Source organism: Primulina eburnea, chromosome 5, assembly GCF_022965805.1.
Source record: "Primulina eburnea isolate SZY01 chromosome 5, ASM2296580v1, whole genome shotgun sequence".
Taxonomy (NCBI): domain Eukaryota; kingdom Viridiplantae; phylum Streptophyta; class Magnoliopsida; order Lamiales; family Gesneriaceae; genus Primulina; species Primulina eburnea.
Genome location: NC_133105.1, coordinates 24,562,177 through 24,634,265, shown reverse-complemented (window position 1 = coordinate 24,634,265; position 72,089 = coordinate 24,562,177). Strand labels below are relative to the sequence as shown.

Sequence of the window (72,089 nt, the reverse complement as noted above, 5' to 3'; positions counted from 1 at the left end):
TGATGTCACTGTCTCCAGAGCTCTAGCTGCAGAACAGGATGATAATGATATTGAGAGAGATCGCCTTGGTAAGCGACCGATTCAGGCACCGCACCGCCCTCCTTATCAGCAGCATCATAGTAAGAAGCCTTTCCACGGCCCATCCAGGAACAGAGGACAGAAGCTGCAGGGACGGATAGCCCCGAGGACCTCAGAGTATCCAGTCTGTGCTAAGTGCACCCGCCGTCATGCTGGAGCTTGTATGTAAGGCTCAGGGAAGTGCAACAAGTGTGGTAGTCCTGACCATTTATTGAAGAATTTCCCTCAGGGGAGTCTGCCTACTCAAGGCAGAGTTTTTGCTCTCCATGCTGCTGAGGCAAACCCGGAGACGACGCTATTGACATGTATCTTAAAGCTTTAAGTTGTATTTGTAAGTTGATGTTTCGTGAGTTTGAGTTAAGATTTTGAACTTAGAAATTCTGATAGGATTGCATGTTCTAATGAATGTTATTTTCGGAGTTTAGGTTAGAAGAACTTTGACCTTAGCATATCTATAAGATTTGTTCTTGTAATTATTGGGTTCAACTTGATGTTCCAACCTTTCAGGGAGAATTTTTATAGCTGGTTCAGCTACGAATGCCTTGATAGATTCAGGGGCTACTCATTCGTTCATTTCATAGATCTTTGCGGATTTCCTCAAGGTCAATACCATTGGGCTAGATGTAGCGTATTCTGTGGTATTGTCATCTGGAAAAGAGCTGACAGCTACTAATGTGGTCCGAGACATAGAAATCGAGCTTTATGGCAATCTTGTTTATGCGGATCTTATTGCATTGCCGATGCCAGAGTTTGACATCATTATGGGTATGGACTGGCTATTAAAGAACAGGGTTTTGATCGATTTCCAGCGGAGATATGTGCTAGTCCGACCTCTTGGGAGAGAGCAGTTCTTATTCGAGCCAGAGATGTACTTCCATTTTCCGCGTATGATATCTTGTGTCCAGGCTAGGAAGCTCATGCGTAGAGGGTGCCGCCCGTTTTTAGCAACTTTTGTATCCGTTCCCGAAACACCCAGTGAGTCAGCTTCCGATGTCCCAATTGTCAGGGAATTTCTAAACGTTTTTCTTGATGACGTCGCCAGTATGCCACATGTGCGAGAGGTGGAGTTTTCTATTGAGCTTATGCCAGGTACTGCACCGATCTCAAAAGCACCGTACCGATTAGCACCGACAGAGATGGCAGAACTCAAGAAGCAAATTCAGGAACATCTTGACAAGGAGTTCATTCGCCCGAGTTTTTTGCCATGGGGCGCGCCAGTCTTGTTTGTGAAGAAGAAAGATGGTTCGATGAGGCTCTGCATTGATTATCGAGAATTGAAAAGAGTTACAGTGAAGAACAAATACCCATTTCCGCGGATTGAAGATTTATTTGATCAGTTTCAGGGAGCTTCAGTATTCTCAAAGATTGATCTGCGTTCTGGTTATCACAAGTTGAGGGTGAAAGACGCCGATGTTCTCAAGACTGATTTTCGGACTCGTTATGGCCACTTTGAGTTCCTTGTGTTGTCGTTCGGTTGGACGAATGCGCCAGCGATCTTCATGGATCTCATGAATCGCGTATTTCAGCCGTATCTTGATCATATTGTGATAGTATTCATAGAAGACATTCTCGTCTACTCAAAGAAACATGAGGAGCACAGCAGACACCTGACCGCAGTTTTGCTGATCTTGCAGAAGCACAAGATATTCGCGAAGTTCAGTAAGTGCGAGTTCTGGTTAGAGAAGATGGCGTTCTTAGGCCACGTCGTTTCTACAAGCGGTATTGAGGTAGACCCAGCGAAAGTTGCAGCAGTCAGAGATTAAGTAGTGCGGCAAAATGCATCGGAGATCCATAGTTTCCTTGGGCTAGCAGGATACTATCTGAAGTTTATTGAGGGATTCTCCTCTATCGTTGTTTCACTCATGTCATTTACAAAGAAGAATTCTAAGTACGTGTGGAGCGATGAGTGTCAGAAGAGCTTCGATTCTTTCAAGCAAGATCTTATTTGAGCAGCAGTATTATCCATGCCGTCAGGGCCTGGAGATTTTGTTTTGTATACCGATGCTTCGAAGCTCGGTTTAGGTGCAGTGTTGATGCAGCATCGGAAGATGATAGCATATGCTTCTCGTCAGTTGAAGATCCATGAGAAGAACTACCCTACCCACGATCTAGAATTGACAGTCGTAGTATTTGCCTTGAAGATTTGGAGGAATTATTTGTACGGAGAGAAATGTCAGATCTTTACCGACCATACGAGCCCCAAGTACTTCTTTACGCAGAAGGAGTTGAATATGCGTCAGAGGCGTTGGTTGGAGCTAGTGAAGGACTATGACTGTGACATTAGCTACCACTCTGGCAAAGCTAATGTAGTTGCGGATGCATTGAGCCTGAAAGTCGTAGTGATGACTCATTTGGTGGTTCCGAGACCTCTTCAGTTTGAGATGCAGAGGTTTGAGCTAGAGACATATCCTCGAGGTAGAGTTCCTCGTCTATCTACTTTGACGATTCAGTCTTCTCTTCTAGACCATATTTGCAGTGGCCAGCCAGCAGATGAGCAGTTGGCAAAGTGGAAGCAGAGAGATGAGGCCAAGGGCAGTATCTTGTATACATTAGGGACGGTATTGTGAGATATCGAGACAGAATGTCGGTTCCTAGCAGCGATTCTATTCGAGCGGATATTTTATCTGAGGCCCATATGTCTCCGTACTCTATTCACCATGGGGGTACGAAGAATACAAAGATCTGCAGTTATTGCAATGGTGGCCCGGGATGAAGAAGGATATCAGATGTTTTGTATCCGAGTGTCTGACGTGTCAGCTAGTGAAAGCGGAACATCAGAGACCAGCAAGAACGCTCAAGCCTGTTCCTATTCTCGAGTGGAAGTGGGAGAATGTTACCATGGACTTCGTTGTCGGTTTTCCGAAGTCAGTCAGAGGATCAAATGCTATCTGGGTGATTGTTGATCGTCTTACCAAATCAACGCACTTCTTGCCTATTAAGACGACTTTCACCATGATTCAGTATGCAGAGTTGTATATCCGAGAGATAGTCCGACTCTATGGTATCGACGTTTCTATAGTGTCTGACCGAGATCCTAGATTCACTTCCTCATTTTGGAAGAGTTTGCATTTAGTTATGGGTACGAAGTTGTTGTTTAGCACAACTTTCCACCCTCAGACAGATGGGCAGTCAGAGAGAGTTATCCAGGTTTTGGAGGATCTTCTCAGTGCTTGTGTCATCGATTTCTCAGGGAGTTGGGAGTCGAAGTTACCATTGGTGGAGTTCACCTATAACAACAGTTTTCAGTCGTCTATAGGTATGGTTCCATATGAAGCATTGTACGGTCGTAAGTGTAGATCGCCGATTCATTGGGACGAAGTAGGGGAGAGATCAAAATTGGGTCCGGAGATTGTTCAGCAGACTGCCGATGTAGTAGTCAAGATCCGTGATAGGATGAAGACTGATCAGAGTCGACAGAAGAGTTATGCGGATCAGAGGAGGAGAGACCTAGAGTTTGCCGTTGGCGACCATGTTTTCGTGAAGATAGCACCTATGAAAGGTGTCATGCTGTTCGGGAAGAAAGGAAAGCTTAGTCCGAGGTTCATCGGACCATTTGAGATCCTCGACAGGGTTGGAACATAAGCTTATCATGTTGCTCTTCCGCGCGAATCTGGCAGGAGTACACAACGGGTTCCACGTCTCTATGCTGAGGAAGTATATTGCGAATCCTTTGCATGTCTTGAATTTTGAGTCGTTGCAGCTCACTCCGAACCTATCATATGAGGAAAGACCAGCGCAAATCTTAGACACACAGGAGAAAAAGCTTCGAAACAAACTGGTGAAGCTAGTGAAGGTCAAATGGCTTAATCATTCGGAGGAGGAAGCCACGTGGGAATCGGAGCCAGAGATGAACAGTCGATACCCCAAGTTATTCGGTAAGTTTTATTTTCGAGGACGAAATTTCTCTTAAGGGGGGAGAGTTGTAGAATCCGATAAACCAGGTTACGTATAGCCATGCATAATTACTATTATTTAAAATAAAAAAATGATTTTTATATATAAATGAAGGGTTTAAGTCATTTTTAAAATTTGTCAAGTCATGATTATTTATTTTAATCGCAGGAGTTTATTTTTCATATTTTCGGATATATACGCGAGGTCGGACTGGAATTGGAGAATTGAGATAAAATTAATAATAAGAAAATATTCTTAAATTTAATTTAAGCCAAGGAATAATTTATTTTTATTGATAAATAATGTTTTAAGATTTATTTAAATTAATTGGATATAAGTTATTAAATAAGTTCTTTTATGTTCAATATTTAATTAAATCCTTAATTGAAATGTGTAACCAATTGGGATAAAATTTATCTAGGCCTAATATATTCAAGAAATTATAACCTAAGATTTTTATAATTATTTTAAGACCAAGCCATGCCATACAAGAGATTTTGTCCTAAATTAATTTGTTAACTCACTAAAATATATAATGATTGTTTAGAACCTTAAGACTTAAAATACAAAACTTAATCAACAAATTACTTTGCAAATTTTTAGCATCTTTCGGCCACCCCACGAACCAATTTAAATATGTTTTGTAACTCCCTATTCTAGTCACCCCTCATTGACCCTTCATGGAATAAATAATTCCCTCACATTTAACTCACCAATTAGTGGTAATGCACCTAATTTCCCTCAACTCACTAATCTAGCAAACCAATCCCTCTCATTTCGTTCAACAAGAAGGAAAGAAGCAATAGACTTGCCAATCGAATTCCTCACTAATAACTCCCATCCAAATGCCTTGCATGACTCATTTATCACCCCTAGTAACCTTCACCTCATAACCTAACATTCCTTCCCCACACCTTCGAAAATATCCATAAATGCAGTAGCAAAAAATCGTGAGGCAGTAGCAGAAAGAACAAGAAAATAAGAAAGAAAAGATACTCCAACTCCGCCGTGCAGTGTTCGTCGTATTACTTTGTTTTGTTCAAAACAGATTTCTTGGCATGTATATATTGTTCATTTCTCTTCAATAAAGTCATATAGATATTTTAAAACATTATATGTTCATGATTTAAGGAGCAAAAACGGAAAATGACAGCAACTTTGTAAAAAAAAAAAATTATGTGCAGGCCTTCTCGGCCATTTCTTCTAAGCTTCACGGTTTGGGTTGTTTTTGTGATTTCATGAGGTTGGCTCGGTTCCAGGTGCTCTAGAATGCATCTAGGATTGTATTAGAGTGTGTTAGAGTCATGTTTGTTCATTGGTTTAAGCCCATGCACTCGAAATATGAGTTTGACAGCAAGAAATCCCATAACTACAGATTTGGCCCACAGTTTCTTTGTTTCGGTGTCTAAAGTGAGTGTTCGAATCTTGGTTGGCCCAGGGCTAGAAACCATGGTTAGAACCATTCCTTAGTATGTCTAGACGTGAGAAAGATGGCCTTTCAAGACTTAGTTCATGGATACATCAAAATTTTAAAACAACAACACAAATGCTCTTCGATTTTTCCATTTCCTATGTGAGTGAAGCTTCGGCTTCTAGGGTTTGGGTGGATCGTGGTTGGCTTTTAGTCCTTAGCCATGGTTCACAAAATACCTCATCCTGTCTAGATCGAGCCATGGTCGATCATATGGCCACTGGAACGACATAAGACAGTAAAACGATTCAACACATCACACTATGCAGAAATTGATACTCTCGGTTGGAGCTTTGAGCTATCATAGGTGTTTGCTTGGGTTGTGGTTGGCCTAGTTCCCTTAGCTAGAGTCCAAGTCACCCCTTAGGATGTTGGTAAGAGACTTTGGTCAGTGGTTCAAGCCCCAACGGCCATTAGTTCTTCAACCACGCAAAGGAAACGCAGTTGCTGCCGCGGCTTTTGACAGCAACTTCTTCTCGATTCAGGATGCTGGTTCGAGTTCTTGGTTGGCTTTTAGCCTGTGGCCTTGGACTTACCAGTACCTCAATGAGCTAGGAAGGTCATGTATTTGTCCGTTTGTGATTTGGTTAAGTTTAGAGGTCGTACGAGAATTTACGGTGCAATGTGCCAAAGTGACTCTCGAAAAAGCGTTTCATGATTTTGGCCTCCATTCACTATTTTGCGCGTATTAAAATTCTTAGGGTCATTATTCAATTATGTTAGTTGCATTTTAATAATGGCTAAACGATGGTTCAATGTTGGTTCGGGTTGTCACGAAGCCATGGTTGGAAATTAAGTTGTTGCTCTCGTTTGTCTCGTTTTGGTTCGGATATGAAGTTTTTGTCAAGTTGAGATTATTTGCTTGTGCCTCATGTTAGGATTAGGTCGCAGCAAGCCTGGGAACGATTCAACCCGTCCGATGAAAAAAGGGTTATAATTATATTACGTGCATAAAATATAAAATGTTAATTTCTAGATATATGTGATATGTCTTGTGGCCACATCACGCTTATGGGATCTCTCCACCCTGTGACTTACGTCCGGTTTATGTTTATGTATGTACGGACATCCAGTCCAAGGACTGTGGTTATCTATACCGCCCAGTATACTGTGGTTTAGTCTGATCAGACGTTCATGTTATATTACAGGCCACTTGCGTTGAAACATTATCTCTACTTGGAAAAATCTCGATATGGTATTTTTATGACCGGGCTCTATCGAGAAAATTTTTTACTTACCATTTTCAGATATGCACGATTTATAATTAATCATGCCACGATTTTCACCTTACACTTTACGATACGATATTTTTTTACGTCGCATGCGATTTTGTGATATATTTAATTGCTATTCACGATATATGCATGTTGAGTCTTTAGACTCACTAGACTTGATTGTTGTAGGTACTGATGAGGTCAAGACTGAGGGCGAAGACCAGTGAGCTAGCTTGGGTCAGGAGTTGTAGGAACTCGAGGACCTCATATTTCAGTTTATTCACCTTTTTATGTTCAAATTCAAATTTTTATGTGTTGGATTATTTTAATTTGTTGATTTGAAAATAATATCTATTTCCGCTGTTATTTTAAAGTTAAGTCTATTTATTAATTTATTTCATGAATGAGACAAGTGATTTATTTAAAAATAAAAATTTTAAGACTTCCGCGAAAAATATGTATACGAATTACGGGCCTTTACAGTTGGTATCAGAGCCTATGTTTTGGTAAAGGGTTGTACTACTACTGACCTCGAGAAGCTCATGAAGTCACGTCTTCGATCTGTAAGTTTTACGTTTACGCATTTCGTTTAAAGCATTAAATATTTTAACAGCATGTTTTCATGAAGCGTTTTTTTTATGTCAAGATTATGAATATGCAGTACGTATTTAAACTTTAAGAAATAATGGAATTATGCATGTTTGTTACGTATGGGTTATATGTATGGAACAGTATGCCTCTTAGACGCATTCATGATCGCATGAGGGAGATGAGCATCGTCATAAGGACAGTGAGGATCATAGGCAAGAAAGAGATTTACCACCACCCCCTCCACCGGACATGAACGCCCAGATGTTAGCTGGGATGACTCGGTTCTTCGCACAGTTTGCGGGGGACAAAGTTGTGCCAACCAGGCAGACGAGGCCTGAGGCTATTTGTGAGAGATTCATGAAGATGAGGCCGAAGGAGTTCTCAGGGACGACAGATCCTATGATTGTCGAGGGCTGGATTAAGTACCTTGAGGTTATCTTCGAATTCATGGGGCTTGGAGATGAGGATAAGGTTCGTTGTGCGACCTATCTGTTCGGAGGAGACGCTCACTTGTGGTGGGAAGGAGCATCTGTAGCTTTGAATTTGGCCACTCTGAGTTGGACTTGCTTTACAGAGGTATTCTACTCTAAATATTTTACTGACGAGGTGCGTTCCAGGTTGACCAGGGAATTTATGACCCTGAGGCAAGGAGAGATGACTGTTACAGAGTTTATCCGTAAGTTTGAAAGGGGTTACTATTTTGTGCCCCTGATTGCCAATGATGCTGGAGCCAAGTTTAGACATTTTATGGATGGTCTGCGGCCGATCTTGCGCCGTGATGTTAGGGTGGCTGGACCTACTACCTATGATGTCACAGTCTCCAGAGCTCTAGCTGCAGAACAAGATCAGAATGATCTTGAGAGAGATCGCCTTGGTAAGCGACAGATTCAGGCACCGCACCGCCCTCCTCATCGGCAGAATCAGAGTAAGAAGCCTTTCCACGGCCCATCCAGGAACAGAGGACAGCAGCAGCAGGGACGGATAGCCCCGAGGACCTCAGAGTATTCAGTCTGTGCTAAGTGCACCCGTCATCATGCTGGAGCTTGTATGTATGGCTCAGGGAAGTGCTACAAGTGTTGTATTCCTGACCACTTACTGAAGAATTACCCTCAGGGAAGTCTGCCTACCCAAGGCATAGTTTTTGATCTCCATGTAGCTGAGGCAAACCCGGAGAAGACGCTATTGACAGGTATCTGAAAGCTTTAAGTTGTATTTGTAAGTTTATATTTCGAGAGTTTGAGTTAAGATTTTGAACTTAGAAATTGTGATAGGATTTCATGTTCTAATCAATGTTATTTTCGGAGTTTAGGTTAGAAGAATTTTGACCTTCGCATGTATATAAGATTTGTTCTTGTAATTATTGGGTTCAGCTTGATGTTCCAACCTTTCAGGGAGAATTTTTATAGCTGGTTCAGCTACGAATGCCTTGATAGATTCAGGGGCTACTCATTCGTTCATTTTAGAGATCTTTGCGAATTTCCTCAAGGTCAAGACCATTGAGCTAGATGAAGCGTATTCTGTGGTATTGCCTTCTGGAGAAGAGCTGACAGCTACTAATGTGGTTCGGAACATAGACCTCGAACTTCATGGCAATCTTGTTTATGCGGATCTTATCGTATTGCCGATGCCAGAGTTTGACATCATTATGGGTATGGACTGGTTGTTAAAGAACAGGGTTTGATCGATTTCCAGCGGAGATCTGTGCTAGTCTGATCGCTTGGGAGAGAGCAGTTCTTATTCGAGCCAGATAGGTACTTCCATTTACTGCGTATGATATCTTGTGTCCAGGCTAGGAAGCTCATGCGTAGAGGGTGCCATGCGTTGTTAGCAACTTTTGTATCCGTTCCCGAAACACCCAGTCAGTCAGCCTCCAATGTCCCAATTTTCAAGGATTTTCTAGACGTTTTTCCTGATGACGTCACTGGTATGCCACCTGTGCGAGAGGTAGAGTTTTCTATTGAGCTTATGCCAGGTACTGCACCGATCTCAAAAGCACCGTACCGATTAGCACCGACAGAGATGGCAGAAATCATGAAGCAAATTCAAGAACATCTTGACAAGGAGTTCATTCGCCTGATTTTTTTGCCATGGGGCGCGCCAGTCTTGTTTGTGAACAAGAAGGATGGTTCGATGAGGCTCTGAATTGATTATCGGGAATTTAACAGAGTTACAGTGAATAACAAATACCCACTACTGCGGATTGAAGATTTATTTGATCAGTTGTAGGGAGCTTCAGTATTCTCAAAGATTGATCTGCGTTCTGGTTATCACCAGTTGAGGGTGAAAGATGCTGACGTTATCAAGACTGCTTTTAGGACTCGTTATGGCCACTTCGAGTTCCTTGTGATGCCGTTCAGTTTTACGAATGCGCTAGCGATCTTCATGGATCTCAGGAATCGCATATTTCAGCCGTATCTTGATCATTTTGTGATATTTTTCATAGACGACATTATCGTCTACTCAAAGAATCATGAGGAGCACAGCAGACACTTGACCGCAGTTTTGCAGATCTTGCAAAAGCACAAGCTTTTCACGAAGTTCAGTAAGTGCGAGTTCTGGTTAGAGAAGCTGGCGTTCTTAGGCCACGTAATTTCTAGCAGGGTATTGAGGTAGACCCAGTGAAAGTTGCAGCAGTCAGTGATTGGGTTGTGCCGCAAAATGCATCGGAGATCCGTAGTTTCCTTGGGCTAGCAGGATACTATTGGAAGTTTATTGAGGGATTCTCTTCTATCGTAGTTCCACTCACGTCGTTGACAAAGAAGAATGCTAAGTACGTGTGGAGCGATGAGTGACAGAAGAGATTCGATTCTTTGAAGCAAGCTCTTATTTCAGCACCAGTATTAGCCATGCCGTCAGGGCCTAGAGATTTTGTTTTGTATACTGATGCTTCGAAGCTCGGTTTAGGCGCAGTGTTGATGCAGCATGGGAAGGTGATAGCATATGCTTCTCGTCAGTTGAAGATCCATGAGAAGAATTACCCTACCCACGATCTAGAGTTGGAAGCCGTAGTATTTGCCTTGAAGATTTGGAGGTATTATTTGTACGGAGAGAAGTGTCATATTTTTACCGACCATAAGAGACTCAAGTACTTCATTACGTAGAAGGAGTTGAATATGCGTCAGAGGCGTTGGTTGGAGCTAGTGAAGGACTATGACTGTGACATTAGCTACCACCCTGACAAAGCTAATGTAGTTGCGGATGCATTGAGCAAGAAAGTCGCAGTGATGGCTCATTTGGTGGTTTTGAGACCTCTTCAGTTTGAGATGCAGATGTTTGACCTAGAGACATATCCTCGAAGTAGAGTTCCCCGTCTATCTACTTTGACGATTCAGTCTTCTCTTCTAGACCATATTCGCAGTGAACAGCCAGCAAATGAGCAGTTGGAAAAGTGGAAGCAGAGAGATGAGGCCAAGGGCAGTATCTTGTATACAGTTAGCGACAGTATTGTGAGATATCGAGACAGAATGTGGGATCCTAGCAGCGATTCTATTCGAGCGGATATTTTATCTGAGGCCCATATGTCGCCGTATTCTATTCACCATGGGGGTACGAAGAATACAAAGATCTGCAGTTATTGTATTGGTGGCCCGGAATGAAGGAGGATATCAGACGTTTTGTATCCGAGTGTCTGACGTGTCAACTAGTGAAAGCGGAACATCAGTGACCAGCAGGTATGCTCAAGCCTCTTCCTACTCTCGAGTGGAAGTGGGAGAATGTTACCATGGACTTCGTTGTCGGTTTGCCGAAGTCAGTCAGAGGATCAAATGCTATCTGGGTGATTGTTGATCGTCTTAGCAAATCAGCGCACTTCTTGCCTATTAAGACGACTTTCACCATGATTCAGTATGCAGAGTTGTATATCCGGGAGATAGTCCGACTCTATGGTATCCCCGTTTCTATAGTGTCTGACCGAGATCCTAGATTCACTTCCTCATTTCGGAAGAGTTTGCATTTAGTTATGGGTACGAAGTTTTTGTTTAGCACATCTTTCCACCCTCAGACAGATGGCAGTCAGAAAGAGTTATCCAGGTTTTGGAGGATCTTCTCCGTGCTTGTGTCATCGATTTCTCAGGGAGTTGGGAGTCGAAGTTACCATTGGTGGAGTTCACCTATAACAACAGTTTTCAGTCGTCTATAGGTATGGCTCCATATGAAGCACTGTACGGTCGTAAGTGTAGATCGCCGATTCATTAGGATGAATTAGAGGAGAGATCAGAATTGGGTCCGGAGATTGTTCAGCAGACTGTCGATGTAGTGGTCAAGATCCGTGATATGATGAGGACTGCTCAGAGTCGACAGAAGAGTTATGCGGATCAGAGGAGGAAAGACCTGGAGTTTTCCGTTGGCGACCATGTGTTCGTGAAGATAGCACCTATGAAAGGTGTCATGCGGTTCGGGAAGAAAGGAAAGCTTAGTCCGAGGTTCATCGGACCATTTGAGATCCTCGACAGAGTTGGGACGTTAGCTTATCGTGTTGCTCTTCCGCCAAATCTGGCCTGAGTACACAACGGGTTTCACGTCTCTATGCTGAGGAAGTATATGGCGAATCCTTCGCATGTCTTGAATTTTGAGCCGTTGCAGCTCACTCCGAACCTATCATATGAGGAAAGACCAGTGCAAATCTTAGACAGACATGAGAAAAAGCTTCGGAATAAACTGGTGAAGCTATTGAAGGTCAAATGGCTTAATCATTCGGAGGAAGAAGCCACGTGGGAATCGGTGCCAGAGATGAAGAGTCGATACCCCAAGTTATTCGGTAAGTTTTAATTTCGAGGACGAAATTTCTCTTAAGAGGGGGGAGAGTTTTAGAATCCGATAAACCAGATTACGTAAAGCCATGCATAATTACAATTACTTAAAATAAAAAAACGATTTATATATATATATATATGAAGGGTTTAAGTCTTTTTTAAAATTTGTTAAGTCATGATTATTTATTTTAATCGCAGGAGTTTAGTTTTTATCTTTTCGGATATATACGCGAGGCTGGACTGGAGTTGGAGAATTGAGATAAAATTAATAATAAGAAAATATTCCTAAATTTAATTTAAGCCAAGAAATAATTTATTTTATTGATAAATAATGTTTTTAAGATTTATTTAAATTAATTGGATATAAGTTATTAAATAAGTTCTTTTATGTTCAATATTTAATTAAATCCTAAATTAAAATGTGTAACCAATTGGGATAAAACTTATCTAGGCATAATATATTCAAGAAATTATAACCTAACATTTTAATAATTATTTTAAGATTAAGCCATGTCATGCAAGAAATTTTGTCCTAAATTAATTTGTTAACTCACTAAAATATATAATGATCGTTTAGAACCTTAAGAATTAAAATACAAGACTTAATCAACAAATTACCTTGAAAATTTTTAGCAACTTTCGGCCACCCCATAAACCAATTTAAATATGTTTGGTAACTCCCTATTCTAGTCAGCCCTCATTGACCCTTCATGGAATAAATAATTCCCTCACATTTAACTCAACAATTAATGGTAATGCTAGCACCATTATGCACCTAATTTCCCTCAACTCAGTGATCTAGCAAACCAATCCTCTCATTTCTTTCAACAAGAAGGAAAGAAGAAATAGACTTGCCAATCGAATTCCTCACTAATAACTCCCATCCAAATGCCTTGCATGACTCATTTATCACCCCTAGTAACCTTCACCTCATTACCTAACATTCCTTCCCCACACCTTCGAAAATATCAGTGAATGCAGTAGCAGAAAATAGTGAGGCAGTAGCAGAAATAACAAGAAAATAAGAAAGAAAAGATACTCCAACTCCGCCGCGTCGTGTTCGTCGTATTACTTTGTTTTGTTCAAAACAGATTTCCAGGCACGTATATATTGTTCATTTCTCTTCAATCAAGTCCTATAGATATTTTAAAACATTATATGTTCATGATTTATGGAGCAAAAACCGAAAATGACAGCAACTTTGTAAAAAAAAAAAAATTTTGTGCAGGCCTTCTGGACCATTTCTTCTAAGCTTCACGGTTTGGGTTGTTTATGTGATTTCAGGAGGTTCGCTCGGTTCCAGGTGCTCCAGGATACATCTAGGATTGTATTAGAGTGTGTTAGAGTCATGTTGGTTCATTGGTTTAAGCCCATGCACTCGAGATATGAGTTTGACAGCAAGAAATCCCATAACTACAGATTTGGCCCATGGTTTCGTTGTTTGGGTGTCTAAAGTGAGTGTTCGAATCTTGTTTAGCCCAGGGCCAGTAACCGTGGTTAAAACCCTTCCTTAGTATGTCTAGGACGTGAACAATAAGGCCTTTCAAGACTTGGTTCACGGCTACATCAAAATTTTAAAAATACAACACAAGTGCTCTTCGATTTTTCCATTTCCTGTGTGAGTGAAGCTTCGGCTTCTGGGGTTTGGGTGGATCGTGATTGGCTTTCAGCCCCTAGCCATGGTTCACACAATATCTCATCATGTCTATATTGAGTCATGGTCAATCATATGGCCACTGGAATGACATAAGACAGTAAAACGATTAAACACATCACACTATGCAGAAATTTATGCTCTCGGTTGGAGCTTTGAGCTATCATAGGTGTTTTCTTGGGTTGTGGTTGGCCTAGTTCCCTTAGCCAGGGTCCAAGTAACCCCTTAGGATGTTTGTAACAGACTTTGGTCAGTGGTTCAAGTGCCAATGGCCATTAGTTCTTAAACCACGCAAAGGAAGCGCAGCTGCTGCCGCGGCTTTTGATAGCGACCTTTTCTCGGTTAAGGAGGTTGGTTCGAGTTCTTGGTCTGCTTCTAGCCTATGGCCTAGGACTTGACAGTACCTCAATGAGTTAGGAAGGTCATGTTTTTGGCCGTTCATCATTTGGTTAAGTTTAGAGGTCGTACGAGAATTTACGGTGCAATGTGCCAAAGTGACTCTCGAAAAAGCGTTTCATGATTTTGGCCTCCATTCACTAGTTTTCGTGTATTAAAATTCTTAGGGTCATTATTTCATTATGTTAGGTGTATTTTAATCATGGCTAAACGATGGTTCAATATTGGTTTTGGTTGGCACGAAGCCATGGTTGGAAATTAAGTTGTTGGTCTCGTTTGTCTCGTTTTGGTTCGGATATGAAGTTTTTGTCAAGTTGAGATTATTTGCTTGTGTCTCATGTTAGGATTGGGTCGCAGCAAGCCTGGGAACGATCCAAATCATCTGGTGAAAACAGGGTTATAATTATATTACATGCATAAAATATAAAATGTTTATTTTGAGATATATGTGATATGTCTTGTGGCCAACTCACGCTTATGGGATCTCTCCACCCGGTGACTTACGTCCGGTTTATGTTTATGTATGGGTACGGACATCCAGTCCAAGGGCTGTGGTGATCCTCCAACTTTCTATTGTTTGCTAAGATGTCTTTCAAAAATTTTGCGTAACTAGGCTTTTGCATCAAAGCATCGGCAAAAGGAATATTGATATGCAATTTTTTAAATACCTCAAGAAACTTACCGAATTGCGCATCAAGTTTTGATTTTTTGAATGCTGCAAGAAAAGGAGGAGGTATAAATATTTTAGATTGTGCAGTGGGTGCTGGTGTAGAGTTAGAAGATTTACCTTTGGATGTCTCAGTCTGTTCATCCGGTGTTTTACTTTTTTCTTTTTCTCTCGACTCTAAAATTTTCCCACTCTTCAACTCGATGGCCTTCACTTGCTCTTTTGTATTGGTCTATGTGTTACTTGGCAAGGTGCCCAGCTCTCTACTTGCTATCATCTTCGCTAACTGCCCAATCTGATTCTCTAGCCCCTTTATTGATGCATCTTGGTTTTGGAGTCTAGTTTCGGTAGATGAGATGAACTTAGACATCATCTGTTACAAATGGAACTCTTCTTCTCTAGGAGAGTCGGATCTGTACATCGGTTGTTTCCCATACGGTTTTCCTCCTTGTGGTCGATTCTGACTGTGTTGACCACCCCCATGAGAAGTTGGGATGTTTCCTCCATCCATGATTATATGTGTTCAAATATGGATCATTTTTTGGACGGTTTTGAATCCCCACTTGGTTTACTAGTGCTTCCTTATGCACATAGAAGGGATTGTCATCTTGACAGTCCTTCAAAAAGTGTTCACCCCCACATTTATCACAAGATATCTCTTGAAGACGCATAGCCGTGCCACCCATATTCAAATTGTCCAATTTCCTGTTCAAGACATCAAGTTGCGCAGTAATATCAGAAAAATCAGTTACATGGTGAACTCCTGCACTTCTCTGTTGGTTGTTCCTGTCAGATTGAGGATGATATGTGGGGACCCGGGTTCTAACTTTTTCTTTGGGATAAAATGGATCGTTAATATAAAAGTGGGTCAAATTTTTCGCTTTTTAATATTAAATCTAAGGTATATAAACAACATACATGCCTTATTTAAAATACAAACAGAAGGTACAATATGTCTTGTTCCAACTACTCTGAACAACTAGAAATAAAATACAGTACATGTCAAAGTACAACTACTAGTTTTTCTGCTAAACCCGAGATCACCACGCTATGTCCATCTCTCATCCTCTGCGTGACCCAGATCCTGCCCCACCTGTTGTTATGCACACATACAGACATAACAACAGCCGGAAAACCGGTGAGAACAAATCCCAGTATAAACATGTATACATGCATATAATCAATTAAACATGAAACATGTTATCATGAATGACATCATATGCACATGCAATGCAATGCGAATCAAACCATGTCTGGACTCGACTCGACTAGAACTCTAGGGATCCCGGGGTGAATAAGACGTCACTACCTACCCTCCAATCGGGGTAATGTACGTCTCATTCCTAGACTTCGGTCTGAGCTGTATCAACGGCGGCAATAAGAGTAATGCCTACTCCTATGCTGAGATACACCGAAACGTCTAGATATTTGACAATGCCTGTCAAAGACTCTCCTATCTCAAATGCAATGAATATCAATATGTAAACAACGTATAATCATATTCATGGCTGAATATCATACTGATCATACATGCTTGAATACAATTCTGAAATCAAAGCATAACATGTTAAAAGATTGAATATAATGCTATACACAATTCATAAACATGTTACAAAATATTTAATAATACTCGTATGTGATTTTGGTTGGGAAACTCAAATAATATCTTATTTGAGTTACATCTCCCCAAACAAAACATGACTTATACCTTTCGTTGCACAATTGCTGTCGCTGTCACCAATACAAATCTGAAATGGAAATGTTGATACACAATTTATCAATTTCTAATCTCAATCAATACATACCCACTTAAAGACTTGATTTCGGTATCATTTCAACTGTACAATCTCCATATTAAACAATCTATATCAATTCCCCCAATTCATAACTGAAAATGGTATAAATCTGGTACCAACACCCAGTCAATTTAACTCTAAATTTCATAACAATTCTATACGGTGTCTGTTCTTAAATCCGTTTGTAATTATACGATGTCTAATATGTCAGAAACAACATATATGAATCATATCTGATTCCTGCAACATCCTAATTTCAAGACATGCCAAAACATAGTAAAACTTACGTCCACGCGTAGCCTACAACGATAGGAACACGGTACCGAAGTCTGATTTCAAATCAGATGTACGGATTGAAAGATACGAGCGCAAGAATTTCCAAAAGCTCTCGGAGCTTTCTCCTTTCTGATTTCTTATCAATTTTGAAGAAAAATTCGTTTATATATATCCTTGTTGCATGCTGATTCAAGACACATGGCAAATCCTTGGATGTACACGGCTCTCGCTCGGGCGGACATAAATTTCCGCCCGGGCGAGTAATTCGCGGCCCTCGCCCATCCAGCAGCCTCGCTCGGGCGGTCAAAAACATCCGCCCGGGCGAGTGAATCTCGGCCCTCTTCTCCTAGGCACTCTCGCTCGGGCGGTCAAAAACGTCCGCCCGGGCGAGTCACTTTCGCCCAACTCTATTATTATCTCAATTTAATCTTAAAATAACCTGGTTATAATCATGTCCACTCAAAATCAATAATCTCAAACTAACATGTTATAAAATCTTGGGCATTACATGATAGCTGCTAGCAGCCATCTCCTCCAACAACTCATATCCTTCTTCAGCAGTTTTTCTCAATAAGTTTCCACAAGTAGCAGCATCTATCATAGTACGATTAGGAGTAAGCAAACCGTAATAAAATGTTGGAACAACTAACCCAAGTGGCAGTTCGTGATGTGGGTATCTCCGTAATAGATCTTTGAAGTGTTCCCATGCCTCATATAAAGACTCTTGCTTGAATTGAGCAAATGTGGTGATGTCTGCCCGCAGTTTCATGGTCTTGGATGGGGGAAAGTATTTAATGAGAAAAGCTTTCGCCATGTCCTCCCATGTGGTGATAGAACCTACAGGAAAACAATTTAACCAGGCTTTAGCTTTGTCACGTAAGGAGAAAGGAAATAAACGCAGCCTAACAGCATCATCAAAAACTCCATTAAATTTAAAAGTATCGCAAATTTCAAGAAAATCTGCGATGTTTGTGTTTGGGTCATCTACTGCAGTTCCTCCAAACTGGATTGTATTCTGAATTATCTGAATTATAGCTGGCTTGATTTCAAAGTGATTTGCCCGCAAAATCGGCCTAACAATGCTGGGGCGTGCACCATCCAAAGAAGGCTGGGCATACTCTAGCATCGGTATGCGGCGTGGAAACTCAACATGTCTCTCTTCATGGTGTTCCTCCTAATGCTATCGCTCGTGGCTCTCCATCAGTTCCTTCAGTATGTGCTATTGTCTTCTTCTACGAAAAGTTCTTTCAGTTTCAGGGTCAAACTGCTCAAGCTCCACGTCAAGTGACTTTGGCATGCACTGGACAAGATATCTGGAATAAAATATGGAGTGTTAGCTCAAGAAAAATAAAACAATGCTAAAGAAAATAACTAAAAATAAAATTGTGGATTAACAGTCCCCGGCAACGGCGCCAAAAACTTGATCGAGCAAAACTTGCACTGTGGAATCCTCAATAAAAATATGGTTTTGTTTGTTCGAAGATTAATCGCAAGTGCACGATGTCAAGTAATAGTATAATGTACGAGAGTACGAGTATCATTCCACTGGAGACTGTATTTTACAAATGTTATTTCCTGTTATCAAATCTTTAGCAACGAAATTTGAGTGATTGTTTATGACTACTAAAACTAAATAAAAACTTAATGGACAAGCTCAAGAATTAAATGCTGAAATATATAAGATAGGCCGATTAATTGAATTTCAATGAGAAATGAATTTGTTGGGAATTTATGTTCACCTACCCCTCATTAATTAACTAATTCGTTCGATCGTGATCTACGCTTCCGACATGATTTCCTATTCAATTGAACACGCCCTCTCGAGCTATGCCAACCTAATTCTATTAACTGAAGTAATTAAATTTCTTTAATTAGCATATCGATCTATGAAATCTCCTAGTTTTCGACCTTTAGGACTATAACTATCGGCACGTATCTAATTTCATATATCTATGTAAATTGTAGATCCACAGACTATACTACTCATTCCTATCACAAGCTATTCTCTCAAACTCACTAGCAATATATAAACGTTGTTAAATTTAGCTACGCTCCAACAACACGATAAAACAATAGTATAATCTAGAATAAATCAAACAATCGAAATATGAATTAATCACACCAGTTTCGGGGTAGGATCCCCTTAAATCCCAACAAATAATGTAAAAAATTAGATACTCGAATTCATAGTAAAAATATACAACACAATGTTTAAACGATAAATTCTAAGTAAGAAATACTAGTCGTGGCGGAAAATGCGAACAACGGTGCTCGAAAGTCTTCTGATCTTCAACTCCAAGCGCAAAATCCTCTCCAAGGCTTGTGGCATCCCTCAATAATGTCTGAGTGATCCTCCAAAATCGTGCCTAGCCTTCCCTTATCAGCCTTCTTCAGAAAATTAGGAAAAATATCGGTAGCAAATCTTTCCAAAAAATCGAGTGCGCCCAGGCAGACATGAGTTTCCGTCCGGGTGGATGGCCTACGCAAATCTTGTTTTATTTTTCCATTTGACGCGCCCGGGCGGACATAAGTTTCCGCTCGGGCGGATGACTCTCACACACAATCTTTTCCTCACACCTTGCAGGCGCCCGGGCGGATGAATTTCGCAAAAACGACCACTTATCTTCAGTTAATTCATGAATTGCCTGCATTTTCAACCACGAGACCCATTAGCGACCAAAAGCATAAAATGTGACCAAATTGTCACAAAATGCATGCAATCTAAACGGTATGTGCAACACAATGAGCTATCACATAATATGAAAAACACATAAAATCCACCTATATCAAGTTCATCCGATCAGTCAGAAGCAAGATAACATCTTGATCATGAGGAGCAGAAGGACTCATTGGATCAAAGTTAGACTTGAGAGTCTTCAAACAGAGTCTATTGGAACATTTCATGTTCGAAATCTAGATTTTGATGTTAACAAAACTTGTTATTGTGTTTCTAACATATTTACTCTAGTGTGAAGTTGCAAACACAAGAAGCAAGCTGAAACTGAATTCTGCACAAACTGAATTTCTGGCGAGCTTTGGTGTTTTGATGATATCTCTCAACTGGATGGTTCAAATGACAATCCGCCACTACTATGACTATAAAACTCAATTTGAAACAAGTTGTATGTCACGTCAGTTGGGCAAAATCGGATGTTATCAAGGGCTAACCGATCGCTGAAATGCCAAACTGATCGCACAAAAACAGCAATTAGTTGGGTTTGAGCAGTTGCGGTATTTTGGTCATATCTCTCAGCTCGGTTATCGAAATGATGCGATTCAGTATGCATTTGAAATATAAGACGATGATCTACAAATCATCTTCAAAAGTCAAAGTCTGAATCGAAGCTTAAGATGCTGATAAATGACGATGAAGCTACTGGTTCTGCACAAACTGAAATCAGCTAGGCTGATTTCAGCACACCAGCTGAAACTGAACTAGCTAAACTGAACTGAACTGAACCAGCAGGTGACCAGCTGACCTGAACTGAACCAGCTGCTGACCAGCTTAACTAAACTGAACCAGCAGTTGACCAACTGAACTGAACTGAACTAGCTGCTGACCAGTTGAACTGAACGACCAGATGAGTTGACAAAGGTTGACCACTCGGGAAAATGTCCAGTAAGGCAAATTTGACCGTTGCAATTTCAGAAACAGTACAAAAACTTTTCAAACGGTCATATTCATGTTTCTAATGTATATATCTTTGTTGGAGCCTATAAATACAATCTCTTGAAGATCAAACAAGAGCTTTTAAAGAGGATTAAAAGCATGGACAGTTAGCATGAAGAAATCAGCTAGTTGAGAGCACAAGCCCTTGTGTGAGGATACATTTAATATGTACACTGTAAAAGATAAATTCTTCACACACAATCACTCACACATATACAAGAGATTTGAGCTTACAAGATTAGTTGAGTGAGTCTTGCACAAAGATAATAAACATGTGTATGTAGTCTTTGCGTATGAGACATTAAACAATATGCTAATTGTGAGATGCTGCCTAAAATCTTGAGTGCTAGGAGTTTCAGTTAGGCAAGAGATAAGTCCCAAGCTGAAATGGGTTTGTACAAGTAGTTGTATAAATCGAAGTCTTCTAGTGAATCCTTCCCAAGGGGAAGAAGGGGTGACGTAGGAGCATTTGAAGTCTCTGACATCCAGAAACAAATTTGTGTCTACTTATTTATTGCATTTATTTATTATTTTCATTGTTTTAAATATGCATTGTTGAAGCATTTTTGTGTTCTTCAAATACCAAAATATTGCATACCAAGTGTTCGATAAAATGCTTCAACGGGAATATTTTTTACTCATTCACCTTACATGTATCTTAAATGTTTTACAAAATATTTAATCAGTTTCTACGAAAGATTATTTCGAGTGTCTTCCACTTGGTTTGAAAACCAAACTCGATTTAATTCATCGGTGTTCAATATTTCAAGAACCGGGCTATTGTAGCTCAACGATTATCCCCCAATCGATCCTAACAGAGTCCATCTCTTTGTGTTTCATCTGATCAAGAATGTAATTCCTTCGATTCATCGCTTCGATGACATTTTTGGTTTTTGCAGTAGCAAAAACTTTCTTCTCATTTTTCACCATTTTTTAAAATGCACCTGGAGTGCGCAAGTAAGTAATAGGGTGAAAAGCTCGCACCTTTAGCCATTCATCAAAGAAGGTCATATCTTCCTTGGCAAATTTCTCGATTTCATCAAGGTGAAGTTCAATGCAAGTTTGAAATGTGGACTTGGTGTGATGATCTTGGGGTTCTTCAAAAAATTTGCCCTTTCCTTTTCCTGAAGGAATAGGCAGCACGGATCGAGCAGTGGAGGATCCGACCAACGATTCTCTAATGACAACTCCAGTAGCAGGCCTGAGAGTAGGCACTGAAGTTGATGTTGAAGCAGCAAAGACAGCTGCTGGTTTGGTGACAGTAGAAGCTGCAGTTGGTTGAGAGGCAGTATGGGTGGTTGCTGGTTGCGAGGCAGTTGCTACTGGATCTGTGGAGGAAACAGATTTTGGTTTGGATTGAGTGGCTTTTGGAAATACTTGTCTTAAAAGGTCATTATCCAAGTCAGGTATGGCTGCTGTCTTTTGGATACGAATGGTGGTTCTGGGTTTCTTCTTGCTTGGGGTGGCTGGGAGAGAGGCTTGGGTGGGTGCAGCAGATTCTTCAGATATGGTTTTATCTGAATCAGTCAAAACAATCACTCTTTTTCTCTTTATTTTCTTTTGAGGAGCTTGACCCTAAGCTTGATCATCCTCAATCTCCTTCTTCAAGGCAACAAATTTAGCCACGGTTGGCTTAGGCCATAAAGCAAGTACGTTATCAGCATCGATGATATTCACAAATGAAGAATCCTGTTCAGTAGTGAACGGAAAACCAGCATCCTACAGCATTATGCTGATCTGAACAGCAAAACCAGTACTCTTCCTTACAATCATCTCCTTCATCACTTTGAACAGAAATCGACTTCAGTCCACCTTAATAGCAGAGGTGACCGCCACCATCACCTGAACCTTCTCCTTGGTTAACTTATCAAAAGTACAAGCCTTGACAAGAAGTGCCTTCGCCACAATGTCAGCGAGCACTTGGTACTCCATTTTCCGAAGCTTCTTGAAACAAGAAGGAGAGAGTTCCTCTCCAGAAGCTGAGAAAGTAGAAAGAGCAATGGACATCTTTTCCTTCGAAATGCCTGACAGTTCAGAAGTACCTTAGAATGGGAGAAAAGAAAGTCGATCCGAGTATTGCATCATCAGTCAGAATATCAGACAAGCCTTCTTCTGCTTCTGACAATATATCAGAATATCAGTCACAAAAAGAATAAAGTTCCCCCTAAATTAATGCAACCATTAAATGCAGAGATTTGATATCTGAGGGAAATGACAGGCGACTCTCGATATTCGTGCAGTAAGTGAATAGTCAGATGACTCTTCAGTTATCCCGAGGTTTCTATAAATACCTGCAAAGACACAAACTAAGTCATTGTACGCAAATTATCAAATGAGTAAAATAAATAAACCATCAGATCCTGCTCTGGATCCGGATGAAGGAAGGAAGTTCTAGGAGCATGTTGTTGCGTCCCATAAGAAGATGTTGGAAGAAATCATTCTTCATATGATGAAGGCTTGGAACATCCTGTCGGATCTGTAACACAAATAATCAGTTAGATTATTCTATATTACGGGAAAATCTGCGGAATCATCTCTTTTTCTAGAGATGATTTCTAGGAGAAACTACTCGACCCGTAATTCGAATATTTTCTGGACAGTCTGAGGACTTCATTCCCTTCACAAAGAGTGGAATGATTCCAGCAGAGTTCTAGTTGGGTTTCCTATATTAGGGTTTCTATTGTAAATTTAGTTCAGCAAATGTAATGGTTTATCTGGTGTAATACATCTGATTTTATGAATGAAATTGTTCATTTTACCACATATCTTGTTATCTACTGCTTTTACTATATCAGAAGATAAAAGACAGAAATTAAGATAAATCAATTAAATCAAGAACATTGCGAAAATAAGAAAACTTATTCTCAGGCAGAGGTTTGATAAGGATATCTGCTGCTTGTTGATCAGTAGGAACATATTCCAGACGAATGTTCTTTTTCTGCACATGGTCTCTAATAAAATGATGTCTGATATCAATGTGCTTCGTTCTGGAGTGCAGCACTGGATTATGTCTAATTGCTATAGCACTGGTATTGTCACAGAAAATAGGTGATTAAGAGGCTTGAACTCCATAGTCTTTAAGTTGTTGTTGTATCCATAGTAGTTGAGAGCAGCAACTTCTAGCAGTGAGATATTCTACTTCTGCAGTAGACGTAGCTATAGAAGTCTGCTTTTTACTAAACCAAGAGATCAACCTATCACCAAGAAATTGACAAAAACCAATGGTGCTTTTCCTATCTAGTTTGCAACCTGCATAATCAGCATCTGAATATCTAATAGGATTAAAAGATGAATCCCTGGGATACCAGAGGTCGACATTTTGAGTTCCCTTCAAATATTTCAGAATACGTTTGGCAGCAATAAAATGTGATTGCTTAGGATTAGACTAAAATCTTGAGCAAACACAAACAACAAACATAATATCTGGTCTACTGGCAGTAAGATATAACAGTGAGCCAATAAGACCATGATACTGAGTTACCTCTACTGAAGTTCCACTTTCTTCTTTATCAAGTTTAGTAGATGAGCTCATTGGAGTGGAAGCAGCAGAGTATGTTTCCATGCCATACTTTTTCAATAGTTCTTTCGTATACTTAGCCTGATTTATGAAGATTCCTGAATCCAGTTGCTTGATCTGCAGTCCTAGGAAGAATGTTAATTCTCCCATCATGCTCATCTCAAATTGATCCTGCATTATCTTAGCAAACTTTCCACACAATTTGGGGTTAGTTGACCCAAAGATGATATCATCAACATAAATCTGTACTAAGAGAATATGCTTATTTTTAACAAATGTGAATAAGGTCTTATCCACAGTACCAATAGTGAAATCATGATTAATGAGGAACTGTGAAAGAGTGTCATACCAAGCCCTAGGTGCCTGTTTCAAACCATACAGGGCTTCGTGTAATTTAAAAACATGATGCGGTAGAAAGTGATCAGTAAAACCTGGAGATTGTTCAACGTAGACCTCTTCTTTCAATAGACCATTTAGAAAGGCACTCTTCACATCCATCTGATAAACTTTGAAATTCTTAAAAGCAGCATAGGCTAAAAATATTCTGATTGCTTCAAGCCTTACTACTGGTGCAAAGGTCTCATGATAGTTATTCATTCTTCTTGTCCGAAACCTTGAGCCACCACTCTTGATTTATTTTTGAATGCATTGCCTTCTTCATTCAGCTTGTTTCTGAATACCCACCGAGTTCCAATGACTGCTTGATGAGTTGGTCTAAGTACAAGAAACCACACTTCATTTCTTTTAAATTGATTCAGCTCTTCTTGCATTGCTTCAATTCAGCTGGGATCCAGAAGAGCTTCTTCAATCTTCTTTGGTTAATCCTGAGAAATAAAAGCAGCATGCATATATTCATTTAGCATTTGTCTTGTGGTTCTTAATGGAGCTGATGGATTTCCAATAACCAAAGATAGAGGATGAGATTTTCTCCAAATAAAAGGGTTTAGAGGGATTTCTTCCTGATTTGAATAATTTGGATCATGCTCAGGTAAAGCAGTAGTAGGTTCTGGAATGTCAGCTACTGGTTCTGGTATATCCTGTGTCTGTTCTACTGGTTCAACCATAGAAATATCTGGTTCTGGATTCTGAGCATCTTTGACCCTTGGTTCTGCATCATCTTCACTGTCCAATTCCATATGAATCATGTCTAACCTGTTACTTAGATTTGATTTGTTAGAAATTCAGGAGCACTGTTGTCTTCATCGAATATAACATGAATAGATTCTTCAACATTAAGAGTTCTATTATTGAAAATTCTAAATGCTTTGCTCACTGCTGAATATCCAAAAAACCGTACAGCATCTGACTTTGAATCAAATGCAGACAGATAATTTTTACCATTATTGTGCACAAATCATTTGCAACCAAACACATGAAAATAAGATACATTAGGCTTACTCCTTTTCCATATCTCATATGGAGTCTGATTATGCCTTTTGTTGATCATGGTTCTGTTTTTTGTATAACACGCTGTGTTGATTGTTTCTGCCCAGAAGCGCTGAGAAATGTCTGCATCTGCTAGCATTGTTCTAGCAGATTCTTTAAGAGTTCTGTTCCTCCTCTCAGCTACTCCATTTTTTTTAGGCGTTCTAGCAGCTGAATATTCATGATGAATACCCTGTTCATCCAGATATAACCCAAAAATCTTGTTAGTAAATTCAGTGCCCCGATCACTTATGATTTTCATGACTGAAACTGATTTTTCATTTTGAATATTTTTCAGAAGCTAGATCAGGAGGCTACTGGTTTGTTATTTTCCAGCAAGAAATATCACCCCAAGTAAATCTAAAAAAGTCATCAACAACAACAAGAGTGTATTTCATTCCCCCTAAGCTCATGATAGGGATTGGACCAAACAAGTCCATATGCAATAATTCCAAACACCTTGATGTTGATTTACTACCTTTATTCTTGAAGCTAGATCTCACATGTTTACAAAGTTGACATGCAGAACAAACATGATTCTTAACAAAACTAATATCAGGTAAGCCATCAACCAAATTCTGCTTCTTGAGATTGTTAATAGACTTGAAATTGAAATAATTCAATCTCTTGTGCCAGAGCAAATGGTTATCACTGAGAGAGGCAACTAAACATGTAGGAGAGTTAACATGATCTATGTTCCTTGATACTTTGTAAGTGTTGCCTTCTCTTCTTCCGGTTAAGATTGTAGAATCATCAGCATTTTCAACTGTGTAGGTGTGCTTCTGGAAAGCTACTGAGTAACCATTATCACACAGTTGACTAATACTAATTAAATTATAAAAAAGATTTTCAACCAAGAGCACATCATTTATAGTGATATTACCATGGATAATCTTACCCTTACCCACGGTTTTACCTTTTGAGTTGTCCCCAAAAGTTATTTTTGGTCCATTACAACTCATTGCTCCTGATAGTAGACTCTCTTGTTGTAACGTTCCATATTCGACAACTGTCCTCCCTGTATCAAGACGAGTCTTTCTAGCGTGTTTATGTCCTCACTCACACGCACCATGGGAACTTCCCAGGAGGTCACCCATCCCAAAATTTCCCCAAGTCAAGCACGCTTAACTTTGAAGTTCTTATGTGATGAGCTACCGAAAAGAAGATGCACCTTCGTGATATGAGTAGTACCAATCAAATCTTTTTAAGCCCTCTTCAACTGTACAGTCCATTACATTTAACAGTCTCGGAATCCCTCTCATTCACGTGTGGGTCGGTTCATTCATGTTCCCTCCACCTAGAAGCCTGCCAGGAGCCGCTCATTGTTCGTGCAACTGATGGCACCGGCGATCACCCCCCGCCCTCTTCGGCCCCGGGCCTCACATGCAAAAAAAGAAAAATTTTAAATTTTCCGCAAATTTCCAAGTAAGGACTTTTAGGCCTTTACACTTGTCTATTCATATGTCTGGAACATCTACTGTCCAGATATCATATAGATCTACTGATTTTGGTTTTCTTCTCCTGTTCCCGCAAGCACAAGTTTTGGTAACTGGTACCCAATCTACTTGGGTCCAAGCCTTATTAGTCCCTTAGGAACCCACACTTGTACAACTCTTGGTGATTTTGTACTTCGGGTATACACAGAAGTGTGTGCAACAGAAAGTATGTTATTTCTAACAGAATGCATTCTAAGATGTTGTTCTTCCCTTTTGTTCTTGTTGTCAGGTCTGTATCTCTTCTGAACGGATCTACAATTATAGTACTGGAAGTTTCTAACCTCCATAGAGGGTTATGCTCCTGAGTTGTATCCTCTACTGGATCCAGTATTCTGGTGAACTCTGCTTTTAGGTTCAACATAACCCAGACCATAATGGTTTCTTCCGTTCGTCTGATTTACTAACTTTTCAACTTGAGCAGTTGGTACTTCTGGTTTATGTACCGCAATAGATTTTACAAAATGAATATATTTCCCTTTGCTTACATCCAGTCTTGGCTGAGTACTAGTTTCAGAAGTGCTTTCATGATTACTGAGTCCGAGACCACTCTTGTCTCCGGATTGTTTCTGTAATTCTTGCATCTTCTCCAATGAAACAGAAGACTTGTTCCATGCATTCACCAGTAACGATAGCTTCTGATTTTCAGATAACATTGTCTGGTAATCTGCATTTACTCTTTCATTCTCATTTTTCAACTTACTTATCTCAACTTTTAGATCTCTACAGCTGTCTTCTTGCAAGCAAGTAGACGTACTGATTTGATCTTTTAAGTTTTGATTTTCAGTTTTAACTTCCTCGAATGACAGAGAATCTCGAGTACTCTTCCACCATGTCATGCAACGCTTTAACCAAATTAGTTCGTGTAAATTCATTAGAGTCAAAGTCAAATACCTCTCCAGATGTAGAAGTTGATTCAGTATCTGCCATGAGACATTTGGTCTCTTTTGCATCGCTGTCACTGGAATGACTTTCTGAGTCAGAAGACTCAGAGCTAGAATCCGCCCATTTTGATTTGCTTTCTTCAACAATCATCGCTTTGCGGTCTCTTCTGGATTTCTTGTCATTCCTCTTGTATTCCTTTTTCTTTTGATCATCCTTCTTTGGCTTTGGACAATCAGCAATAAAGTGTCAGATCTTTCCACAGTTAAAGCATGACATATCACCCGATGGTGACTCCTTCTTGAGGTTTCGGTTTGGATTCTGATAAGTTCGGTGGTTCTTCTTTATAAATTTTGAGAACTTCTTCACGAATAGTGACATTGCATCATTGCTGATTTGTTCAGCAATCTTCTCAGAAGTACTTTCAGAAGCAGCAGGTGAAGCACTGGAATGATTGCAGCAGTAGTAGTAGCAGTAGCTGCAAGAGCTTTGGTGGGAGGATTTGATGAGGACTCTTCTCCACTCCTTAATTCCAGCTCAAACTCATATGCTTTTAGATCTGCAAACAAGTCATGTAGTTCCAACATGTTTAAATCTTTTGAAACTCACATAGCCATAGTTTTTACATCCCATTCCCTGGGTAGTGCTCTCATTACTTTGAGTGTTATTTCTCTGTTGCCAAACTCTTTTCCCAGAGATTTTAATTCATTGACCAAGCTGCTGAATCTTTCATCAAACTCACTTAGAGTTTCTCCAGCTTTCATTTTGATGTTTTGAAATTTTTGTATGGCCACGAATAGCTTGTTCTCCTTTGTCTGCTAATTTCCTTCACAAATTTGAATGAGCTTTTCCCAGATTTCTTTTGCCGTAGGACACATTTTAATATTGATAAATGCGTTCTTGTCGAGAGTTTTGTATAGAATGTCCTTAGCGACATTGTCTAGATTGGCTTTCTTTTTGTCTTCAGTGGTCCATTTGCTTCTGTGCTTTTCAATAATTTGTGGTGAACTGTCGGTAATAGCAATAGCTGTATTTGGCTTTAAGATTCTTAAAGGACCATATGTGATGACAAACCACATGTCATCATCCTGGGCTGCCAGATGAGCTCGCATCCTGATCTTCCAATCGTAAAAATCTTATTTTGAGAATATGGGAACCTTGCTGAAATGTGCAATTTGTTATAGATTTTCTGAACAAGAGTAACCTGCTTTGATACAACTTGTCGGGGATCGATGAAGAGTTTAGAAGGGGGGGGGGGGGGGGGGGTTTAATAAACTCTTTCCTTTGTTGATTTATTCTGCAAAAGGTGCTGATAATCCTGTTAGAGATTATAGCTTATGTTGTTCGAGTATATAACCAGCAGACCACAATATAGTGCGGAAACGATCTGATGGTCTAGGGGTGAAAATGATAAAACAGTAAGCAGTAGACAATAGTTGTTTATGGAAGTTCGAAGATAAAATCTTCTATGTCTCCCCTTCTTCTGTTTCCAGAAGGTATCACTAAAAGACTTTGGATTTTACAGTACAACACTTGTACACACCCACTTCAGCAGGACTTACCCTTCGCCTACTGAAACTCTTAGTTTCACAACACAATGTAAATGAATACAACTAGGTTTTGGAAAAGACTCTTTTCGAGATTTCAAACTCTTCTTCAATAAGATGTATGTAACGAGAATAGATCTTGAAGAGATAAAAAACAGCGGCACAATATGATCTCAGAAGATCAGATATCTATTATGAAGCGTGTGCTGCTTTTCTTCAAGTCGATTTTTTTGATAACTAAAGGTTCGTGGTTGCTCAAATAACGTTGGATAGAGAGAATGTAATGCCCAATATTTATTTTGCGATTAGTCCGTGATTATTGATTTATGAATTGATATGATTATGAAGGATTGCTCTGAGGCTTGAAATTTGATTGCATGTTAAATTGTATGTGCGAGGACGGAACACCTCGCGCATATGCGCGACAAGATGCGCGCATATGCACGAGGCGGGCAGAAGACCTTGCACATATGCGCGAAGTGAGTGCGCGCATATGCGCGATCTGTGCGAGAAGCCAAGTGCAATTCCAGAAAACCTCGTGCATATGCGTGGAAGTGGTGCGCGCATATGCGCGACCATCCTCGGCATCCTACTTCAGTACTGTGTTCCTATCGACAAGGACTTCAACTGGACGTAAGTTTTACTACGTTTTGATACGAGTTGAAAATATGATATTGAAAGAATTGGATAGGATTCATATATAGTGTTCTTGACATGTTAGACATCGTATAATTGAGAATGGATTGAAGAACAGATATCATATGAAATTGTTATGATTTTTAGAATGAAATTGATTGGGATTTGATATCATATTTTTACTGTGATTGATTATGAGTTATTAGAATTGGTATATACTGATGTTGTATTACCGGTATTACAAGATTATACTGTTGTCCCATCAGAATTTGATAAGACTGAGATGTCTGGATTTGAATGGTATATTGATACAGTATATTCGATATTGTCATTGCCATATTGATATTGACAGGCATTGAGTTCGAGACTTCGATAAAGTCGGATTGACAGAAAGAAAAGTATAAATCAATGTTGATTCGGGATTGCACAACTCGAGTTGGACTTGACTTGAGTTTCCCTAAATCACATACCTTATTCTATTGCATTGATAATGGTAATTGAATGAGATTGATATGCTTGGTCTATTGATTTACAGATAAAGCATGTATTGAGTCATAGGCTGATTCGCCTAGTCTTGGCTGATTTGCCAAGTCTTTGGCTGAGTTTCCAAGACACTGGATGTGTGAATTATATCGATGTCGCTTAGGAGTTGATTCATTCATATCGCTGAGATTCGATAAATGTGCCAATGTCCAGGAGCTGGGATCCCTAGATTAGAATAGAGATGAGTTGAGTCTGAGTTGAAGAGTCACGAGTTTATTTACAGTTGTATATCATTCAGATTTCTGATTTGATACATATGATTGATGACTGTTTATGCTTTTGTATATGTTTTATATGATTGCATTTATTCATTGTTTATACTGGGATTATATTCTCACCGGAGTTATCTGGCTGTTGTCGTGTTTGTATGTGTGCAAGACAACAGGTGGGACAGGATCAGGGCCAGGAAGAGGATGAGAGAGGACAAGTTAGCGTGGAGATCTGGATCAGAAGTAGAGTTGTTTTCATTACTGGTTATGTAGTGAAAGAACCTTAGTTTGTTATGATATATTGTAATACAAGATTTGTATTTTGATATGTATATCAAACTGAATTCCATTATGTTCCGCATTTGACATTTTTATTTAAAAAAAAATAGATCCTGTTTATTACAATTGATTAAATTATTCCCAAAGATGATTAAGAAATGAATTAACGTCCGGGTCCCCACAGAGAATGTTCCTTGAAAATGATAATCGTTCTTTTGTATATGAGAGTGATCCTCTTATATAGAGAAAACTTGAGTCCAACGTAAACAAAAACGGCTTCTTTCTCTTCTGATAGAATCAGCTTTAATACCTGAAAAAGGTCCTGCAGAAAGCTTTAACATAGTCAGTCTTGTTTCATGCCAAAATTGGTAAGACGTAATAAATGACTTTGTACAGCATTAATGGTGCAATTAATACTAATACTAGGTAAATTAACGGTAACATTAAAACTAGTCCGTTCAAACGAAAGACGTTAAGTTGCTTTTGTTTAAACTAAGTTCTGCTTTTACGCTAAGTTCTTCTTCTGGTTTTCTAAACCGTTTATGCTGAGTTCTGCTTCTTGTTAAGTAAGATAAATACTTCTGCCTTTAAAATTGTCTTCTGATTTTAGCTAATGACCTGCTGGTTTTGACCCTCATCGGCACAATTAAATTAAGTCTATCAAACACCAGTGGCAACACTGAGAGGATTGACTGGCAGTTGACTTGAATTCATCAAAACGGCAGACAGAGAGGTGAGATCATCTTCATTACTGTATTCATGCTCTTCATCGGTATTTTAATCACTCAGAGACACTGCCATACTTTTATTTCTACGAAGTCGATTGGCACACTCATTAGCATAGTGTCCATATCCAGAACACTCTCTACATTGTATGGAATCCAGCTTCTTAGTTTCAGGTCGAGTCATCCCTTCATTTCTTGGTTTAAAGTTCCCTTGAGTAGGTGTAGACATTTTATTTCTCTCATAAGGGACAAACGAAGATTTTTGGTGTTGACACGACTTTCTTTTTGTCTCTCATTATTTTCAGATATTCACGAAACTTCTTAGTGATCAAGGAGATCGATTCTTCACCGAGATCAGACTCATTTGCTTCTTGAATGAGATTCTTGTCTGAGTCAGCAGTAGCTTGTAATGCAATGGATTTCCCTTTATCTCATTTCTGAACATCCATGTTCATCTCAAAGGTTCTGAGAGAGCTCATCAATTCTTCCAGATTTAAAGTAGACGTGTCCTTTGATTCATCAATGGCACAAATCTTGATGTTAAACCGTTCAAGTAGGGATCTTAGAACCTTACCGACAAGCCTTTAATTAGACATGGGATCACCAAGACTAAAGGCTTCATTTGCTATGTTACGGAGTCTCCAGTCATACTCAATGATAGTCTCATTCTCTTCCATCCGTAGACTTTCAAACTTGGAGGTTAGCATTCTAAGTTTGGTTCTGCGAACACTTCTGGATCCTTCGCAGTGCTTTTGGAGAATATCCCATGCTTCCTTAGCAGATATGCAGTTCGTGATAAGGCTGAACATGTTGACATCTACCGAGGTGAAGATAGCATTAAGTGCTTTAGAATTGAAATTTGAGGTCTAAACCTCATCATTGGACCATGCACCCTCAGGTTTGACTCGGCTGTCGCCATCAACATCAGCAATTCTAGGTGGTGACCAACTGTCCAAAACCTGTTGCCAAGCTCTTTCCTCTCAAAAATCACTCATGCATATAAAGTCATAAAATTATTCAGAGTATTGTTAAATCATCAATTGTGCGGAAAACTAGAAAGGTACTCGGGTTTCATTGCACCATCAGCCCAATCAGTTCAATTATCAACGCCTCCTGTCTCAACAAAAGTATCATCACATACATCATTCACACCAAGTGAGTCTAATTAGTCAGCAAGCCTTAACCATAATAACAAGTAATACGTACACATCCACATGCAACAGTGAAAATTACATTTATAAAATAACTTTAACATTAACATTTGTATAACCTTAAACATTCTCTTTCATCCTTATACGTATACATTTCTTTTTAGGGTGAAATCAGTTCATTAATTATGACCATCCTTTCATCTTTTGGTCGATTGATCAATCTTAGTTATAACCATGGTACCAGGCGATGGGGAAACAGTAATATCACTTTTCCATTTTGTGCCTTCTCTTATAGTTCACGGGGACACCAGCAACCACATTTCAATTACTGGGCCGTGGCCTATCGAAATCTGGTATTGGGTTCCCTCAGGGCTTTGTCCCGTAAAAGGGTTCCACTAGGGCTTTGTCCCTCACGAATCCCCATTTTTTTACCGTCACAATCAAATCGCTTTATTCAAAACATTTTTACCATTTTCGTCACTATATAAAAATACATTCATAAATATCATTTTCTTTTAAACAAAGCATGCAACACGTCTTTTAGCATTTAATATTTTTCATCATAAAATTTCATAACTTTTCAAAATAAAATTTTTAACATTCATTATAGTTATCAGGACACTGTCAGGACTCCTAAAATTTTTCAGGTGTAAAATGACTGTTTTGCCCCTGAAACCTTAATTTTTCCCATTTTACCTCTTGACCTTAAAAATTCGACCTAAATCCATCCAAACTTTCCATAACACCTTAAAACACACTCATGAACATTTCTTAGACCTAAAATTAAGCTCGTTGACTAACTTTCGTAATTCATTTTAAAACTTGGACCGGAGTCTCGGTTTTAACCCGAATCATTTAGAAACTTAACCAAACTTTCCCAAACTTTAATCATAGCTTAATAACACCTAATCAACCCCTATACAACAAAATTAAACCTATTTAGAACCCTTAACAACGCCAATAATCCTACTAAATTTTTCTACACAAATCAACCAAACCTTATCCCCAACCAATCACATGTTCCTTTGATCCTAGCTCCAAAACGACGAGACCAGACCCTTACCAACCCCCCTAAGACCATGACTGAACCCCTAGGATGCTGTTGGACCGGCCGTAACAAGCCATGGGCTCAACCAAAACCTGCACGCGCATGGCTAGGTTGTGCCATAGCCATGCGGTTACCCAACCGCACCCATCCAGTCGTGTATGAACCATCATTGCTCGTGGCTCAGACCCTCATGAGCCAAGACCCGTGCCTGGACAGCCCTTACGCAGCCCCCTCTCTTTTTTTTTTCCGAAATTGTCGTGCTCTTACCCTTCAAGCCAAACCGATCGGCCCTCCTTCCTTGCACCATACCAGACCTAAATCATTCACCTAAGGGCCATAAAACCTTTTGTAATTCAAGCCCCTAACAACGGAAACCTGGCAGCCCCTTCTTACCATCAAGAAACATGAGTTTCATATAAAAAATTCCAAGTTTTCCAAGTATAAACCGTAAAAATAAAAATAATAAAAAGATATCAGCTTTTTCATGCAAACATATATATTCACATGTATTATGGCATGAACGATGAGAAAAAAAAAGAATAAGGCGTGCCTTTGTGTGATTCACTCACAAATAGTCGAGTATAGACACAAAAGAACTTTTGGAGGCTCTGAGCAGTCTTCATCCTATCTCGGATTTTGACTACTAGCTCTGTTGTCTTTTTGACCAAGTCTAGGCCTAACTCTCCTCTTTCACCAACCTCATCTCAATGTATCGATGATCTGCATTCCTCCCATAAAGCACCTCGTAAGGAGTCATACTTATAGACGACCGATAACTATTGTTATAGGTGAACTCCACTAGAGGTAAAATCGGTTCTCAGCTGCCCTAGAAATCGATCACACAAGGTCGGAGTAGATCCTCCAGAATCTGAATCACCCTTTTGGACTGACCATCGGTCTGAGGATGAAACGGTGTGATGAACATCAACTAGATGAATGCTAACTCTTCCAGAACGATGATGTAAAGCTCGGATCTCTGTCTGAAACAATAGACAATGGGATTCTGTGCAATCTAAATATCTCTCGGATGTACAGATCTGCATATTGAGTCATGGTGAATGTCATCTTAATAGTATAAAATTCGTTGATTTCGTAAGATGGTCAACTATCACCCACATGACATTGAATCCTCTGATAGTCCTTTACAATCTCACTACAAAATCCATAGTGATATTTTCCCATTTCCACTCGGGAATGGGAAGTGGCTTAAGCTTTCCAGCTGGCCTCTGGTATTTTGCCTTAACCTACTGGCACGTCAAAAACTCAGACACATAACACATGATCTCTCATTTCATGCCCGACCACTAATACAATGATTGCGAATATTTGTACATCTTCGTACTTCCAAGATGAATGGAGTACGGAGTATTATGGGCTTTTTCATAACAACATCTCTTAGTGAATCACCATTAGTAACCCAAAGTCAATCTCGACATCAAACTATGCCATCCTACTCTTACTACGATTTCCGTTTTAGATTCATCTCTCAGTCTCCATTTCTGTAACTTCTAATCAGAAAACTGACCTGCTTGGATTTTATCTTTCAGAGTCGACTGAAATGACATAGTAGAAATATTAGGAGCCTTGCCCCTAGCATACACTGCAAGCTCGAATCGCTGAGTCTCTGCCTGCAATGGTCTCTGAACTGACAACTGACCAATAACTGATGTCTTTCTACTCAAAGCATATGCGACCACATTAGCCTTTCTCGGATGGTAGCTAATCTCGCAGTCGTAATCCTTTACCAGCTCTAACCATCTCCGATGCCTCATGTTAAACTCTTTTCGGGTGAAGAAGTATTTCAAGCTTTTATGATCAATGAAAATCTTGCACTTCTCCTCATATAAGTAATGTCTCCTGACCTTCAGAGCAAATACTACTGCTGCATGCTCGAGGTCTTGAGTCAGGTAATGTTTCTCATGAACCTTCAACTGTCTAGACGCATATGCTATCACTCGATCGTTCTGCATCAGGACTGCACCCAAACAAAGCTTCGAAGCGTCTGTATAGAGAATATACTCTCCTTGCTCTGATGGCATCGATAGGACTGGCGCTGAAGTCAAAGCTTGCTTCAATTTCTCGAAACTCTCCTGGAAGTTTGATCCTCAAATAAACTTCGCATTTTTATTCGTGAAGGTAGAAGAAAAGCCTTGAATGAACTTTCGGTAGTAGCCAGCTAGACCCAAGAAACTGCGGATCTCAGTTACACTCTTAAGTACTGGCCACTCTCTATCTGCCTCGACTTTGCTTGGATCGACCTCAACTCCATCTCTAAAGATAATGTGGCCTAAGAACGCCATTCCCTCGAGCCAAAATTCGCACTTGCTGAACTTAGGAAATAGCTTTCCATCTTGCAATATTTGTAGGGCCGTCCTCAAGTGCTGACTGTGCCCTTCTCTGCTCCTGTAGTAAATAAGAATAACATCTATAAAGACTATGATAAACTAATCTAGATACGGCTGAAATACGTGATTCATGAGATCTATGAAGATCGCTAGAGCATTGGTCAACCCGAATGGCATCGCCATAAATTCGTAGTGCCCATATCGAGTCCTGAAACCCGTTTTATGAACATCTGATTCCTTCACCTTCAATTGATGGTATACTAAACGAAGATCAATCTTCGAGAAAACCGAAGCTCCTTGCAGCTGGTCAAACAAATCTTCGATTCTAGGAAAAGGATACTTATTTTTGATAGCGACTCTGTTCAGCTCTATATAGTCAATACAGAGTCGCATACTAGCATCCTTCTTCTTCTTCACGAATAATAACGGTGCGCCCCAAGGAGAAAAACTTGGGCGAATAAAACCCTTGTCTAGCAACTCCTGAATCTTAACCTTCAGCTCTTTCATCTCGACTGGTGCTAGACGATATGGTGCCTTAGAGATTGGCACTGTACTCGGCATCAACTCAATAGAAGATTCCACCTCTTGGTCTGATGGAATGCCAGAAATGTCATCAGGAAAGACGTTAGGAAAGTCTCTGGAAACATCAACATCCCCTAGTTTGTGACTGACCGAAAAAGGCACTGAAATAACACTCGCCCGAAAAAATCTTGGCAGCCTCGCCTCATAAGTTTCCTCGCACAGATGCGTGAGATAATGTTCAGCATTTTCTTGTTCCTCACTGCCTCAAAGACAAAACATTTCCCGCTGGGTGGTCGAATAGATACTTACTTGATGCGATTATGGTAGGTCAAGCTTCGAGGGAAGCGTGGGATCCTTTAGAGTTTCCGAAAGGACCAATCATGAGGGGGCTGATGAATAGATCCAATGAAGCATTGCATGGATTCATAAACAATCGAGAGGAGCTTGCAAGCAAGGTTCCAAGCCTCAAATGAGTCGTGATGCATAGGAGTGATATTGAAGGCCAAATGGATGTTATTAAGTCTGGAGTAATGTGGGTTGACCAGCGCCACAACACCCGGGAAGAAGCGCCGCAGCGCTAAGAAAAGTTGATGAGCGCCTAGGCGCTCCATGGTGCGAACCTGTAGCGCCTAGGTGGTACAGAGAAGCACCTAAGCGCTGCCTCTGTCGTGGGTTCAGAGCCTAGGCACTGTTGGAGTTTGCCTCTTCAAGGGAAAGTTCTTCTTGAGACATTGGAAATAACACTTCTTTCCCCTCCCATGTGGACCAGTCTTCGTACCAGATGAAGAACCCATATAAAGAATCGACTTCTCTTTCTTTATGTAGGACTCAAACATAACAAGCATTTTCACCAACTTCTCAAGGGTAGACTCCAGCTTGTTCATGGTGAAATTCATCACAAAAGGATCAAATGATATAGGCAGCGACAAGAGCAACACGTCAGTGGTAAACTCCGATGGCAATGTGAGATCCATACCAACGATCTTGTCCACAAGCCCAATCAATCTTGGGCCATGCTCATTGATGGAAGCCCCATCTCACATACGTAAAGTGATTAGCTCCTTGACGGTATCGTGTCTAAGAGGTCGTGTTTGCTCACCAAAGAGCTCTTTGAGATGCAAATGAATGTCAGCAGCACTCTTAGCATCCTCAAAACGCCTCTGCAGCTCATCATTCATAGAAGCATGCATATAACACTTTGCTCGCAAGTCATGGTCACACCAATCATTGTAAGTCTACAATTCCTCAGGAGTGCAACTAGTCGGAGCCTCAACAGGGGGCGACTCAGTCAGTGTATATGCTATCCTTTCCAAATTCAAGACGATTTTTGGGTTTCTTAGCCAATTGGGATAATTAGGTCTGGTTAAAATGTTTTTGTCGAGTATTGCATGTAATGTACCGTTTAACTACTTAAATTAGCGGAAAAATTAATAATTTTCTTAAAATAAATCTGAACCTTCAAAATTCGAGAAACATCTTTTCATCTCAACAGAGTAGCAACCAATGATCTCAAAAATAAAGTTTGCCAAAGTACTTGTTTAAAATCTCATAATCAGTAACATAAATCAGATTATTTTGAACATTTCATAAACTCAAAAAAAAAAAAAACTGGGCGGTCCTCGGGTCTAGCCTCCTGCTCAGTCCAAGCCAGCTCCTTGGTCCCCACCTGTCGTCTCCTCAAATGTCTCCTCACTTGCATCGATCAAGTCTAGTGAGTCTAAAGACTCAACACATATACACAGGAGTAACGAATAATACGTAATGAAATAACATGCGATTTTAAAATAGATCATACATATTGGAACTTTAACATGCGTATAAAAGCTTAAACTTACATACATAACATAGAAATGTCATAACGTGAACTTTTTCTTAAACATGCTTGCATACTTGTACATACATGAACATACATAAACTTCATCATTTTGCGTAGAGGCATGTTTCAAATCAAGTGACTCATACATAAATATGCCTGATCAGACTAAACCACAGCACTGCGCTGACAGGGAAAATCCACTGCCACATACATGAGATCCCTGTTCATGATTTAACGGGTGGATTGGTCCCTGGTCATATTTTACCGCTTTTCAATCCTGATCTAAACCCGGTCATGCTTTAACGGGGTGGTGAGGTCCTCGGCCACGTTCACTGACTTCCAAACCCATTCATAAATTGGTCACATGACATTTATCATACCTCAAAAATGGAACATTTTCTCTTTTGCACATCAAACATACTTACTTGGCATTGAGGGATTCGTTGGATCTCACTTGGGGTCACTGCTGCACATACTAACATGAACTCAACCACTTATCTTGCATAACTTAGACGTAGGTAATCGTGCTCACCCCCCGAAACAACTAAATAACTCATGATATTCTAGATTACTCGGGACTTGACCTCATTTAATCATCGTACTAACCGTGATCTTGAACCCCAAATCAAAGCTTAATGTTAAATTAAAATCATTCCAAATGAAGGTACACGGACCCCGTGCCTAGGTCCGGCTCTGGGTCCATGTAGGTACTGGAGTGACACACCGAAAAGAAGGAGGACACGGACTCCGTGCTAGGGTCCATCTAGGGGTCCGTGTAGGCACTGGAAAATGACAATGCGAAGGAAACAAATGCACGGACCCCATGTCGGGGTTCGGGAAGAGGTCCGGGAACCTATTGTAAATGCAAACCCACGAAATTTCAATACATGTGTTGCTTAACATTCGAATCTCAATTGTACGGACTATGAACCGATACCTCGAGACCCATCCTAAGATGCTATGACATTGAACCAAACCCGTACAAACACCCCAAAGCACGACGTCCACCCTACGACACATTACAACTCATGAACACGAACTTTGAATTCAAATCAATTCCTACGATTCTAAATGAATTCAATTTCCTATCGACACTAACCGACCCATCAAATGCAATCCCAACACCATTCTCGACTTACTTAAACACAGCAGTGATCACCCGTCGATTCCCAACAAATCCTGCAACAAATCAACTTCAAGAACACAATTTTCATAAAAGTCGCAGTTGGAGCAGTCCCACGAAAATCATCATAACTCACTCAATTTTTATCCAAATATTTCGAATTTTATATTAAATCGAAGATATGAAAAGTTCTACAATTTTCATGTTGAAATTTTTCTCATCACTATCGAAAAATCTCAGTTTTCAAAAGAAAAGTAAATTTCGAAATTTTAGATCTAAAAACGTTTCAAAATCGATCCAACATGTTTCTGCCCAAACCTTGCACATCATACATGAATTTTTACTCATAAAACAACGCAACACATACTATGACATGATCGATGCAGGAAAAATAGAATATACGTGCCTTTTGATATGAAAATACCGAAACGACGATACCGACGCGAGAAGGAAGCGAGGGACGATCCGGGACGAACGTGGTGCAAAATTCCTTGAAGAAAACTCTCGAAAAGTTGCTGGATTGCTGAAGGGAATGGGGCGGCTGCTTTCCCTTCTAAAAACCCTAATTTTCTATCAAGAATAAATTTCTGAAATTGTGATTTTGTGTGTGTGTGTGTGTGATATCGGTTTTGTGTGTGTGTAAGTGTGGGTGTGTGCGTGAGTTTAGTGGTGTAATTTAGGGAAATTAGAGCTAATTAGGTTATTTAAATAAATAATAACAAATCACAAGATAATTAAAATGCTATTATCCAAAAAGTAAAATAATTCACACACGTGTTTAACTTTAAAAGTTTGAAACTCTTAATGCTAAGAACTAAATAATTCATTTAAAATGCCCCAAACTCAATTTAAAATAAAATACCATATTAAAATTTTGCCAAAAATCGTCACCGGTCTTCTCCTCGATCCCGCCTCGAATAATTTAAATAATGTATTTAAATAAATCATGCATAGCTAAAACTCATTTTAAATTAAAATAAATTATTTATCAATTAATTAAATGCATGGGTTTTACGTGTACTGAATTTTGGGCTCTACAGCTCCTCCCCCACTTATATAAATTTCGTCCTCGAAATTAAACCTTACCAAACAACTCTGGATAGCGATTCCTCATATCTGCTTCGGTCTCCCAAGTGACCTCCTCCACTGATTGATTCAGCCACTGGACTTTGACCAGCTTAGTCACCTTGTTCCGAAGTCTATGCTCATGTCTGTCTAGGATTTGGATGGGTCTTTCCTCATATGACAGGTCTGGAGCCAAATGTAACGGTTCATAGCTCAACACGTGCGAAGGATTAGCTAGGTACTTCCTCAGCATCGAGACATGGAACATATTGTGTACCCCGACCAGATTCGACGGTAGGAAAACACTATAAGCTAGTGTCCCAACCCTGTCAAGAATCCTGAACGGTCCAATAAACCTCGGACTCAGCTTGCCTCTTTTCCCAAACCTCATAACACCCTTCATAGATGCTATATTTATAAAAACATGATCACCTACGGCAAACTCAAGTTCTCTCTTCCTCTTGTCAGCATAACTCTTTTGACGACTCTGGGCGGTCTTCATCCTGTCTCGAATCTTGACCACCACATCTGCAGTCCGCTGAACAACCTCTGGACCAAGTTCTGATCTTTCACCAACCTCATCCCAATGAATTGAAGATCTGCACTTCCTTCTATACAACGTCTCGTAGGGAGCCATACCTATAGATGATTGGTATTTGTTTTTGTATGTAAACTCCATTAGAGGTAGCTTCGATTCCCAATTCTCATGGAAGTCAATCACACAAGCTCTTAACAAATCTTTCAAAATCTGAATTACTCGCTCAGACTGGCCATCTATCTGCGGGTGAAAAGCTGTACTAAAAAGCAACTTCGTCCCCATGGCTACATGTAAGCTCTTCCAAAAGGACGATGTAAATCTCGAGTCCATGTCAGACACAATAGAAACTGGGATTCCATGCAAATGAACTATCTCCCTGATATAGAGCTCTGCATACTACGTCATGTAGAAAGTCGTCTTCACTGGCAAGAAGTGCGCTGACTTAGTGAGTCGATCCACTATAACCCAAATGGCATTAAAACCTCTGACTGATCTTGATAACCCTACGAAGAAGTCCATGGTAATATTCTCCCATTTCCACTCAGGGATAGGGAGTGGCTTAAGCATCCATGCTGGCCTCTGATGCTCAGCTTTCACTTGCTGACAAGTAAGACATTCTGATACGCATCTGCGGATGTCTCTCTTCATAACTGGCCACCAATACATAAACTGCAAGTTTTTGTACATCTTGGTACTTCTCGGATGGTGGAATACGGAGATGCATGTGCCTTTGACAGGATATCCTCTCTGATGGAGTCAACATTAGGCACCCACATTCTACCTCTGCATCTCACAATTCCATCAGACACTGAGTAGAGTACGCTGCCCTTGGCTTCATCTTTCAGCCTCCATTTCTGAAACTGCCCATCTGAAGACTGTCCTTGACGGATACGGTCTAGCAAATCGGACTTGACTGTCAGATTAGATAGCCTGGGAGCTCTGCCCTTATGATAAATATCTAGACCAAATTTCTGAATCTCAGTCTGAAGGGGTCTCTGTACTGAAAACTGTGCTATGAATGCAACCTTTCGGCTCAAGGCATCTGCCATGACGTTAGCTTTCCCTGGATGGTAGCTAATCTCGCAATCATAGTCTTTTACCAATTCCAACCACCGTCTCTGCCTCATGTTCAACTCTTTCTGCGTGAAGAAATACTTGAGACTCTTGTGATCAGTAAATATCTGGCATTTCTCGTCGTACAAGTAGTGTCTCCATATCTTCAATGCAAAGACCACGGCGGCTAACTCAAGATCATGAGTCGGGTAGTTCTTCTCATGCACCTTCAACTGTCTGAAAGCATAAGCTATAGCCCGACCATGCTGCATCAACACTGCTCCTAACCCGAGCTTAGATGCATCGATGATAGCACAAAATCTCCTTGCCCTGATGGCATGGCTAACACTGGCGCTAAAATAAGAGCTTGCTTAAAGGTATCAAAGCTCTTCTGACATTCATCACTCCACACAAATTTAGCATTTTTCTTGGTCAGTGAAGTGAGCGGCACTGCTATCGACGAAAAACCCTGAATGAACTTACCGTAGTAACTGGCTAAAACCCAGAAAGCTGCGGATCTTTGATGCATTCTTCGGTTCAACCAATTCCTTAACAGCTGCCACTTTTTCTGGATCCACCTCAATCACACTGCTAGACACTATGTAACCCAAAAATGCTACCTTCTCCGACCAGAATTCACACTTGCTGAACTTCGCAAATAACTTGTGACTCTGCAAAATCTATAAAACTCTCCTCAAATGCTAGCTGTGCTCCTCATGGCTCTTCGAGTAAATAAGAATATCTTCAATGAATACTATGACGAATTGATCAAGGTAAGGCTGAAATACTCGGTCCATGAGGTCCATGAAAATAGCTGGAGCATTCGTCAGTCCAAATGGAATCACTAGGAACTCATAATGGCCATATCTGGTTCAGAAGGCTGTCTTATGAACATCTGTATCTTTAACCTTCAGCTGGTGATACCTCGATCAAACATCTATCTTAGAAAACACTGTGGCTCCCTGCAACTGATCGAACAAGTCCTCGATCCTTGGAAGTGGGTATTTATTCTTGATCGTTACCTTGTTCAGTTCTCTGTAATCGATACACAGCCTCATGCTCCCGTCTTTCTTCTTCACAAAGAGCACTTGTGCGCCCCACGGTGAGAAACTAGAGCGGATGAATTCCTTTTCAAACAGCTCCTGAATCTGCCGTTTGAGTTCTAACATTTCAGCTGGAGCTAATCGGTATGGTGCCTTAGAGATTGGCACAGTTCCTGGCATAAGATCAATGGAAAACTCCACTTCTCGCTCTGGTGGAAGACCTGCAACATCTTCTGGAAATACGTCAGGGAATTCTCTGACCACCGGTACCTCATATATAGATAGAGTGGGCACATCAGGTGTTGAAATGAGGTTGGCCAAGAAAGCCTGACACCCTTTGGAAATGAGTCTCCGCTCCTGCATGCAAGAGATTGTGCGAGGGAAACTCCTCCATCTAGCTGGCTCGAAGAGGAACTGCTCCATACCCAAAGGTCTTACTAACACTGGCCTTTTCAGGAAATCAATCAAGACTCTGTTCTTCGTCAGCCAGTCCATACCCAAAATAATATCAAACTCTAGCATTGGCAACGCTATTAGATCGGTGTATACCAGGTGGCCCTGCAGTTCTAGATCAATATCTCTGACCAAGCTAGTAGCTAACAGTTCTTCCCCTGATGGGACTGTCACCGAGTAGTTCACGTCCAGGCCGATGGACTTGATGTCTAAATGATTAGCGAATGTCTCCGAGATAAAGGAGTGAGTGGCTCATAAATCGATCAGGGCCTTCGTGGCTAATCTCTTGACGAAAATATTTCCTGAGAGTCGTTAGTACATCACAACTTATATCCCAAAGGTTCTAATATTACCCTGATGCTATGAATGACACCAAAATACCAACTAAAACACTAATGATTCCAAATCGATGCAAAAATGCAAGGCAAAAATTTATTACTGTTGAATTAAATAAGTTACCAGTCAACAATGTCGTGTATGGGTTCGCCTCGTGAGCATGCATGGCGAACACTCTCCCCTGGGTTTTCTGCCTCCACTGTGGGCACTCCTTTAACATGTGGTCACTGGATCCACATTTGAAACATTTCCCTGACCCATATAAACACTGCCCCGGGTGTTGCCGGTTGCACATCGGGCATACTGGGTACTCAACGGGCCTCTGAGGAGCCTTTTGCTACTGCATTGGACCCTTGCCCTTTGGCGGTCCCTGATAGGGCCTCTTCCCTGGCTGCCCCTGGTAAGGCTTCTTAAACTGAGGACGTTGTTGTTGCTGCTTCTGCTGCTGTGGAGCCTGATAGGGCCTCTTGCCCTGCCTATCAACCTCGATATCCTTCTAGTCTTGCTCTGCCGCCAAGGCTCTAAATACTGCAACGGTATAGGTAGTAGGACCAGCAACCCTCACATCGCGGTGCAAGATCAGCCGCAAATCATCCATGAAATGCCTCAGCTTTCCCTGGGCATCATTAGCTATCAGGGGCACAAAGTGACACCCCCTCTCGAACTTCCTCACAAACTCCGCAATGCTGCTATCCCCCTGATGTAACGTCATGAATTCCCTGGTCAGTCTGGATTGTACTTCTTCATTGAAGTACTTGGAGTAAAAGACCTCTTTAAATCCATTCCATGTTAGTGTCTGCAAGTTAACTGACACTAATGCACTTTCCCACCATAGCATGGCGTCTCCAGTCAACAAGTAGGTGGCACACCTAACCCGGTCTGCATCATGCAGCTCCATGAACTCGAATATCACCTCGATGGACTTAATACATCCCTCGGCTATCATCAGGTCAGTGGTCCCCGAGAACTCCTTTGGGCTCATCCGCCTGAACCTCTCGTATACTGCCTCTGGTCTGGGTCTCGCCTCTGTGTTTTCCGCAGCCTGGTTCCCTGCAAACTATGCAAAGAACTGCGTCATACCTGCGAGCATATGCGCCTGCATATCCGGAGGTGGAGGTAGGGGATTGGCCATCCCCTCATCTCGAGGCTCTCGGCCCTCATCCCTAGCTTCCCGGTTAATCAAACGTCTAGGAGGCATACTGTTTCAAAATTTACCCAACACTTAAGCCCAACATGCATGAACATGATGTCAATAACATAAGATGCACGTACTTGAACTCAAAAATATGCACATGCTGAAATCAGAACTTAATGCTTACTACATAACAGAAATTAAAAAGCTTTAAACTTACGAACTTGAGTTGTGACTTCGTGAGCTTCTTGCGACTGGCAGTAGACATAACCCTTTACAAGAACACCGCTCTGATACCAACAGTAACGTACCGTACTTTTAACTACTTAAATTTTGCGGAAAAATTAAGAATTTTCTTAAAATAAATCGTGAACTTTCAAAATTTAGGAAACATCTGTTCATCTAAACAAAGTAGCAACCAAAGATCTCAAAAATAAAGTTTTCAAAAGTACTTGTTTAAAATCTCATAATCAGTAACATAAATCAGATTATTTTGAACATTTCATAAACTCAAAAAAAAAAAAAAACTGGGCGGTCCTCGGGTCTAGCCTCCTGCTCAGTCCAAGCCAGCTCCTTAGTCCCCACCTGTCGTCTCCTCAAATGTCTCCTCACCTGCATCGATCAAGTCTAGTGAGTCTAAAGACTCAACACATATACACAGGAGTAACGAATAATACGTAATGAAATAACATGCGATTTTAAAATAGATCATACATATTGGAACTTTAACATGCGTATAAAAGCTTGAACTTACATACATAACATAGAAATGCCATAACGTGAACTTTTTCTTAAACATGCTTCCATACTTGTACATACATGAACATACATAAACTTCATCACTTTGCGTAGAGGCATGTTTCAAAGCAAGTGACTCATACATAAATACGCCTGATTAGACTAAACCACAGTACTGGCCTGACAGGAAAAATCCACTGCCACATACATGAGATCCTCGTTCATGCTTTAACGGGTGGATTGGTCCCTGGTCATGCTTTACCGCTTTCCAATCTTGATCTAAACCCGTTCATGCTTTAACAAGGTGGAGAGGTCCTCGGCCACGTTCACCGACTTCCAAACCCATTCATAAATTGGTCACATGACATTTAGCATACCTCAAAAATTGAACATTTTCTCTTTTTCACATTGAACATATTTACTTCGCATTGAGGGATTTGTTAGATCTCACTTGGAGCCACTACTGCACACACTAACATGAACTCAACCACTTATCATGCATAACTTAGACGTAGGTATTCGTGGTCATCCCCCCGAAACAACTAAATAACTTATGACATTCTAGATTACTCAGGACTTGACCTCGTTTAATCATCGTACTAACCGTGATCTTGAACCCCAAATCAAAGATTAATGTGAAATTAAAATCATTCCCAAAATGAAGGTACACGGACCCCGTGCCCAGGTCTGGCTCTGGGTCCGTGTAGGTTCTGGAGTGACACATCGAAAAGAAGGAGGGACACGGACTCTGCGCTAGGGTCCGTCTAGGGGTCCGTGTTGGCACTGGAAAATGACACTGCGAAGGAAACAAAGGAACGGACCCCGTGTCAGGGTCTGGGAAGAGGTCCGGGTACCTACTGTAAATGCAAATCCACGAAATTTCAATACATGTGTTGCTTAACATTCTAATCTCGATTGTACGGACTATAAACCGATGCCTCGAGACCCATCCTACGATGCTATGACATTGAACCAAACCCGTACAAACACCCCCAAAGCACGACGTCCACTCTATGACACATTACAACTCATGAACACGGACTTTGACACCAAATCAATTCCTACAATTCTAAATGAATTCAAATACCTATCGACACTAACCGACCCATCAAAGGCAATCCCAACACTATTCTCGACTTACTTAAACGCAGCAGTGATCACCCGTCGATTCCCAACTAAGCCTGCAAAAATAAACTTCAAGAACACAATTTTCATAAAAGTCGCAGTTTGACATGATCGACGTAACACATACTATGACATGATCGACGCAGGAAAAATATAATATACGTGCCTTTTGATATGAAAATACCGAAACGACGATACCGACGCGAGAAAGAAGCGAGAGATGATCCGGGACGAACGTGGCACTAAATTCCTTGAAGAAAACTCTCGAAAATTTGCTTGATTGCTGAAGGGAATGGGGTGACTGCTTGTTATATCGGTTTTGTGTGTGTGTAAGTGTGGGTGTGTGCGTGAGTTTAGTGGTGTAATTTAGGGAAATTAGAGCTAATTAGGTTATTTACATAAATAATAACAAATCACAAGATAATTAAAATGCTATTATCCCAAAAGTAAAATAATTCACACAAGTGTTTAACTTTAAAAGTTTGAAACTCTTAATGCTAAGAACTAAATAATTCATTTAAAATACCCCAAACACAACTTAAAATAAAATACCCATATTAAAATTTTGCCAAAAATCGTCACAGGTCTTCTCCTCGATCCCGCCTCGAATAGTCGCCTGAAACATCAAACTCGAGAAATATTTTAATGTGCATCACAAAAACATAAATAATTTAAAATAATACATTTAAATAAATCATGCATGGATAAAACTCATTTTAAATTAAAATAAATTATTTATCAATTAAATAAATGCATGAGTTTTACATGTACTGAATTTTGGGCTCTACGTTGCAGATAACGGGTTGCGAATCGAATACATTGTCAAATTTGTACTGAAAAGTAAAAACAAATAAATGTTAATGACTATTTTAAAATATTTAGTAAGATATAAAGTATGGACTTTTACTTCATAAATTTTCACTCCCACTGTTTTGACATTTTTCACTACCCTCTAGTGAAAACGGGAAACTCCTTTCTCAGTAGGTACATAAAGTCGAATTAGCAAATTATGATCCTGAATAATATCAGCCAATAACATGACGTCATTGGGCTTGGGCTTTTGATCATCCTTCATGCATAATATCACATATCATATCCAATCAATTAGTTATCACAATAATCAATTGATCCAATATTATATGTCTTGATTCCATCACTAATCGCCATGATTATAAATTAAATCAACAAAGTAAACAAACTCCTTTGTTTACTTTCTAATTAATTTATTTATAACCGAATTTCTTGTAAATCACAATTTACTATAAATAATTAAAATCCAACTTCAATTATTTATTTTATGAAAAAATATATACAGATTTTATAAATTTAAACTTAAGGGACCAAAAAGACATTTTTCACCAAAAATTATTTGGCTCATTTAAATTTCACAAAATATGTCAATCATCTAATGGCCGAACCACTCAAGGCCCATGACACTTTGATATTCCAAAACACTTTTGGAAACCCTAGTCTTCATCATCGTTGTCGGAGCTCCGTCGCCAGATTCTAGCCAACAACAAAAATTTTTTTTATTAAAATTGTTGGGGGATGTTTCGGGCAGCCTGGGGCTGCCCGAAATGGGCTGCAACAATTTGCCCAAAACAGCCTCTCAACGGCCCTCGATTTTTGTGACGAATTATCTCATGTGGTTAGAAATAGTTCTAAATATAATATCATGTATTTGCTACACAAAAACTGATATAAGCTCTTTATACCACTTGAAAGGGAGATCGGTTATGGGTGCCCAAATGCGCAACAGAAATTCTTAGAAAAAACATATTTTACAATAGCAAAAACAAGCAACCCTCACTATTGTGTAGCAAATACTAAATAAAAACACAAACATAGTGTGTTAAGGGTTTTACCTATCAATCACAAGGATTGATGATTGGCTACAACTAAGTTGTAAATAACTTAGCTCTTGAATGGGTAGACAATCTACAAGCTTCCCTTGAGCACTCTTTGCTCAAAATCAAGCCCACCACCAACAAGTTAGAACCACCTCACACTCGCACTAGGAAATTCAAGGCATTTTTCATTGAGAATTTTGATATAAATTCATCAAATGAAGAAACAAAAAATTTTAAGAAAAAGATGGAGAATTTCGGCCAAAAGGAGAAGAAAAATGAAAAAGGAGACTTTTCTTGGTCCTTGAAAAAGTTAAAAGTTGCATGTGCATGACATTCCTTGTTTATTGAAAAAGTTGTCTCCCAATTCTTCACCTCCTTGCATGCAATTTATTTGGGCTTGTAATATTTACAAAGCCCATTGACTTTTATTTAAATATCTCAAATACATTTGAGATCAATTAAAGCTTACTTGATTTTACTCAAGACCACTAGTTGAACTATTATTTCTAATTGGGTTCTAAAAGACTCAATGTTATTTAATTAATTCAACATTTGAATTAATTTAATTATTTTGACTCTACTAGGTCAACTAATGTTTAATTAATTCAACACTTGAATTAATTTAATTTAGTTCATAACAATGTTTATAAAAATCACAATTTCCAAATACATTATTTTTTTGAGTCAAATTTTAATTTAGGAACACTTCCACAAATTAAAAGTTACATTCCCCATAATCCTCTTATAGAAGTCATATTTCTATTTTTCTTTGAGCTTATAAACTCCTTTACAAGCCGTTCAACACATTGAACTAATTTTCTTCTCAACTGGATCTAGAAAGTTAGCAATTATGTGTCCCTCAATGGTTCATTGATACAATTAGTAGTGAGTTCACATCTCTATGTGATTCGGGACTAAACATGTCCTTATATGAGCATACCCCAATTGCTCCACTCTTACTTATCAACTCCTTGATAATAAGAACGTTAGAACTCAAGTCTGATAATACCTAACCAATCATGTTAAACGCCTAACGACATCGCTTACAAGATTTCCTAGGCATCAAATGACAGTGCCTGCAAGAACCATTCCATTATAATTACGTACCGTACGGTCCCTTCATCTCAGATATCCCAACCGATTCAACAACTATTGGTATATCGAGATTTGTCAAAGAATCGATACTATGTGTCATGTCGTAGTTGCATCGATTATGTAATCTAAGAAACCCCTCTCTTAATTACCACCAACATTCTGATCCGAGATTTCAAACTACATATACATGAGAACACATAAGATATCCATACCCGAAGGTAAACGGTGAATCCCCGATACAATGCATCGACTCCTATATGTTTCGACAAAACACCCAACATTGCCACCTGATGACCCTATACGAGTCGGTAAACAAGTCAAAGTGAAATACCAGCATATACAGTTTCAATGTTGTCCCGGGTTATAAGGACTAATGATGTACAACCATTTAATAGGACGTTTTCACTTGATAAGTAAGAACCACTTGGAAAGTCCTTTATGGAGGGTTGTTCAGTGCACTCTACAAGGAGCTCATATCTGCATGCTCGGACATCACAATGTCCCCTACCAATGAAACATGGTGCTCACACCGCAGATACTAGTTTCAAACTCAAGCGGCCTTTATCCTCTTTAGCGGCTGCTGAATCGACCAGGAACTGTTTCGAATAATACAGTATTCCAAATATTACTTTCATGATACTCATCATATGAGCATCTCATATTCTTTTGACTATTTGTATATTCAAGGATTTTATCTATGCAACTAGAATGGGTATACAGATAAAGATGTGCCAAAAAAATAATTTCAAATATTATTAAAATAAAGATTTTTTATACATTGAGTTTCAATGTAAACCTTTGGCTGCCCCTCCCCAACATTCAGCATCTCACTTTCGAATTCCAACAGCTCTTTCCTTGATTTTTCTCAAAGGGTTTCCTCCCCGTCTCTCCAGTGCAAGTTCTACGCGTATATCTCAAAGGTTTCGAGCATAATAACGCAAAAACATGCATATATCTCGTTTTTATCATCATTCACGTCAATATATATTGGGTTGTATGTTTTTGCATGAGAAAGTCTTAGTGGTTGTTGTGTAAGTTTTATTTGATTTTGACTTAAAATATGCCTATAATTTTTATGTAACTCATGTTTTCATGTTTCTTGTGCAAGGGGCTGCTAGGGCTAGGTGTTAAATGGATGTACACGTCGAGGGCTAAGGCGTCAAGGTTTTGTATTCGAGGTGTGATCGAGTTTGGTTGAGGGACGATCGGGTCTAGGGCATAGGTTGATGCATGGGGCGAGATCGAGCAATGGGAAGGGGAATCGGCTGTAGAGGATCGATCCAAGCCATGGTGCAGACCCTAAGGGGTCTAAGACGTGGTCCAGGAGGGCTCAAACACGGCTGGTCACGCTCTAGTAGCCGATCGTAGAGCAAGGTGCAAGCAAGGTAGGGCGTTGGCTTGTTTTTCGGGTGAATCACGTAAGGCTGAATGAGTAGGGCTGGTCCAGGAAAGAGTCCACGGCCTGATCTTGGTCCTAGGTAACAATGGTTCAAGGCTGGTTCGGGTTGGTTAGGTCTAGGATCGAAAATTTGAAGGTTAGTGAACTAGGGTTTTCGGTGCATGTGTGCAGAAAATTCCAGCAAGTGGCAGCGGGTTTTAAGGGAATCAAAACGGCTGGAATTGGGTTGTTTAGGGGTAGTTATGGTGTGAATAAGTTGTGGTTAAAATTTTGGAAAGTTTAGTTAAGTTTTGGATTGATTCAGGTTTAAACCGAGACCCCAAGTTTTAAAACGAATTGTAAAAGTTATGGAACACGCTCAAGGTTACATCTAAGAAATTATTAATTATGTTTTGAGATGTTTTAATAAGTTTGGTTGGATTTGGGTCGAAATTTTGAGGTCTTGAGTTAAAATGGTCAATTCGGGTTTCTAGGAGCAAAATGGTCATTTTGTATCCAGGTCGAGTTAGATGTCTTAGAAGCAGTCTGAACACTAAAATTGCATATTTCAAATGTATATGATATTATGAACATGACTTTTTATGAAAATACGAAAAATCCGTTACATGCTTGGTTTGACGAAAATTTACGTATATGCATGATTTTTATAAGTGATGATGATAGGATCGGTTATGGGGAATCAACGTTGAGCTACAATTACTCGGTTCTTGAAATATTGAACACCGATGAATTAAATCGAGTTTGGTGTTCAATCCAAGTGAAAAATACTCGAAATAATCTTTCGTAGAAATCGATTAAATATTTTGTAAAGTATTCAAAATATATGCAAGTTGAATGAGTAAAAATATTTCAGTTAAAGCATTTTATCAAACACTTGGTATGCAATATTTTGGTATTTGAAGAACACATAAAATGCTTCTTTAAAACTATCAAAATGATAAGTAAATGCAGTAAACAAATAGACACGAATTTGTTTATGGATGTTCGGAGACTTCAAATGCTCCTAAGTCACCCCTTTTTCCCCTTGGGAAGGATTCACTAGAAAACTTTGATTTATACAACACCTTGTACAAGCCCATTCAGCTAGGACTTACCCACTGCCTAACTGAACTCCTAGCTATCAAGATTGTAGGCAGCACCTCACAATCATCATATTGTTTAATGTCTCATATGCAAAGACTACATACACAAGTTTATTGTCTTTGTGCAAGACTCACTCAACTAAAATTTGAAGTTCAACTCTCTTGTATATGTGTGAGTAATTGTGTGTGAGGAATTTATCCTTTACAGTGTACATATCAAATGTATCCTCACACAAGGGCTTGTGCTCTCAACTAGCTAATGTATTCAAGCTAAGTGCCCATGCTTTGAATCCTCTTCAAAAGCTCTTGTTTGATCTTCAAGATGTTGTATTTATAAGCTCCAACAATGATATATACGTTAGACACAAGAATAAGACTGTTTGGAAAGTTTCGGTACTGTTTCTGAAATTGCAACGGTAAAATTCGTCTTGCTGGGCATTTTCCCGACTGGTCAACTCTGGTCAACTCAACTGATCGTTCAATTCAACTGGTTCAGTTGGTCTGGTTCAGTTCAGCTGGTTCAGTTGGTCTGGTTCAGTTCAGTTCAGTTCAGTTTCAGCTAGTGTGCTGAAATCAGCTTAGCTGATTTCAGTTTCTGCATAACCAGTAAATTCATCGTCATTTATCAGCATTTTAGGCTTCGATTCAGACTTTCACTTCTGAAGATGATTTGTAGATCATCGTATTATATTTCCAACTCATACTGAATCGCTTGATTTCGATAAACGAGCTAAGAGATATGACCAGAATACCGCAACTGCTCAAACCCAACTGATTGTTGTTTTTGTGTGATCAGTTCGGTAATGCAGCGATCAGTTAGACCATGATAACATCTGATTTTGCTCAACTGACGTGAAATACGACTTGTTCCAAATTGAGTTTTCAGATTAGTCCAGTTGGCGGATTGTCATTTGGATCATCCAGCAGAGAGATATCTTCCAAACACCGAAGCTCGCCAGAAATTCAGTTTGTGCAGAATTCAGTTCCGGCTTGCTTCTTGTTTTAACAACTTCACACTTGAGTAAATATATTAGAAACACAATAATAAGTTTTGTTAACATCAAAATCAAGATTGCGAACTTGAAAAGTTCCAACAGATGAATACGATGACATGTTTTGAAAGAAAGGAGTTGGCTGTGACTAATACAAACACGAACACGAACATATAAGACCAAATATCAGTGGATGGGTAATATTGTCGCTGATGTCCCCGTCGTCGGTAACGCGGTTATACGTAGATGGATCCATCGACTAGAGCTGATGTAAAAAGTCACAACTAATGAACGTAATTCGAATAAAGAATATTGAACATGTATATGTTGATATGATGCGATATGGACACGTTTATGCTTTGACATGTCATGTTTGTGCTTATGCTTTTGAGATCATGAAATGTATTTTAATTACAGTTTTTGTCACAGTTGAAAGTTATGTATATGTACTTGCTATTACGATTCAGGAGTGTTGAGTCTTTAGACCCAATAGGTGTGAATGATGCAGGTGAACATATTGATATGGAGACTGGAGGCGCCAAAGACTGAGTAAGCGGGGCTGAATATGCGCAAACTAACCCGAGGACCATATTTTTTCCGCACATTATGTTTATGAGTTAGGAGTAAACATGGATATTTTTATACACTTTTGCTTTTATATGTAATGGATGATAGGGCTTTACATGTCGCATATTTGAATTATTTTAAATAACAGTCTAGGGTTTGATGATTAGATATTCTTTTTAACTACAGTATCTACGAGTAGTTGAATACATTTATTTTAAATGTGTGATTGACTGTTATTATTGAATGCATGCGTTTAAATATAATTTTCTGAAAAATAGTTTATAAAAAAATTTCTAGTAGTATTTTAGCAGCACGAGTCGTTTTAGTTAATGAGAAGATGACCAAGTTATTGCGAGTGCTTCACCCTCAGTTGTGTTCATCTTCAGATCTACGACTCTGAGATTTACAAAAGATTCTGCAATGTCTTGGAGATCATTGAGACCAATAATTTCTAAAGTTGTCAACATATTAATTTTTTTTCTAAGACATTTTTAATTATACTAATCGTTTTCTCTTCGTCAGTTAAAGGTTTTGGCTTTACTTTGGGAGTGAGTCTCATGTGAGACCGTCTCACGGATCATAATCCGTGAGACGGGTCAACCCTACCCATATTCACAATAAAAAGTAATACTTTTAGGATAAAAAGTAATACTTTTTCATGGATGACCCAAATAAGAGATCCGTCTCACAAATACAATCCGTGAGACCGTCTCACACAAGTTTTTGCCTTACTTTGGTCGTCCCTCTTTGATATAATAAGGATTTAGTACCAAATAACAGTGGTCACCCTTATACCGAAGTTCTTTTACTAGAAATTGTTGTTGTTCTAGGTTGAATTCTTGTTTGAATTATAAGAATTTCTTATTGTTATTCGAGGATTTCTTTCATTTTTGTGGCATATAATACAACATATTGTCATAATTATGTAACTGTACTTTAAATTTCTCTAAGATCTCTAGAGAAATTATGAGAATTCGGTACTATTTAAAAAATTTGTTAAACTGAATCATAAATTTTCCAATCAATTCTGATAAATTGGAATTTAATAAATCCATATTTCTCAAACCATCATTTCTAATATATAGATAGTAAGAGGAATAAAAAAAAAAAAAAAAAAAAAAAAAAAAAAAAAAACCAATGTAACGTGAGTGAGACGATAAGGTGGCACGCATACCAATACAAACAAAACAATCGCACTCCGATCCATTATAAGTTTGTACATCTCAGACAATAATGTACCACCAAATGGAGAACCCGCCGGAGAAGCTCATCTGGGTGAAGCAAGACCCTGACGGAGTGGCCTACGTCATCATAAACCGGCCCCAATCTCTCAACTCTTTGACCCGGCCCATGATCGTCGATTTGGCATGCGCCATCAAGACTCTGAGTTCTGATGATTCGGTCCGGATCATCATATTGTCTGGGACCGGGAGGGCCTTCTGCTCCGGCGTAGACCTGACGTCGGCGGAGGACGTGTTCAAGGGGGATTTCAAGGATATGGAGACCGACCCGGTCTACCAAATAGAGCGCTGCGCCAAACCCATCATCGGAGCGATCAACGGCTTCGCAGTCACGGCTGGTTTTGAGATTGCTTTGGCTTGTGATTTCTTGGTGGCTTCTAAACAAGCTAAATTTATCGATACCCATGCAAGGTACTAGATTTCCTACTTGTGTTCCAATGAAATTGCTGATTTGGTTGGTGGTATTGGCTGTTTAATTGATTGTTGAATCATCGAACTTATATCCAATCTTCACTAGTGTTGTTTCACAACTGAAGGGAGTTGCAAGTCTTGATTTTTATTCAGATGGATTTGAATTGATTTTGGGTATAATAAATAATCAGGTTTCTTTGTGACGTTAAATATTGTTTGTACCTTTTCAAGTGATTAATGGCTTAGCGCAGGTTTGGAATATTTCCTTCTTGGGGTCTGTCTCAGAAGCTTTCTCGCATAATAGGGCCGAATCGAGCTCGCGAAGTGTCTATGACAGCGATGCCTGTAACTGCTGAGCAAGCTGAAAGATGGGGTTTGGTTAATCATGTAGTAGAAGAAAGTGAAGTACTGAAGAAAGCTCGAGAAATTGCGGAATCCATGATTAAGAATAATCAAGACTTGGTGCTGAGGTATAAAGCAGTTATAAATGACGGGTTCAGAATGGATCTGGGTCATGCCCTTGCGTTGGAGAAGGTAACAAGTGTTTCTGCAGTTTCCTTTTGCTGCTATAATTTTTCTTTGATTTTAACCATTGCTTTGAAATTGAGTTGTATGTGAAAATGCTGGATTGGATTGTTATATATCATCATGATTTTGTTCACAGGAAAGGGCTCACCAATATTACGATGGAATGACTACTGATCAATTTAAGAAAATGCAAGAATTCATAGCCAGCCGGGGCTCAAAGAAACCATCTTCCAAGTTGTGAAATTTTGAGTGTTTTTATTGCAGATTATTAAAATGTTTAGTAAATAAATTTGGCGGATCCAGATACACAAATGCTTATTCATTATGCTCCTTCTGTACAGTGCTCATGTGATGGGAGGTAAATGAACTATTTTCTCTGAGTTTTGTGTAAGGTCTCATTTCTATTTAAGCTAGAAAGGTCATGGTATTGGTAACACACCTCCCTTGACTTGTAAATATTATTCACACGACAAGCTAATCTGGAACCTAAACATCCTCAAAACTGAGAAGGATCTTGAACAAGCAGAAACCAACCGGGGAATGGAGCTAAGGCTTTCTGTTGTTCGTTAAGCGAGAAGAAACAACAGATGGTGCAAAACCATGGATACAAAAACTTGATCCAGATCAAAACAAGGTCCAATGGCTACATCAGTAATAGTCGCTTTTGCGAAGCTGCTGAATGGCTTGGGAGTGAACGGAATTGGGAAGCTGATGGTAGCTTAATCTCTCCGTAACTCCAATTGCTCGTGAAATTTTCTTTGATAAAATCTCATTTGGGAAGTCCGGGTACTGCAACATGCCGGTGTTGTATGATGTCATCTCCTGTTTGCTGAGTAAGGTTCGGAATTGCTGAGGATAGTGTGGATCCATCCTTGAAAAAATTTATAAATATGTACATTAAACATAAGCAAATATCTTTACTTACATTGCATAATAAAGAGTAAAGTACACATACCCTACATTTCCATCCACAAAATCTGATGAAATCCTAGCAACCACCGCAAGTTCACCAACGATGATCTTCTTCACATAGATTAAACTGGCCTACAGCATTTTCTAGCTACAAGTAGATATATATCTTCCAAGAATCAACACCGTTGTCCCAGTACCAAGCCACGCTACTCTTTTCCATTCACTTGAAAAACGCATTGCAACTCATGCAATCTTTTTGGTCACCGATTCAGCATCTTTAAGTAAAAAACCCGAAGCATTCCTTTTTGAAAAAAAAAAAAAAAATGCGATGATGATTGAAATATCCAAGACAACACTCATTAATCCAAGTATAAATTACCATGGTTATATGGTAAAATAGTTCAGTAATCCATTTACTATTTATTAAATAGTTCATGAATTCAGTCTTCACAGCATTCAGGTTTCTGGTCTTTGTGAAGCTTCTCCCACAGGCACAACATCTTTCTTGGATTTTGATAATGAGCTAGAATATAATCTGACTCGCATCCAGCATTGTGAAATCGGTCATCATTTACATACTCAATTTTGTGACCATGCTTTTCAAATTGCTCAACCCATATCCCGACACCAACATCTTCAAGTTTAAATAGCTGCCACATATAAAAATAGATAAAATTTTGAGAGTAGTTGGGAAAAAAAAACACGAAAAAATTCATTCCACTGGTTCTCAGAGGGGAATTAACAGTGACAGATTTAACTCAAGATTTGAGATCCTACCGTGAGTTCCCTCTTCATGTGACCTTGAACTATGAATTTTGCTATGTCCTGGGAAATTATATAACCTGGACCATGAGCCCATGGAGGATACAGAGAATGCGGCCACTCCTACCAAAGAGATCCATCAGCAACACAATTTATAGATGACGTATGTTTGAAGTTAATAATGTCGTAGGGGAGTAAAAAAAATTTCTTTCGGTGATACCTTGTCACTTATGTACCATTTATTGTCCTTGTCTCTGTGGGGTTCTGAGTCAAAAGATATGCTGCCATACAAGAGTCCATTTGATGGTTTCCCCTTGAGACTTGATAAAACTTCATTTATCCTTACAAAAGCATCGTCGTCCGTTTTCATTATAAATTTGGCAGACAATGTTTTTATCTGTTCAATAGAAAACATGAAGCGATCAACAGGGAGAAATAAAGTTTAGTGAATTGTATTCACAAGAAGTATTTCACTTCAAATATAAAACAAACTAACCCACTACATCAAATAATGAGGACTCACTTACTCTCCATATAATCCTAGGACTTGATTTTGCCAATTTATTCAAATAAATTCTCAATCATAGCTAACTCACTAACTTTTCATAACTTAATCAAAATAATCCCTGTTATAGCTAAATTGCGAAGGGTTCTCCTCAAGATAGTGCAAAGATATCTGTAACTTGATAACTCGAAAAAGGCCCTTGGTTGAAACGTCTACCACCTGATGTGTGGTTAGAACAAATGAAGTATGTATCATTCTTTTTCAAGCTTTTTTTTTTTATCAATTTTCAACATCACACCATGCTTAGTTCTATCACGTAGAACAGAATTATGAGCACTCATGATGGCAAACTTCTCATCAAGTGAAGACTTGCTTGCACCTTTTGTTCTTCTAGAACTCTTTCCAGCCAAAGATCCCCACACACTCTTTGAGTCAGTGATCTAAATTCAACTTGTTCACTACTTCTAGTAATGGCATTTTGTTTTCTCCTCCGACAAATGACTTTAACTGTCCCGTTAAATGAACAGTACCCTAAAGTTAACATTCATCAGTAACTTAACCTGTCCAATTGGCATTTGTATATACTTAAATTTCCCTTTTATTCATTTTCCCTGAAGAAAAATTGTTTTCCTGTATTTTTCAGATACCTAAGATCGTCCAAGCTTCATATCAACTTCTATTGGAATGTTCAATGGTTATCTACACTCTTCCCAATTTGTTGCAAGAGATCTTTGATGTACTTTCATTGAGACACTACAATACCATCCTTCGACCTGCTACTTCCATTCTAGAAAATGCCTCGACTGGCCCAAATCATTAACCTCAAACTCGTTGGCTATACTTCAATCAGCTCACCAAATGTGTGTTTGTTGGATGTTGTCCAAATCAGAAAGATTACAAATGTTACAAGACAAAACAGCTGAAAACGAAAGACGACTCTACTCTGTCACATAGTCACGACTTTGAACATAGACGAAATCAACCAATAGAACCTGTGCAGCCTATCAGGTATTTCTTCATCTCCTTCAGCTATTCACACAGAATTTAATGATCTTGAAATTCCTATTGCTCATAGAAAAGGCACTATGTCTCGTGCCAAACAGCTAATATCAATATTTATTTTATATGACAAGTTGTCTTCTTTTATTGCTTTCACTTCACAATGTCCAATGCAAAAATTCCTAAAAATGAACATGAGGCTCTTCAAATTCCAAAGTGAAAGGAAGAAATCCTTGAGGAGATGAGAGCTCTTGAGAAGAACAAGACTTGAAGTGTCATGACACTACGAACTGGAAAGACAAATGTCGGTTGCACATGGATTGATACAACTCTGATGGGTCGTTGGAGATATACAAGGCAAAACTTGTAGACAAAAGCTTCAAGCAAACATATGGAATTGATTATGAATCTACATTTTCACCCATTGCGAATTCAAATCAACGCATGTTCTATTGTTGCAGTAAACCTAGAGTGGGAACTACAACAACTTGACATAGAGAATGACTTTTTGAATGGAAATATGGCTGAAGAAGTACGTGAAAATTCCACCTCGATTTCATTCAGAAAGTGAGAACGGAAAAGTTTACAAACTTGAGAAATCTTTATATGCCTTGAAATAGTCTCCAAGTGCATGTTTCATCAGATTTACTCATTCGGCTAGGATACACTTAGGAAAGGTTGATCATGCTATATTCGTCGATGATGAGAAGTTGGAATGAGGGTCATCCTCATCGTGTATGTAGAGTACATTCTTGTCACAAGTGATGACACAGTTGAGAATGATAAACTCAAGAAAAAAATTGATAGAAGAATATGAAGTCAAAGATCTAGGATTCTTGAGATACTTTCTCGGTGTGGAGATACCGATTAATTAAAGAGGGTAGTTTCATCCCTTAAAACACTCTTCGCTTACTACATGAAACTGGGAAATTGGGTTGTAAGCCTGTACGAACACCTCTAGAGAACAAATTGGGCAAGCAGGACATTGGAAGGTACCAATGTCTGGTTGGTAAGCTACTTGTTCCTCACTCGACCTACACATATGTTGCATGTGTTGATGGGAGTGAAGGGTACAAATCAACTTCTGGATATTGCTCCAAATTGTGGAGAAACGAGAAAGAAATCGTTGTGGTAAGGAGTAGTGCTAAGGCTAAATTTTGTGCCATTGTTCAAGGAATGTGTTAACTTATTTGGCTGGAAAGGTTAATGTAAGACTTGAAGATTATTATCAGCACACCTATAAAATCGTCTAGCAATAGCAAATCTGTCATTAGCATCATGAACAATTCAATCCAACATGAAAGGATGAACATTGAAAGGATAGACCAAAGCTTCGTTGAGAACGAAATAGAAGGAGGCGTGCTATATCTCTACTCATGCACAAGAAATTGACGTCTTGACCAAGAATCTGTTAAACCAAAGTATTGGAAGTCTTCTTAGCAAGCTTGGAATGCAAAATATCTATTTGTAAGCTTGATGGAGAATGTTGAAAATTTAGTAAATAACCTAGAAGATATGATGGTGTGTGTGTGTGTGTAATTTCCTTTAATGACTAATTAGAATAGGAACGATTATTAGGATAATATTATAGAATCAATTAGAGATTTAAATTCTTTATTATGTTAAATTGTAAACGTGTATACAGGCTGTAAAAGTTCAGCAGAAATGCAAACATGTTTCTCACAAATATTCTAGTTTCAGTTGCACACATTTCCTCTTTTGTCTTTAGGTAATATAAAAGGCGTACCCCCAGGATGCAAATCGCGATGGTTTTATAAGTGAGAAGGCTATAATAGTCAACGAAAGGCATCAACTGGATATCTTTGTATGCTTGTGCTTCCTTCCATAGCTTGAAGTTCACTTCTTTATTCACATGCTGCGATTTTACATCAAAATAAAAAGAATACAATTACAAAAGAAAAAGACAAATGATCTTTAGATACATTTATAATCTATATACATACACACAATTGTCCTTCATATGGTTCTGCCTCTTTAGATTTTGAAATGGCAATAATGTCATCTTATAATTGCCTCTTTCTATTTGAAATGACAGGTAATGTCGTTTTTCGCTTACATTATTGATCATTTTTCTAACTTTCCTTCAAATTGATTTTATTGTATCAATTTAATTCATAGACTTTATAATTGTCTGTTCTTATTGGCTATGGAAATTGACATGAGAGGATGAAGAGGAAATGCCTTTTGATGCTCTAAGTTAAAGTTAATAGACTTGAATGTTAAATAAACTGAAAAATGTTGCTTTTCTACTAGTCTTCTAACATTTATATATATCACATATACCAATAAAATGTTAATGATTCAGTTTGTTCTCTCATTTTTATGGTTGAATATTAACCATAGTAAACTTAATGCAACATAGGTACACATACGGAGTATTATATATGTTATTATGGAGGGAAAGAGAGGGCATCCCAGGAAGTACGCACCAAGAAAGTGTTAGGTTATAAATCCAAGAGGAGTTTCATCCAAAAGACTTGTCTGTTGGGCGGTGTAACCTATTTGGTTTATATGTCACTCTTTGTTCGGTTTAATATTCAATTTGGGACAACTGTAACACTGCCGACCCCTTGAGAAGTCGATGTCCGCAGCGGCCCACTGTAGATGGTTTTCACTCACCTTTCAGTACTTACTGCATGTACAAGGCACCTTAATCCAACCTATAATATGTCTTATTTGGAAAGGGAGGGCATCCCAGGAAATGAGCACCAATAAAGTGTTAGTTATAAACTAAGAGGTGTTCCATCCCAAAAAGCTTGCCTATTGGGTGGTGTACCTCATTGGTTTATAAGCAACTTTTTATTAGGTATAACATTCGAAGTAAGACAATTATAACATAGCCGAACCTTTGAGAAGCCGACGTCCGCACATTTCATTATTCAGTGCATGCATCATGCACCTTAAACCAGCCTATAAAATGTCTTTTTTTTGGCATTATTATCGTCAATGATCCAATGGTAGTCTTTTCCTAGAATGCCCTTTCCGCTATGCCATCTCTCAAGAAGAGCACCAATGTTAAGTTATAAAACCAAGAGGTGTTCCTTCCCAGAAGACTTGCCTATTAGGTGGTGTAACCTCGTTGGTATATAAGTCACTATTTATTAGTTTTAATATTCAATGCAGGACAATTGTAACATAAAGAGTCAAGAGAAAGCTGGATCATTGGGCCGAACATATTAAATATTCCATCTTATTTTATACAATTTTGTTGTTCATTTGTTGTCTCTTAAATATCAATAGCATGTTCACTTAGCTTATTTAGCTTAAAAACGCACATCTTACATAATTTTTTATACATTTTGTATAGTTTCATACTTTCATAAATTTAAAGTATCATTTTATTTAAATTCGAATATATTCATATTATATTATTTAGTTCACTCAGTTTTTGTAATCAAAGTATCGTGTCTTTGAAAGTTGAATATATTCATAATTTTTTGTTCAAGTGTACAATTACAAATCATAATGTTACTTCATATCATATTATTTATTCTATTGTAGTTTATCAATATCATATCCATTGTTTGCTCAACAATTCGACTATCATATATGTTATGCTCCATTTCTTCAACCAAATCCATTGCAACATTGCATTTTAAAATTTAGTAGAAAATAACAAGTCATGAAATAAAATTCGCAGCAACTCAAAAGTCACAATATCATTAAGAAACTAAAAAAAAAATCAGTTAACCTTGTAAATAATGTAAATAGAGGAACATTTGAATGCTTTTCTTTTACATTGCCAAATTATTAAATGTAAATCGGTTGATATTTTGGCTATATTTTGAAATAACTTTAGAGTTGCTCAACTCATTTACACATGAATATAATTGGATTCAGGTATGACCTGTTTCACAACAAAGTATCAAATTTGTTGCTCAAACTATTAAGATCGGTAAAAGTCGTAAATTAATAAACAGATAATTAAAAAAATGATAAAGAAGTTACATCATTAATATATGAGAAATGATAAATATAAAAGTTGGTAAAAGTATAACTAAATAGTCAAACCATAAATATATAAGAAATTTAAAAATCCAATAACTTTACACCTTACTGTAAAAAATTTATCTTATTGTTTCCTTCTCGAATTGGTTGTGGATCTTTGTTGATGATTATGATTGTAGTTTACTTGAATAATATAATTGATTTAATAAATTCTAACAAAACAATTATTAACAACGATATAAAAACAGTGGTATTAAATAAGTTTGAAGTTCTAATAAATTTATAATCATTTAAAATACTGGTCATGGAAACTTTTTCGATGTTTACATTTCAAAATTGACAATATAAAGTACGTAACTGATAATAGGATTTATTTGAGAAGTATCTCGTTTAAATTATATAATTGTAGTGACCAATTATATAATTGTAGTGACCAAAAACTAGAACACGTAAATCTCATGCATTATCGGATTAATTTATTTATTTAGTTAATAATTTAAGTAATGCATGCTATGTGTTAAATTATTTTAAACGTATATATATTTATTTTATTATGCAATTTTATACTTAAGATGTTTTAACGAGTTTTAGTTTTTCAGACTAACATTCGATACTGAACCGGGAAATGAGACCGAAGAAGATTAAGATGTTAAAAATTTATGTTATATTTTTATTTTAAGTCAAGAAAATAGTATTTTAAAGGATTTATAAATTTTAGTATTTCCGGGCTAAATTTAATTTATCGAGTGAAATAGAAACATTAAGCATTTTAATTAACAAAATTCAAAAATAAGGGATTTATATACGTCCACTCGAAATAAAATGTTTTAACAATTATTTTATGACTTAATTAATTAAACTACGTGGTATTTAATTATGGGTAGAATTTAAAATTTCTAGGACCATTAATTAAAAATTTTGGAAGGCTAAATTACTAATTTAATTGTAAGGGCTTAATTAGTAATTTTAATTAGTGTTTTAATTAAACTAAAACACCTAATAAATATCCTAAGTAATCTATAAAAGAATCCTACCCTAACTCTGCATCATCATTCACGTAACACACACACACACACTAAATACACACACTAAATACACACACTTGGCCAAAAGTTGCATCTCCTAAGCTTGGATTTTTTTTCAATTTTCTCCATCAACAAGCTTAAGTCATCTATCACACAACATTCCTTGATTAATCTACTCACTTTTAGAGCCATAAAACGTAGCAAACCGTCTCTGTTTGGCCTCCGTTTTCTCACGAGTTCGTTTGTCGATTATTCGTGCGTTTTAACGTAAAGGCGTATCTAAACCTTTCTTTTATGCATCGATCATGTTATATACTGTATTTTGATATCAAATATGCATGAAAACTCATTGGTTTAATTATATATATGTTATAACTCGTTTAAAACTCGTTTCGATACATATTACGCATGAACTTCTTAGTTTTCTCGAGTTTTAAATCGTCGTCTTCGCTGGACCGATCCTATGGCTTGCTGCTACGTATGTTTTTGTTTAAGGAGGTGTTTATAAGTCTTTAAGTGTCCCGATAGAAAGTCGAGAAGCTGCAAGTGTAGCAAGGGACGAAACAGCGCACGGCCACGCATATTGGTGTTCGCAACTTTGTGTGGTGTCAGGTTGGTTGTTGGCTGGACCATGGTGTGTATCTAGGGTCTAGGCGGGGTCTTAGGGTCCCGAGGTAGGTCTGGTAATGGTTGGTTAGGGTCTGGTTGGGTGGAAATAACTGCTGGAGCCGTAAGTTACAAGCTTGCATGCATGGGGTGTTGTTCGCTAGGGCTGCTGTTTTGGGTTGTTTAACGGCTGGTCCATATGTATGGGCTAGAACGGGCTGGACCAAGGTTGTACGTTATGTCTAAGGGTCGAGTCTAGGGCTTGTTTTGGGATTGGTTTGAGTTAGAATCGATAGGAAGTCGTACAGAACGCAGAAGTGCTATAGCGTCACTCTTTGGGTAGCTTATGTCTATTTGGTTTTTTGTGCATGGTACGGGATTCGGGCATGGTTCGGGGCTGGTCTAGATGCTGGGCAGTAGGCTAGAAAGTATTTCATGTATGGGTCGAGTCCCGAGTCGATTGGTACGTCGTAAGTAGTTCTGTTTAATTCGGGAGTCGTATGAGTCAAAATGAACCTTAGTATGTTAGGGCGGGCAGCAAGTCCGAGGTCGATCTAACGAGGTTCATGATGTTTGTAAGAATGTATGACGTGCAAAATAATTTTTTTTGAGCTATGTGATTTGTCTTGTGGTCAAATTATGTTATGGATTTGGAAGCCGGAGAATGTGTCTGAAGACCTCTCCAACCTTTTCGGAGGAATCATGTTATGTTAGGGAGCGGAGATCTAGTCCAAGGGCTTTGATAATCCCTACCGGCCCAATACTATGGTTTAGTTTGATCAAACGATTTATGTGTATAGGTCACTTGCATTGAACAGAACTCTACGCAAAATGATTTACGATTATGATGATTATGATGACCACGAACATATGATTTTATGGAAATTTTTTTTATGCAGGAAAGTCACGTTATACATATTTATTCTTATATTATTCTATGTACAAGCTATGTTTAAATTGCATGGATTTTTATCATGTATTACTTGTTATTCACGGTTTATGTATGTTGAGTCATTAGGCTCACTAGACTTGATCGATGCAGATGATATATTTGAGGAGATGGGAGGCGGGGACCGGTGAGCAAGCTCGGACTAGTGGCAGTGCAAACCTGAGGACCTTGTAGTTTATGGGATTTTAATTATGCACATTTAAAACTATTTTCTCAAATTTTATTGCACGGGTTTTGGTGATTAGTAAGTTGATATTTTTTTATTAGATTTTTTCAAATTATGGTGGATGTTTTAAATTAAGGATTTTATAGTTTTGGTATTTAAATAATAGTATGCTTGGTGACAGTTAATTTTACGAGTTATATTTATAATAAATTATTTAATAAGAAAATTCAAAATTTTCCGCAAATATTAAAATAGTACTATTTTAAGACACGGCTCGTCACAATAATTAACATGAAATTTTATTTCGCAATTATCATAAGAGTTTCCTCTAATTATATTTATAGTTTCAACAACTAATAATAATCCTACAAGAATATAAACAAAATAATACAATAAAGAAAAACATTTGTTTTCTTAATTTATATAACTCTTAATGTGTATTCATGTGCAGGCACTTGTTTCTTGCTACTGTAGGAAAAAAGCAATATCCAATTTTTTTATGTCACGGGCATTTAGAAGGGTCAATAAATAATAAAGAGATGCAAAAATGGCACATGCAGGTACATTATCAGAGACATGGTTTTTCAGCAACATATTCAATATCTCCGAGAATTCGAGAGAATTACTCGAATTCTTTGTTCCATATTTTTTTAGCTACATTCAATTACATAAATGAAGATGAAAAACCGTCTTTCCCAATATTTTCCACAATCTTGTATGGACTCGAGAATCAATCACAAAACCATTGAATTGTATTATACCTAGCAGTAGTACATAATTCACTTGACCAATCAATCACAAGCATTGTGTGAGCATAAAAAATTTATGCAAGTATTTTTAGTACCCAAATTAAAATTAATTTTGGAAAAAAAAAACATATTTTCCCACCAAATTAAAAGGTAAAAGATTTGTTCCTACATAATATTTAGTTGGAAGAGTTTATGACAGATTTTGTTTTACCAAATTTTAATCTAAACCCTCCCCTTGAATATATAATAGCGTCATTTGATGTCAGTAATAGATTTTGAGTGATAAAATCTAGTCATCTCAGTTGAAGTGATTGACTTACAAGTCCAATGAAGAAGCGGACAGCCACATCCCCAGACTGTATGGAATCATATTTCATCCAGGTTCTTCTTATGGCCATACGCCTCTCAAAGTTAATCCCAGCAGAGAAAACCCCAATTAGAAGTGCAAGCCTTTTATTAGAGAGTGATGGGGCTCTGAGGTTTTGAGCATCAGCCAAATCTACATCTTCAGTAACAGGAAGACCTTTTGCTAGGAGAGACATAATGGTCAAGCCACCCTTCACACTGACTCTATTAACTAACCAGGGTTCAAGATTCTACAATTGCATAATAATAATCATTAGTAATTCGTATATAGCAAGAGCGTCATGGCAAACCAGTCAAGGAAACCAATCTAGGGTGCTCTTAATTATTACATAGCCCAAGCAGTTGCTACCAACATTTTGAAATGCCAAAAAAACTTACATCTCGATGTGCAAATGATGTTTCATGCCTTCCATTCACTGTCATGTGAAATCCCTCGGCGCCAACCCACAATGAGGCTGTAAAGGGGTTACCTTCAACAAAGTGGAGGGCAGTGCTTGCACTCACAGTCCCTCTAGAAATATTAGCAAATTTTTTGTATGTAGGGTGACTGGCATTTAAACTTTCCTCTGCAGTTCTTTGGCCAATTTGAATGTTGCACTTGATCAGTCCATCAACTGGAAAATACACACCAATGAAGGTTAAATTGACAAAAGGATTAGTGTTCTTTGGCCGATTTGAATGTTGCACTTGATCAGTCCATCAAGGAAAATAAACACCAATAAAGGTTAAATTGACAAAAGAATTAGCGTCAAATTTCAAGCAATAATCTCAAATCTCAACACTTATATGGAGGTTCTAAAGAAGCTGACTTTAAGCATGAATCATGCCATGCAAAGGAAACAGATTAAATTATTAAGCAGAACGGATCCTACTGAGCAAAGGATGCATTGTTATGACTTGTGCAAAAGACTCTACCATTATCCACTTTTGGCATGGTCACTTTGCAGCTAATATTAAGTGTCAAAGCCAACAAAACCACCAAGTGCAAATGCATGAAATCTAACTCAGATCCTTATCAACTTTAATATAATGTGGTCACTCATCAGCTGATAAATAACGTCAAAGCCAACAAAAATCACCAGGTGGAACCACATGAAACCCATCTTCTGCGTTACGCACTTATTCAAGAAAAGGGCAATTCAATCCCAGTACAAAGCGTCTTTACTCTTACAATCAACTCTAGGACCACTAGAAAAATTAATTTGTCAGTGACCATATTTTAACTAAGCGTTGCTAATCTTTAAAGGCTAGAAACAGTATGTTCATTTCTCAGAAATGAAATCTACAACGTTGATCTATCTTACAGTCCACAGTAAGGTGACTAGTGCTAAGCAAGATAGAAACAGAAATGACAACAGAAGATAAACGAAAACTGAAGGATAAATATTTAGAGCATTTCTTTTAATTATCTATGTATCTGTATTTTCACATTGTAATTATCTCCCAAATGAGTACCTCTTAAAACACCAGACATACGATGGTCAGGACACCTCTCCTCCATGCCCCACCCAGATTCTTTAGTCCACGTATTCTGAATAGTAAAAGGCTCTTTTGTCAAGTTCTCCCCAGGTAAAAAGACCTTGTATTGCAATACAATTGGGGGTTTCAGCTCTCGTTGGCCTATAAGTTCAATTTGAAAACTGTCTTTCTCGGAATTTGGGATCCCAATAAGAGTGATAGAAGAGTCCTCAAGTAGACCACAAGGGATCTCAAGTTCATTATTAGATGCTTTGACAAAGTAAGGGCAGTTTTCAATTTCATTTGCAGTAATGTCACCAAGCCTTAAAGCCTTGTCTTTCTCAATCATGGGCAGTAAATCTTTCCATATAGCGAGAGCCTCTTTAATCCCTTGAGCTGTTTCAGGCAATGCATCTGATCGTGTAAATAAAAATCTCATCTTCCTCCACACTAGCAAGGCATCAGACTCTTCGTCTGTCACATTCTCGCTCAAACTGTATAAATCACTCAGCCCTTGAAGATGTGTCAGCTGGGGTTTTTTCTGAACAACCCGTAGCCTTTCTTTCTTTGCCAAAGATAAATTATCATCGCCATCTGAATTACCTTCTTCGGGTGGATGGGGGTTGAAATATTCATACGCAGAAGACTGCTTCCTGGGAGATTCGGGTTTTCCAATAAAACTGTAGCTGAGCACCAAAATGAAAGCTAGGCCTACAATCAATAAACCACCGGTCCATTTCTTCATCCCTTAATGATTCTCTATCCACTACCCATCTATAAGATCTTCTTCAAAGAACATTTTCGCAAGATTCACGAGGAACCGGCCGATACAGCTCCCTCCTCAAAAGATCAAAGAAAAGTGGGTCGCTCTTCTTGCGCAAGTTGGTCTCGCACGTTTGACTTGGGATAATTATGTTTCGCGCACACATATATTACTAGGCAGGGCACCTCAATTTATTTATCTTACCTAGGCTAATATATATGATCATTTATATTTTTTTTTCAAAGAGAAACTAAATATATCTTCATATTTGTGAAGGTTTTATTTAATAATTTATTTTAGTTTAATAAAAAAAATTTGAAAACCTTTTAACATAGACCGGATCTTAGCAGATATAAGGTTTTTTATTTAAGAAATTATTCGGCATATTTATGAATTTGGTAACCTCAATTTTTTAATATGTTTAAATATGAGATTTAATTTAATTCGTAAGACAACCGAATAGATTGCTACAATGAAGGATTAATAAAAGAAATTAAGTATATAAATAGAAGTTGTTCGGATTTTGCATTAAGAAGAAAGTAGAGTTCAGTATCATGTAGGTAAAAAAAATTCACAGAGAGACGATTGATGTAATATAAAAAAATAAAAAGTAAAAACACATAATTAAGAAGGGGGAATCATTTTTCATATACTCAGGTTTGGTAAAGTATAATCTAAAACTTTTAATAAGTTTACACATATGTTTTACAACTAATCATTTTAGATACTATAAGGTAACTGTTTTATTATTAATTTATTGTATATGTTGGTTTTGATGGAGCTCGCTTATATTTAGGTCTGTTTTAATGTCATTTGTGTAGTCTAGCAGAAGCGAAAACTTTGATTACATCTTAAGTACTCTTTGTAAGACGACGGTTCATATTGGGTTGGAGTAAAATCTTCTTATTAGTTCTTAAACTTCTTAATAAAATAAATAATTGTAATGACATTGTCCGTAGTAGATACATGTACAGTAAATATTGTCTTCCATTGGATTTGATTTATACATTGCATTTATAGTTTGTAAAAGGATATGTATTGGGAAATTATAACACAGTAATTATGTTAAACTTCAAGTAATTAAGCATATATATAAGGTAAGATGGAGGAAGCTAAGTCAATTTTCATATATTATATGAAATATGTTGAGTCATAGATAATTTATAACAAATGCTATGATTGTTTTTGTCAACTCCAATAAAAGTAGGTCAGTCACCTGTAACTATTGACAGATGTTAAGTTGTAATTTATTATTTTAAAATAGAAACCTTAGTCATCACATCATTTATTTTTTCTGCCATATGTGTTTTCCGAAAAAAACTAGTTATCATTTGTTCATGTTACGCATCAATGAAATGAACATTAGAAAGGATCGCTGAGTACGTGATAAGTATTTAGAAGAGGGGGTTGAATAAACACTCACTGATTATGTATTCTTTTCGTATACAGGGTTCAGTTTAGTGACAAACTGACATTCGGTATCTTGTCAATCGATAACAATCAATTTAACTGAATATCAGTTACGGAAGTAAACTGACTGAAAGATAGAATAATAGATAGTAACTGAAATGAAATGCACACAATTTGTTTCTGGATGTTCGGAGAATAGAACAACTCCCACGTCACCCTTTCTATTACGAAGATAGTATTTCTACTAAAAGACTTTGATCGAATACAAACGTTGTATTGACCCACTTCAGTTTGGACTTAACACGGCCAAACTGAAACTCTTAGTTCACAAAAGCTTTACAGTGCGTGACTGAATACAACACAACTTGATTATAAATCTAACAAAGATTTCAAGATGCTAATAAGCTCGTAAAGGTAGCCTTGAATGCTATTGATAAGTCTGATAAGAGTGAGCTTTAATATATGAATGCGAGTTGTGATTTTAGCAGAGTGACAGCAAGCTTGAATAGAATAGTAGTTCGTGTGTTATTTTCTCTGCTGCCCTCTTAACCTATTTTTAGGCTTCCCCCTCATCGGTAATATTAAATAACATTTGAATCTTTATATCCGTTGATTTCCATGTCGATATCTTCTGACATTCGTACACTGCAATTTCTGAAATGCGGCGTCTCACTATTAGTTGCAGTCTGTTTGTACTATTTTTCGGTTGTCGTTCTCAACTGATGACATGTACAGTTGAAGGATGAGCTGAAAGATACTTTGCTGAAATACTCACAATTGATTTGATTCAACTGATCAGTCAGTTATATTTCTGCTTCAGCTGAAGATGTGTATAATTTATAATTGGTACTCATTAATCTTCAGCTAGTGGCAATAGATCAGTTAGCTCGTTGCTACGTTGCTTTTGATCAGTTTATACAAATGCGTTTCGAAGCTTAGTTTGTTGAATCACTGAAATTTACTTTCCAACAATTTCCCCGTTTTTGATGATTGACGAAACTCATAATATAATAAACTGATCTTTTGAATAAAGCATCTTTGTAGATATATTAATTTCTAATGTACAGATTCGTACAAAGAAAA

The 72,089-nt window shown here is 38.5% G+C and overlaps 2 protein-coding genes across 5 annotated transcripts; one reads left to right on the top strand and one right to left on the bottom strand.

Annotated features, from left to right (window-relative positions):
* Positions 1–55,326: 55,326 nt before the first annotated feature.
* On the top strand, positions 55,327–56,747 carry LOC140833106 (probable enoyl-CoA hydratase 1, peroxisomal). Its single transcript, XM_073197545.1, has 3 exons — positions 55,327–55,839; positions 56,091–56,373; positions 56,504–56,747. The coding sequence occupies exons 1-3, from the start codon at positions 55,421–55,423 to the stop codon at positions 56,606–56,608; spliced, it is 807 nt and encodes a 268-aa protein (XP_073053646.1). The 5' UTR covers positions 55,327–55,420; the 3' UTR covers positions 56,609–56,747.
* LOC140833104 (hydroxyproline O-galactosyltransferase GALT3-like) lies at positions 56,611–69,772 on the bottom strand. Of its 4 annotated transcripts, none has more exons than XM_073197542.1 (9): positions 68,831–69,771; positions 67,754–67,989; positions 67,330–67,605; positions 61,293–61,421; positions 58,262–58,438; positions 58,057–58,164; positions 57,323–57,929; positions 56,902–57,238; positions 56,611–56,734 (listed from the first exon to the last, which is right to left on the bottom strand). In XM_073197542.1, the coding sequence occupies exons 1-7, from the start codon at positions 69,576–69,578 to the stop codon at positions 57,720–57,722; spliced, it is 1,884 nt and encodes a 627-aa protein (XP_073053643.1). In that variant the 5' UTR covers positions 69,579–69,771; the 3' UTR covers positions 56,611–56,734; positions 56,902–57,238; positions 57,323–57,719. The 4 variants fall into 4 exon arrangements, with proteins under 4 accessions (XP_073053643.1, XP_073053644.1, XP_073053642.1 ...); XM_073197543.1 differs by having other exon boundaries at positions 56,611–57,238; positions 57,323–57,580; positions 57,659–57,929; XM_073197541.1 differs by having other exon boundaries at positions 56,611–57,238.
* Positions 69,773–72,089: the final 2,317 nt, after the last annotated feature.

Coding starts and splice junctions, on each gene's coding strand:
- LOC140833106 (XM_073197545.1), top strand. CDS start 55,421: ATGTACCACCAAATGGAGAACCCGCCGGAGAAGCTCATCTGGGTGAAG. Junction 55,840..56,090: donor TTTATCGATACCCATGCAAG/GTACTAGATTTC, acceptor GGCTTAGCGCAG/GTTTGGAATATTTCCTTCTT. Junction 56,374..56,503: donor ATGCCCTTGCGTTGGAGAAG/GTAACAAGTGTT, acceptor TTTTGTTCACAG/GAAAGGGCTCACCAATATTA.
- LOC140833104 (XM_073197541.1), bottom strand. CDS start 69,578: ATGAAGAAATGGACCGGTGGTTTATTGATTGTAGGCCTAGCTTTCATT. Junction 67,990..68,830: donor TATGTCTGGTGTTTTAAGAG/GTACTCATTTGG, acceptor TGTATTTTCCAG/TTGATGGACTGATCAAGTGC. Junction 67,606..67,753: donor CATCATTTGCACATCGAGAT/GTAAGTTTTTTT, acceptor ATGCAATTGTAG/AATCTTGAACCCTGGTTAGT.